Source organism: Mustela nivalis (genome assembly GCF_964662115.1).
Source record: "Mustela nivalis genome assembly, chromosome: 2".
Lineage (NCBI taxonomy): Eukaryota > Metazoa > Chordata > Mammalia > Carnivora > Mustelidae > Mustela > Mustela nivalis.
In genome coordinates this window covers 169,262,766-169,334,854 of record NC_139021.1, presented here as the reverse complement: position 1 = coordinate 169,334,854, position 72,089 = coordinate 169,262,766, and positions in this window count along the sequence as shown.

The window sequence follows — 72,089 nt, the reverse complement described above, 5'->3', positions numbered from 1 at the left end:
GATGTGGCTGTCCTGCTGACATGGACAAACTGGCAATTACAGCAGAAATAATTCTGCCCTGAACTTTGTTCCTGAGCCCATGCTTCTGGGAGATCTCCTCGGCAAGTAGGCTTCTCCCAAGTCTGGGGCGGCCCGCGACGCCTCCAGAACCTCTCCCGCCTCTTTCCCAGGAAGAGAACAGCCCGGGCAGTGTGGCAGCTCCATCTTGCTCATCCTCCGCCAGCTCAGCAGTGGGGGCTGCCCCCCGCCCCCAGGTGCATTTTCCACAGGATCTGGGGTGGGTAGGCTCCATTCAGCCTGAGCAACCTGGGCTGAAAGCTACATCCCACTTACACTGGGCTCTTGGAGCTTCCATAGTTACCCAAATGGGAGTGTCAGGATTGAGCACATGGGGTCTACAAGGGCCGAATAACTGGGGCGAAATTCTGGACCTTCCTGCAGTCATGAGGCAGTGGAAAGTGATCTCTTTTTGGTTGGCTGGGGTGAACTTGGTTATGTACTGGGGTGCATTATGGTTCTTTTCCCCTATCTAGTTATGCAGAGCTGATCTTGATGCCCACAAACAAATGGGAAGATTAACGTTGGTAGAGAATTGCTTTTCTTTCTTTTTTTAAAAAATATTTTTAAAAATTTATATGACACAGAGAGCGATCACAAGTAAGCAGAGCAGCAGGCAGAGAATGAGGGGGAAGCAGGCTCCCCGCTGAGCAGAGAACCCAATGTGGGGCTTGATCCCAGGACCCTGAGATCGTGACCTGAGCTGAAGGCAGAGGCTTAACCCACTCAGCCAGTTAGGCACCCCAAGAAGATTGCTTTTCAAACCAGACCATGTACACACATCACATGGAGATTGGTGAATGTGTAGTTTTAATTTGGTAGTTCTGGGATGGGGCCCAAGGTTCTGCATTGCTAAGAAGTTCCCTGCTGATGCTGATGCCGCTGGTCTGTGGACCACTATTTGAGCAGCCAGACTATAGAGCAAGGATGGCCAAACATCTGTACATTGGAAACACATGGGGAACTTAAACAATTGTTGACATGTGTCCCACCCACCCTCTCCAGAGACTGTGACAACTGGGGCTGGTGTTGTAGCCTAGATTTTGGAACTTTGAAGACACCAGGTGATGGTAATGTCCATGTCCGTTGGGACCCACCGTGGAGAAGCGAAGCAGCTGACACCTCAGGGACTTAGCAGCAGCTCGAGTAGCAAGGGAAGCAGGTGGAGGGAGAGTAACATCCTCGGATGGGCTGATTTGTGGAGTCAGCTTGTCCTGGTTCCTGAAGCTGGCTGGCCATCCAAATCACCCAGGAACTTGTTGGGAATTTGGAACATAGAGCATCATCCCAGATTTACTGAGTTGGAGTCCGAAGTGGGGTCCTCGAAAGGTGTATTTGTAACGGACTCTTCAGGTGCTTGGGAATGGCCAGCTCTGCATGGGTCTGTGCCTGTTTAGCCCTGACCAGTCTCTCCCAGTGGCCTGTCATGGGGGGCATTTATTACCTCCTTAAGGGCACCTGCTGCTACACATTAGATATGTACGATTTGAATTAGAGTCTGCTCTGCTTCCATACGTCTTAGAAAAATTCCACGTGCCATCATTCCTGCCCTGTAATAGCTGTTAGTGGCTGCCACAGGGTCTAAGACTGACAGGATTCATGATTCCAGAACCCTGGGACATACCTAATCATTGTTTCCCCTGGTGGACCATTAACATCGCCTTAGTCTGACCTTTACAGAAGAGGGCACTGTGGTCCTGCCAGACACAGCTGTGCCTGGAGGAGGGCTCTGGGCTCCCACCCGAAGGCCTGGCCCTCGTGAACTTGTGTGCCCTGGAGAGGCAGGTTTCCCCTCTTTGAGTTTCCCTTTTCTGGCTGTGTGATCTAAAGCCCCCAATCATTTTTTGTAGCTAGAAATTTCTCTATCCTTTCTGTTCTTTCTACTTTTTTGTCTTTGTCAGAGGTAGTCCGTATTTAGAATAAATACTCCCAGACTGTTGAGTAGAATTGAGAAATCTTAGGGCAGACAAGGCTCTGTGGATATCCCCATCTCTCCTGTGCCTTGTTCCAAGCAAATCGGGCTCATTAATGTTCCCAGTTGCACCACCTTGAGACTTTCTTGACGTTGGCCCATGTCATTCGCCCTTACCTCTGAGAATCAACTTCTGAATCTGTCTTCCAATTCAGATCCTTCCCATCCTTCAATATTATGCCAGTTCCTCTTCCTCAATGAAACTTGTCAGTGTGAAGGATGGGTAGGATCTGGTATTGGAAATGTAAGACAGTTCATTGAATAACTAGCCAAGATGTGTGGGTTTTTTTCCTGCTAGGCATGGAGCACTGACAAGGTGGGAAATGATATGGCAGAGCTCTGCATGAGGAATACTGAGAACAGACAAGAAATGGGAACCATTTATGAGGCAATTGCAAAAACCCGAGTGAGAGACAGCCTCTCTAAGGGTAGTATGGATGGAGAAAAGGGAATATAAATGAATAAAATAATACTTCATAAAGATATAAGCCATTGTCTAGATATATTGTGGTTGACTCCCCACTTCTTAGGAGATAATGTACATGACAGTGCTTTCACCAACTCGGAAGTGCTACGTACGAGAAGGATATTGCTATTACAAGTTCATTCCTCATCAATTTATCTAAATCTTAGAAAAGCTAGTAAATTAAATGATTTATCCAAAAAAGGTAGATAAAAACTAAAGCCATCATAGCTATGACATGATGACATGATATTTCATCAGAAGAAAGTTATCCAAATAATCTATTTACTTTAATGGCAATACAGATTTTAAGTCTGCAACTTCTGCTTTGAAATGGCATAAAAATGGAAATTTCTCAAGTGAGTCATTCAATAGGACAGGCTGTTCCTTTTGGCTGTTCTATTCAAGCTTCTCTCCAGTCTCAAAAGTTTAAAAATACATGTCTGTCCCCGTGGAGTCATCTTGTGTGGCTCGGTGTACCAATTTATGGTTTAGATCCAGGAAACAACTTGACTCACCTATGTCTCCATTGGGTTTTTAATAAAACATTTATGAATGTAAACTTCTTTCAAATAGATGTCCATGTGTTATTTCCAAAGGGAAAATGGGAGATGAGTAGAACAGGCCACCATTAAAATCTAATGGGTTTCTCTCAGAAACCTGAAGTATTATAAATGTTTTAAGGGAAGAGAATCATGTCTTAATTCTCTTAGAATCCTTTAAAGATTTCAGGCTAATATCTAGCCCAGAGTAGGAGATATATAGCTATCTATCTATCTATTTATAGATAGATATATATATTTAAATTAGAGGTCATAGCTATAATTTAAAAGTATTTGTCTGCTTGCTAGTAAATGTATCAAAACCAGTTTGAGGAACACATTCTTATCTAAAATATGTATGAAATGCCTATCATGGGGTTAGGGCTTAGTTGTGGTATTGGATTGAAATGAACAGAAATCTAACTCAAGATGGCTGAAACTTTTTTTGAATTTAGGATGGGGATATTTTGGGAAAAAATTGTTGGTTTTTCATCTTTCTGTTCTGCTTGCTTTTGTGTTGGGTTTATTCTCCTACTGGCTGTCTCCTTGTTATGGAAAAAATGGCACCAGGAGCTCCAGGCCTGCCTTCTATAGGTTTTACTAACTTGGGAAAAAAAAATTTTTTTTCTTCCAGTTGTTCCAGCAACAGTCTCAGACTGACTTGAATTCATAGTCATTCTCACCAGGGGATATGACAGTCATCCCTGGATCTGAGGGACAGGGCCAGTTGGGCTGAGTCCAGAGATAGAGTTCCCAGAGACAATCAAAGGACTGTTAATAAAAAGTAGAATCTATCCTGGACAAGCAAAAAAGTAGTAGATATCCATTTCAAGAATATTGACATATTTATTTGAAAAAAAAAAAAAAAAAAACCCAAACCTCAGCATTTAAGGAACTTATAGTCTGGAACAGTACTTACACAATTTATAGACTATACCATGAAATTCACCCATTTATATTTCATTCATATTCCTGAATAGAATTCAGACATGCAAATCTACTTTCATGGACTATTCAAATTCAAGACATTTAGTATAAAACATTGCATCAGGGACTCCTCAATAAATGTTTGATCAAGTTTAAACACAACTTCTCCAAGAGTTAAAATATCTTTGCTTAAGCTTAACTTCATCCTGCCCTCAATTAAATGATCGAACTTTGTCTTAAATTAAAAATCAGTAGTGCCTTCCTAAAAACCTTATGCAAATACATATACATTCCTAAGGCATATTTTCCATGGCAATCATTCCTTAGAGCATGATCCTTGCGGGTTGTATGGGTAAGTTTATGTGCCTATCACGACTAACTGAGCCTTTGAAGTCCAGGGATGCTCCTATTCTTTGATGCTGAAACAGCACCGTGGAATGAAAATAAGAGATCTACACCTCCCAAGGAAGGGGCCACCACCATTGACATACAGATGTGATTTCCTGTGCTTAGCCTTGCTCCTTACTCAGTGCCTTAAGTTGGGATTCCTAGGAGCAGAGCCAGAGATAGGAGTAGGTTCCTGGGTAAGTGATTTCTTGAATGAGTGCTCTTAGGTACATTCTGAAAGGAACAAGGGAAGTAGAAGTCTGCAGAAAACTTAGACAAGAATATGAGGACCTAGCTTCAGTGTGATGGCACAGGGAGCGGTGGAGTATGGAGAGCACCGCAGAGTTGTCCCAGGGGAAAAAGAGGGGTCTGCCTTTAATATGACATAGTATTCACTCACTGGCTACAGGATTCTGCCCAGCCCACCCCCACTTTGCAGGGGAGTGAGCCTTGAGTAACTTCCAAGGCATTGCTGGGGAAAGTGGTTCCTGTGGGTGAGGATAATTCTAATAGGAGGGTGGCAGCTGTGTTTGCTGGAAGAGGGATGAGAGCACCAGCCTGTAGAGAGGATCTGGAGAAGGCTCCACTGCTTTCGCTGTCCTGGTGATAAATCATACATGTGTGGATGCCAAGGTCAGTCTGGTAGACAGTTGATTTGGTTGCAGAGTCACTTTGACAGCAGGAACAGATTTTGTACACACACACACACACACACACACACACACACATTTGTGTCTACGCTCCCATTGTAGGAGATTGTAGGGCTCACTGTGGTACCTGATCGGCAGTATTGCATGTAAGTTACTATTTTACCAGGAACAGTGGGATCATTGCCATACTGCGGCAAAAGGACTCTCCCTCCTGGTATGCCACTATGACATCCCCAAAATTTTCATCATTGCTCTGTTTTCCAGAGAAACATTAGGCTGAGATTTGTTTTGTTTTCTTAGTTTGCTGAGGTCAATATGACTATCAGAGACAATAGAGGTTATAATCCACCCTTAGGTCTCATTGCTTTAGTGTGTGATTGGCATTTCTGAGCAGACCATGCAAGGAGGAAGGATAGCTTCCAGTTCTCGTCTAAGACTAGCTCCCGTTAATTAACTGGAGGGCATCACGGTACAGAAGGGCAATTCCTAAGGAGAACTGATGAAAACACATTTCATTTACAGGGAAAGATTAAACTGGGCCATAATGGAAACATAGCCAGGAAATAGAAATGCGACTCTTTCTGACAAAGAATTCAAAACGCCCATGCTAGACTTAAGGCCTGGGATATATCCTTCTTTCTGGCTTTTTCTTTCTGTGTCAGTGGGGACTTCCAGAGACTTTCTCCAGCTGATTAAGCATTTTTTTTTTTTTTTTAAACCATGTTCAACATCAGGTGACAATGCCTGCAATAGAACACTATGGGCAGGAGTTTTAGGGAGTGAAGACCAGCCTCTGCTGGTTTGGGGCTAGAGGGGCAGGTTGTGTATTGCTTACAAGATGAAGTTGCTCTCCTTTGTGATGACTTTGGAGGCAGGGAAGGATGTTCCGGTCTTTCTGAGTTAGAAGGAATCTTGAATGACCTAATAAAGGCTATTGCTTTGTATTCACAAATAGTTGTGCCCAAGAATGCTACCCTGGGTTTCCTATATTAAGTGGCAAAAACTAAAGCATGGTCATCTTGTTTATGTGCAAAAGATGAAGGTTAAGTAGATGAAATTTACTTCTATAAAGGCAAAGTGCTTCTCCCATGCTGTACCTACAACCCAGCTGCCTCTTGATCAGGTTGTTTATGGAGTAGAAGAGGCAACCCAGTGATGGACTGCCCATGTGTGCTCACATCTCTTAGGTAAAAGACTTCATTTCTCTCTTTGCATAAGTGCTAGGCAGAGCAAATGGGATGTGGAGATACAGAAGCCAATGTCCCAGTGAAAAGATGGCCTTGGGAAGAGCAGAGACGGTGGGAACAAGGCAGGCTAAAGAGATGGCCTTGCATCATGCTTGCCTAGTAGTGAGGTAGAGCCTTGTTTGACATTCCTACTCCCACCTTAAGCCAAGAGAAAGTGACTTGTCTGAGATCCCACAGCTAGTTAGTGGAGGCAGATCCAGGACCTCACTACTCATATCCCACCTCCTGGGGCTTTCCACTAGACCTGACTCATGGCTATTACCAAAGAAAAACCAGAGTTGCACAGTTGTGAACGTGGTAAAAGTAGATTTGACTCAGGATCTACGTGATAGGATAAATGTGACTTCCATATAGAACCAAGCTCAATTCTGCATACTGCATGGGCAAGGGGTGACTGAGAGCCAAGGAATGGTGTGTTTTGGGGCGGGGGGTGTCACTGGATGAAAGATTGCTAAGAGGAAACATCAGGAATGGGGCGGGGTTCCGATGAAACTGACCTGGTGGGATTCTTGCTGAAGGCAGGGTAGAGGGATCAAGCATCACCTAGGACCTGTGCTCAGATATTAATGATGGGGAATTCTGGCTACGTCAAACTCCCAGTATTCTTGTTAAAACTGGACTCCCCAAGGACAGAGATGGAGGCCCATGTTGGGGCCTTGAGAAGCAAAGGGCTCAAAGGAGCCTAACAGTTTAGTCAAGAAGATAATCTTTGTCACTACGTAACACTTCTCTCCAAAGCCCCTTACATCGTTTGCAGATTCTCTTCTAGAAGTGGAGATCCTACCATCACTCTTACCTATCTGACAGGGATTTGAGGACAGATGAGAGGTATACAAATGGTTTGGAAACTTTCAGCCATTATTTAAATATAAGGAACCTAAGGATCGATCCCTCAGTACCACACTGCCTCCCAGACTCCTGAAAAATACTCTCTCTGCCAGGTTTTTCATCACTGTCTGGGCTGCTCTTTGAGGACAAGGTAGAACCAGTTCTTTCTGATGGTTTGGAATGGAGGTATTTGGAAATAGTCTTTGTCCTGCTGAGAAAAGGTGTCTCTCTTCAGAAAGCCAGGTGTATTTTTAGTGATGCATCAAAGACTACTTTTGGAGCACATGAAGGCTTTTGTATTCTAAGGGGTGTGCTTTTGTATTCTAAGGGGAAAGAGCGAGAAACATGATTTCAGCCCTCAGTTCTCAATTCTTATGCCAGTGAGTAAGATATTACAAGGATTCCTGGAAACATTGCAGTGGACCAGCATTTCTCTATGGTTTTCCCTGGCAGGAATGCAAGGAAGGAACAGCCCTGGACAACCTTTGCCTGATGAGGAACAGGATCCACTCCCTAGGTTATGACTTCCATTTCCTTCTTGAGCTGTGAGTTAGCCAAAGACTGAAGAGCTCCAGCCTGATAAATCAATAACTCTTCAGGAAATGACAGTTAGCTTTGAGTACCATATTAGACAGGATGGAACAGAGGAAAGAACAGTGGAGAGAAGAGAAAGACTTCTCACCTCACTCAGTGGGTTTCCCTATGGGGAGACAGCTGTGTGTGGCTCCAACTTGGCACTACCCACAGAATTTTCAAAGGGAGCTTTTCTTATCTGTTTCTTGGGCTGGCTTTCAGGCTCTGTATGCCCCTGTCCTTATTTTTCTATCTCTTCCTCTACAAAATTATCTTGTATAACATATCCTGCTAAGCTACCTTAAAGCTTCTTTGGAATAGTGGCAGGTAGAGGTCATAACGACTGTGAGTTGAGCTGACCAGTCCTCCTTTCTGAGGCAGCTTAGAACTTGGCTGGCATCTCTTCCTGCCCTAAGGTGCAACCAGGCCATGAGTTGATGATCAAATTAGGAAGATGATACTAATAGAGAGCCTATGAGTACTACTCTCAAGGGCTTAAAAAAAAAAAAAAAAAAAGAATGGGCAAGGGCAGAAACAGAAGACCAGTATAGAGACAAGACTTGGAGAATGTTAGTGTTGGAAGGAACCTGACAACATGAGGGTCTTAACCATTTATTTCCCAGATGAGTTACCTGAGACCCAGAGAGAAGTGTGTCACCTAAATTCATAAAACTGGTACTGGCCGCTCTGGTCCCTCATCCCGATTTGTGTATATGGCAGGACATGGTCTTCCCTTCACCCCTTCCTATTTTCAGCCAAGATGGACAGGATGTCACTTAATTATAATATCAAAGTTTGCAACCAGAGGTGATTTATATTAGCAAAAGACTTATTTCTTTATAGATATTACCTCAATAGATGTGACTGTCCTAAACCAAGCTATGCTTGCCAGGGCCAGTCCTTGGAGTAGCAGTGTGAGACATACCTGCGATTTGTTAAGAGTCAAGAAGAACTGTATAAAAGTGGGGCTTACAAGCCTCAGTACATGGGAAATCTCAGTAGGACCTTTGGGTGGAGAGTAGTAAGGAAAGGAAGATGAAGGGGAAAAACTGAACGGTCTTCAGGGGACTCATGTGGGCAGATTCTCAGCCTGACCAGAAAGATGCCCAACGGAGCAAGAAAAGGAATGTTTCTTTTGCCTTCTATGCTCTGACTTGTGTTTTTCATTGGTTGTGAGTAACCCTGGAATGTTCTGAGGATGAACAAAAGCTGTAAATCTTTTTGACCATGGCAGGGCATAGTGATCAAGATCCTTTTAGGATCTTCCTCCTTCCTCAGAGGCTCTGCTGTGTGTGCTCCTTGCATGCGCTGGCTTGGACTTTGATGCCTTGTCCAATCTGTCAATGCCAATTGTCTCTAGGTCTATCCTCCCTGGTGTAGTAAACCCCATTAGTTGCAGGTCATCTGCACATTTAATGAGTATACATTCTATTACAGTCTATGAAAACAAAACCCATTATCTGAGAAGACTTTATAGAGAAGACGAGACTTCTGGGGGCCTAAGTGGAATTGGCATAACTGATAGAAAGAAAATATTATTTTTAGCATTAGTAATTACCACCAACCACCATTCAAAAGCGTCTCTCTGTAATTAATACATTTGGAGACAGATTCCTCTGTTTCAGCGATTTCTCAGTAGAAATGTCAACTTTGTCATTTTCTTCCTGATGTGTAGCGTCTCTAATTACAAAGTATTTGGAAGCTGAAAATTACAGATGCTCTTTTGCAGTGCAACTTTAAGGATGATTTTGTTGAGATTCCCATGTCACTAACCCTCTGTGACTGAGCTTTTGTTGTATAAGCTTGACCACGTTTCCAGGTGGTGTGGAATCAGGAACCAGAGGAAGTTGAGCAGATGGTGCTGACCCGAGGTCTTTATCATGCAGCAGTAGAACTTGATACAGCTGCTGCTGCACTGGTCCAGAGAGGACACTCCTGGAGAATTTAAGATGTTGCCAGCAACATTCTTTATTTGCGTTTTTCATATTTTAAAAGCATGAAGAGCTACTTTGGGGTTGAATGATCAAAGATGTAACTGACCAGGACTTAAGTAGACCAACTACTACTAACTCACTTCAAATCCTGCCAGCTAGCTTGCTTGGAATGTACGGAATGCTTGAATTAATGACAGAAATCACACAGAAGCTAGAATGTACCCAATCTCATATTTTTATTTACATGGGAAATTTCATGATTTATTTTTGCTCAGTAGGAGAATGTAAACATAAATGATAAGAGCTATATTAAGTATACTAATGTAACCTATTCTCAACCTGACCTATTGATAGGTTGTCCTTGAAATCCCCAGTGGTGATCTGCCTCTAGTAGAAGTGATCTCATCCAACCTGTCCCTGCCTGGTGCCCTTTGTAGCAAGCAGGTGGTTTCAGGGGATGATGTGCTCAAGAAACTCCATAGAGCTCTTGAGGAATCTGGAGCAAACAGGATGGTGCCCTTGCCTAGAAACACCTGGACAGATATCCTTAGAAAGTCAATGAGGGATATGCCAACTCCTTATAGGTTACTTTTAATCCTGCCTGAACTACAGAGAGGATTAATGTCTTCAGAAATGGAAATGGTTTCATTTGATGTGTTTCTGAAACTTTGCCTTGTTAGCATTCTGGGTGAACCTTTTAGAGAGAAAGCTCTTAGTGGGAAAACAGAAAAGCTGTTATTATGCTACCTTTAAACCTTTCTTCCTTCTCTGTTTCAATTTAGAGATTTAAAATGCCCTCTTGTTTTCACCCCTTGGTTTGTTTCACTTTTATTCTTGCTAAAAGGAATAGCTTTTAGAAAGTAAGAAATAAATCAATGGGTAATTTCTTAAGCATCTGACAGTTTCCTTAATGTAGATAAGAAATGGATTGTTTTTAAAAAGATTTCGAGTGTGATTTTGCTTTTGGGTTTGCATTAAACATATAGGGTGTCTCTGATCTCAACAATAGAAAATGGAAGAGACTAGAATGAAAATAGAAGAGAATTCATTTGATTTTAGACCTGGAGAGGTGTTAGAAATAATTTAATCAAATGCTGATTTTTATAGATGAGCAATGTGAGACTCAGAAAGACAAAGTATTTTTTTCCAAGGTCATACCACTGGATGGTCATGGTGCTGGGTCCACCTGATCAACCCATGTACCCATTGGTTCCTGAGCATTGGTCATAAATATTCATGGTTGTTTAAGGTCCTATCCCCAAATTCCCTCTCCTGTCCTCCTTGCCATCACTTTAGTTTCCTTTACCTATTTCTGGCCTTCTCACTTCCGTTCTCATCTCTATCTGGTTCTATGGTGTCCTCACCCCCGTCCTACTTCTGGCCTCTGATGTTTGGGATATTCTCTCTGGTTTTGGGAATTTGATACTTGTTCTGTGATTCTCAGTGCTGTGTTGCCTTGTGTGAGATGCTCTGTTCCAATTCCAGCCCTGCAAAACCTAAGCCTAATCTAGGCCACCCAGCAACCGTCCTGGCTGTATTAGTCAACTAGTCCTGAGTTCCTTCCATTACCCCCATTTGATTTGGTTAGAGCACACTTAATTGGTAGCTGCTGAGACTTTTCAGCCTACAAAAGACATTTTCCTCTCTCTCCTCTCATGTTCTGGCATCCTTTATGACCTGCCATTTCTTTGAAAGTCTGATGAAAAGGGGTTGTGAACAGGGCAGTCCCAAGAGAAAACTCCCCTTAAGAGCTGCTAATGTGTTCATGTGTTAAAATTCTCCTGAAAATGTGCGATTTTAAAGGCCTTCTGAAAATGCCTTCATCCCAAAGAGCAAAGCTGGTGATGAAAATTTCAAGCAGTATGGAAAGATAGTGAAGTCAATGTGTCTGTTCAATCTGAGCCATCTGAGAGCCCCTCAAATCACAACACTTAACACAACTCTTCTCTTACACTTGGGAGCAATGCTTAAAGAGCTCTGAACTTGGAGTAAGAAAATCTGGGTTTGAGTCTTGCTTCTACTTCTTGCTTCTTGCATGGCTTTGTGGGGTTTTAGCTCCTCAGGGTATTCATTTTCACATTTTTGAAATGGAGGTAAACATACTTGCTCTTTGTCTTCCTGAAGGGTGGTCTAAAAGAAAAAAATAAATCTAATCCCTCATCACTTGACTCCCAAGAGAATGAGTTCTTGTTTCTTATCCTTCCTGGTTAATCTCAGTTCTTCCTCCTATGTCTCTTTTTTTAATTACTTCTTACATAGGATATACTCCAATAATTAATGCTTGAGAAAAAAGATCCCCTCTTTAGGAAATTATTTCTGACAGGTGACCATTCATTCATATTTCCAGCCTTAACTTCTTTTCTTAGCTTTGTACTTTGTCCTTATGCATTTGAGTGTATTATAAGCAGATCTAATCCAACTTGCCCATGGCCACACTTGTGTTCTCTTCCACCACCAGATGGATGATCCCAACAGACAGACAGACAGATAATAGGAATTGGCTCACGTGGTTATAAAGTTGTTCTACTGCAAGCTAGAGAATCAGAAAGTGAGTGGGTAATTCAGTTTAAGTCTGAAAGCCTGAAAACCAGGAATGTTGAGGTGTAAGCCAGGAGAAGGTAGATGTCCCAGGTCAGGGAGAGAGAACAAACTCATCCTTCTTCTACCTTTTTATTATACTCAGTTTCTCAATGGATGGTATGATGTCTATACACATTGGTGAGGGTAATCTTCCTTACTCAGTCTACAGATTCAAATGTTAATCTCTTCTGGAAGCACCTTCACAGATATACTCAGGAATAATATTTTACCAGCAGTCTGTGTATCCCTTAGCCCAGTCAACTTGACACATAAGATTAATCATCACATAGCCCTTAATAATACTGCCTTGTAAGATTATGTCTCCTTTTTTTTTTTTCTTAAAGATTTTATTTATTTATTTGACAGAGATTGAGAGAGAGAGAGAGAACAAGCAAGGGGAGCGACAGGTAGAGGAAGAGGAGAAGCAGACTCCTCACCCAAGCAGGGAGTCTGATGCAGGGCTCTATCCCAGGATTCTGGGATCATGACCTGAGCCGAAGGCAGCTACTTACAGACTGAGCCACCCAGGTGCCCCGTATGACTCTTTCTAATGCTGAATTATAAGATGCTTGAGAGCAAAAACTTTTCTTTTCATCCTTTCCCCCTAGAACATGACATATAGTAGGGCTCAGGAAATGTTTCCTGCCTGATGAGATAATTCATACCATGGAGTTTTGTAAAACAGAATCTCTGCACTCTAATTAGAGATCAAAAACATTCAGAGATGTCTCATGAATGCATGCAAATGGGATATCGTAGACTTTTTCTATGAGGACAAAATAAATGACACAATTAAGGTTATTATTCATGCAGCAAACATTTATAGGAACACTTGCTCTGTGTCAGGGTCTCTCGTCCTAGCAGTATAAGGACAAGATAAATGAATAACCTGTCCTTTTTTTCCCCACTCACTGAACTCCAAGATTGTAGTCAATTGAAGGACCCACATTTTCAGGTTGTAAACAAAGATTAAGGACAATATACTGGGATATATAAAAATCCAAGTTCCTTAAAATGTTCTCTACCCCTCCCCTCTGAATAGTCTAAGGCCAACAAGGTCATATAAAATGTGTTACAAAATTCATGAGCTCATGCACTGTATAATGATTTATTGTTAAGAAGTTAGAGTAATGATTCATTGTTCAATCAATGTATAAAGATTCATCATTGTGTTCAGACACCATCTCTTCATGTTTGGGCTCATAGACTATTTCTTTATGTTCTTTGCTGCCAAATGAACCATTTCTGGCAAATTTCATAACTCACTGAGAGAGAGATGGCAATAATCCCATAGGTCTCTAGGACCTGTTTCTATTGAAACATGTGCACCTTCTGGACTCTACAGCTTCCTAATGCTACTTATTTACTAGTAGTTATATCATTGCTCATGATGCTGCATTTTGCATGATGTTGCTTCTGAATATTGGCTTCCAATGACTCTCTTTGAGATTGTCACTGTGTTTTGTTAATGATGACCACAAATGCAAGTTCTACCTAGTGTGTATAGGAAAGGGTGAAAGGTAAATCATTTCCTAGTCAAGTTAATCTCACTTTTAAGAATGATAGCACAAAGAGAACAACACAATTTGCAACTTGGTCTTTTCTTGAACTTATTCATTGTAATCACGTTCCTAGAATGTGATCTCTTTCAGTGTTAACTATGTCCCAGTTGTCCACATACTTTTCCAGTGGGAAGGGTAGGTGAGGGACAATTGGTGGACTGAAAGGAATGGCCCCATTTGTGCAAGAAATGCCTATTCCTTGTCTGGCATGACTTCAGACTGACTCGAGATTCATTACTCCATCAATAGAACAAGAGAGGACATCACTTGGGACAGTCCTGTAAAATTTGTGGGGGAAGAGTTTCAAAAGCCCTTTCCAGGAGTCTGACTGTCCTGTGGTGTAGGAGCACACAGCAGAAGGGGTAGATGATCCTGGGCACCAGAAATATACAGTGCTCACAGGAAAGGATTTCCGCCACCATCCCTATCATCCTTGGGTGCTGTAGACTGAAAGTGGCTCCACTGGTGGAATAGGAATAGCCAGCACAAAACAAACCCATGCCTTAAGCTCAAGCCTGAGTTGGGAGTGGACCACAGGATACCTCTAGTGCCCTGAATTTGTCCTTTATTTTATGTCAGTTAGTCATCCCAAATTAATTTGCCAACACCATTCTAGTGGCCCAGTTTTATAGTATCCTGTGAAGGAAATATCATGCCAACCAATAGGAATGATTTCCTTTCCAGTCCTTCTTCCTAAAACTGGGACCTGAGCCTAGACTGTGGAATGGCCCTATAGGTGTGAAGGCATCTAGTAAATCTCAATGACTACTGTCAAGGGAGATGACTAAGGCCCAAGTGGATTCTGGTTTGGGCACAGGGCTCTCTCCTTGGGCTGACATTGTTGGCTCACACAAATTCCAGGCATCAGACTAGGGCTTGGACATTTTTGAAGAAGAGACTCCAAAGCATAGGACCTCTGGTTTCTAACGTTGGGACCCAAAGTTCTCAGCCCTGACTGCACATTACCATCACCTGGAAAGGCTATGAAAACTAACCTGGGAACCATCCCTAGAGATTCTGATTTCATTGATCTAGAATCAGTAAGGTCTGGGCATAGAATATTTTTAAAGCTGTCTAGGTAATTCTAACGTGTTTCCAGGTTTGAAAGTCAGCAACAAAGACAAGATCTCAGATGTGATATTATCTTAGAAGGAAAGTGTCTCTTTTGGGGGCGGGGGTGGGGGCGGGCAAGACTGCCATGAAGGTACACAGGGAACTCTGCCTTCTGGGTAAGAATTTCTCCATTCCTAAGAAAATCCCTTATAACTATTTGCCAGGAAGAGAATGCTGGCCCAGTTCAGTTATGTTTAATGTATGATTGTTACGAATCTCCTTTGAAGCAGACATTTTTGTCAGCTGTTGACAATGAGGGGATAACTAAAGCAGATTCCCTTACCCACGTACTTAGTATTCAAGTGGAAGACGCAGGCACATAAACAGACCATTTTATTTTTATTTTTTTAAGGATTTATTTATTTATTTGAGAGAATGTGAGAGCGAGAAGAGAGGCAGAGGCAAAGGGAAAGGGAGAGAGAGTGGCAGCCCACTCTCCACTGAACATGGAGCCCGTCACGGGACTTGACCCTGAGATTATGACCTGAGCTGAAATCAAGAGTTGGACCCTTGGCTAACTAAGCCACCTAGGCCCCCCTTAAGCAGGTAATTTTAATGTGCTGTGGGAGGTGCTATAAGAGAGGTAAAGATGGAGCAATAGGAACACTTACCTAAGTTTGAGGGTTGGCCCAGATGAAGAAGTGTTTCTTCACTGTTTCTCCACTATCAATGGCAGGTACTTAGCGATGCATGGTGCCTGTCTAGTGTGGTGAATGGTCTGTAGAAACTGGAGAATACATTCTGAGGAAAACGTAGAGAGAGATGAGGCTGGAGAGCGTTGTGGGTGAAGGTTGTGGAGGGCAGTGATTGTCATGCCAAGAACTTAGATTCTTAGCCAAAATAGCATCCTTAGCCAATAGGAAATTATTGAACAGTTTTATTGATGAGAGTGCCGTGATTGGATTTGCATTTCAGATGGATGGGATAGGAGCTACGTAAGGAAGTGGTTTGAGGGGGACAGCATGGAAGTAGAAAGGCCAGTTAGAAGACCCCTAAAGAGCCTGTGTGAGAAATGATGAGGAATGGAACCAGAGCTCCAATAGTGTGGTTAGATAGTCTGGAGGAGTTTGAGAAATTTCTTAGAGGCAAACCTTTCAGGGCTCCGTGTATGGCTGGTTGGGTGTTGAGGGATAGGAGAGGGAAGCATCTAGAAGGACTGATGTTTAGCATGGACAAGAGGGTTTGTGGTGCTGCAGGCAGACAGCAGGAAAAACATCTTCTAGACGGGCTTTTGATCTGCGGTATTTGAGGTGCTCATAGGACTATTGGTTGATTTTTAAATCAACCTTCAGATGCAGGCTGTGGCATGTGGGGAAGGGATGGTGATTGAACACAGGGATGTTCAATCCTGTGACTTCTGTGGATCTCTCAAATTCAGCTATTGTGTAAGGAAATTAAGAGTGAGAAATCTTGAAAGATGTTGTTAGTAGATGACATAGCCAATAAATAGTATCCAAAATATATAAAGAACTTATAGAACTCAATACCAAAAAAACAACACTGTTAAAAATGGACAGAGGAGAGTAAGCAGGAAGATGGTGGTGGAGTAGGAGGACCCTAGGCTCATCTTGTCCCATGAACACAATTAGATAGCCATCAAATAATCCTAAATACCCCAGAAATCAATCTGAAGACTGACAGACCAAACTCCACAACTAAAGGGAGAGAAGAAGCCGCATCAAAGAAGGTACCTGACACATGAAAAAGAAAAGGAAGAAGACATGAACAGCTCTTTCTCCAAAGAAGACATATAGATGGCTGGCAGACTCATGAAGAGATGCTCATCATTTATCATCAGGGAAATGCAAATCAAAGCCACAAAGAGATATCAATTCACACCTGTCAGAATGGCTAAAATCAACAACATGAGAAACACAGGTATTGGTGAAGGGTATGGCACAAAAGGAACAATCACACTGTTGGTGGCAATGCAATCAGTATGGAGCTTTCTCAAGATATTAAAAATAGAACCACCCTAAGATCCCATAATTGCACTACTGGATATTTACCCGAAGAATACAAAGCCACTGGGTGTTATATACAACTAATGAATTGTTGAACACTACAACAAAAACTTATGATGTACTATATGTACTAACAACACAATGAAAAATAAAAAAAGAAAAACACAAACAAATATTTACAGCAGCTAAATTATGGAAGCAGCCCAAGTGTTCATCAATGCATGAATGGATAAAGAAGATATCTTTCTCTCTCTCTCTCTCTCTCTCTCTCTCACACACACACACACACACACACACACACACACACAGAGCGAGAGAGAGAGAGTGTGCATGTGGAATATTATGCAGCCACAAAAAATAATGAGATCTTGCCATTTGCAACAACATGGATGGAGCTAGGGAGTATAACGCTAAGCAAAGTAAGCCAGTCAGAGAAAGACAATAACCTATAATTTCACTCATATATAGAATTTAAGAACCAAAATAAATGAACAAAGTGTTGAGAAACAAACCAGGAAACAGACTCTTACCCATAGAGAACAAACTGATGGTGACCAGAGGGGAGGTAGGTAGGGATGGGTGACCAAAAAAGAGTGAGAAATCCATTTCCTAACATTTCCCCATTAAATTCCTCAGCATGAGAGAAAAAAAAAAATCAGCTCTTTTTTTTTTTTTTTTTTTTTTTTTTTGTAAGCTCTCATGCTATTGTGGCTAATCTAAGACTAAGATTTTTCTTTTACTTCTAACCACATGTGTGCATTTTTTTTTCAAATACTATTTAAGAGGGAAACATGGCACTAAAGCCAATTTGGTACCTTAGAACTCTTTACTACTTTTATTAGCAAATGGGAAATTCTACCTTTTGCCCAAGGCAATTACGTTAAGTTCCTGAAAGCATAATAATTTTGCATGTTACGTTGAGGATGGAATTCCTGATGAAAATGCTAAGTACCCATCCTGTGCCCCGTTGAAATGTTACATATTTGGTCTCAGCAGATCCCATATAACTCAGTGCAGAAGAGCAATGAATTAGTTTGGGCGCCAGCAACACAACAGAAAAATAATCTTTTTTTTTTTTTTTTCCCCAACCAGAAAAATAATCTTTAATGTAAAAACAGATAAGTATGAAATAGAAGGCTTTACTAAAATCACATGTACACAAAATATTTTTACCTTTAAGTAAAACTAGAGAAGGAGTATTTGTTATTGTGGAAGTAGAGATGGAGAACATAGTCTGTTAGAGTGAAAAAAGATACACGGCAAATTGGAACACAAAGAAACCAAAGTAAGAATGTTACCCAGCAGTCCTGGTCTTGGTCACCGCCATTTGAGCCCCTGTACATTGTTGCTTGTTTTATTTTACATTCGATTGTTTATAGTTTTTATTCTTTTTAAAAGATTTTATTTATTTATTACATGCTCACAAGAGAGAGAGAGAGAGAGAGAGAGAGAGAGAATATGATCAAGCAGGGGCAGGATGAGATGGAGAAGCAGATTTCCTGCAGAGCAAGGAGACTGATGTGGGGCTCAATCCCAGGACCCTGAGATCATGACCTGAACTGAAGGCAGACACTTAACTGACTGAACCATCCAGGTGCCCTAATTTTTGTTAATTCAAGAGCATTTATTTTAGAAATATTAAATCCATCTTTGGTAGTTATAATTTATATACATATGTGTGTGTGTATACATATATATATATGTATACACACATTCATATATGTATAGTAAATATTCTTTTTCAGTTTTTTGTATTTTTATGATGTCATTAGCTAAAATTTAATTTGTTCCATATAGATAGTAAAATATGACATGCTGGTTTTTCTTTTACAACTTTTAGCGCTTTATCACACCAAGGAAGGTCCTGCCCACTCGAGTGTTGTAGAGTTTATTTTCCTGTAGTATCCCCTACGATCTGAATAGATCTTCCTTATCTGGTTAGATTTTTAAAAAATAAACTTGTTATGTTATGTGTCTGTAATACACATACAGAAAAATGAGCAAATCCTAAGCATGAGCTCTGCAAATTATCTCTGGTTAGCTGCTTTCAATAGTTTTAAAAATATATACTTAAATTTAACAGAGGTATGATATACAATCCATGTAACTTAGATATTAAAGTATGCCTATCAGTGATTTTACTATATTTATAGCGTTGTGAAACCCTCACTACCATCAATTTTAGGACATTTTCATCATCCCAAAGAGAAACTTCCTGTCTCGTCACAGTCACTGCCCATTTCCCAGCAACCCCTCAGCCCCTGGCAACCATCCATCTATTTTCTGTCTCTGTAGAATTGCCTATTCACTCCGGTTAGCTTTTTCATCCATCTGGAATCTATTTTCATGTGTGGTGTAGAGTTCTTTTTTTTTTTTTCTCAAATGGAAAACAACAACAACAACAACTGTCAGTTGTCCATAATAGTCTACTTGAGTAAACAAATAGATCAATTGCCCAGAGAATTAGAGAAATCCCGGAGCTGGATTCGTGGAATCTACTGCCTTCCAGTGCACAGTAGGGAAGGCTGCCTGGAGGAGGAGGAGGTGCGGCTTGAGTGTGGTCTGTGAAGATGGAAGAGCGAGGAGAGAAGAGGAGTGGCAGGGGAGAGACTCGGGAAAACCCAGCATGAGCTCAGAGCAGGTCTGGGAATCCAGTCTCTCTGAGGCAGCTCGTATGTGTCAGAAGTCTCACCACCTGAGAGAGCCTGGGTAGCTCTGTGTGTTAAGCCTCTGCCTTCGGCTCAGGTCATGATCTCAGGGTCCTGGGATTGAGCCCCGCATCTGGCTCTCTGCTCAGCAGGGAGCCTGCTTCCTCCTCTCTCTCTCTCTCTCTCTCTCTCTGCCTATTTGTGATCTCTGTCAAATAAATAAATTAAAATCTTAAAAAAAAAAAAGAAGTATCACCACCTGGAAGGCCCACAGCAATAGCTTACTAATGCATCCCCTGAAAATGGCTTGACTTAAGCGTGCCATTTCATGTAAGAAGTCACGGGGCTCTCATGGAGCCTAACTTTAGGGAAGAGCTGAGCTTCCCAGGAGAGGAGAGTTATCACTTCCCAAAATCAGTTAGCTACTCTCCCTAGCTTTTTGGAGTGACCCAGCCTCTTGTGTCTGCTGTGTACTGTTTCCCATCTCTCATTCTGTATATTGATTTCTTGCTGTTCTTGCTTCTTGACTCTACTGGTTGGTGTGTCATATGGGGTTACCATGAGACCACAGCTGCCCTGACTCCATGTGTCTTTACCCCAGGGCTAATTCAGTCTAATTCAGTCCCTGGGTTCCATAGCACATTCTCAAGAAAACTGAGCTTGAATCATGTTGTCTCTCATGACAACCCACTGTGACCGGGGCCAGGTCACATGGCACTGCAAGGTTCCTTTGCCCAGGCTGAGAATGGGCAGATTATACTAAAAGAAAACACGACAGGCAAATTGATTACCATTTTCCAAGCACACCAAGAAATTATTTATTAGCAACAATAAAATACATTAGGACATTTATTTTAATCTTTTTAGAAGGTGGGATCCTTTTGAGAGGTAAAATAGATGCCCTTAATTTATCTGATTGCAAAGTTTGTTTTCTCATTTTCAGCATTCATGAAGTAGGAACACACCTGCAATTTTATGCACCAATTACTATGTCATGTAATGCTCTACTAAAAAGAAGTTGTTTCCTGGGGGAAGAGCCCTGTTTCTGTGTGGGTGCTTAAGTTAGCAAAATATGAAGTTGGTTAGTAAAAATTTCATGTCTCGAAAGGCAAAATAACACAGTCAACTGAAGAAGAGGGGAGAGTCAGATGGGCCTAAATCTGCATCCTGAACTTAAAACCAGATGATTAAGGACTTCTCTAAGACTCTGTCTCTTCTCAGTAAAATGGACCTAGTCATTATCTCATAGATTCTTGGAAGAAGTAGATGCATTGATATATATAATATGCATAACCTGGTACCTGGCATGTGTTAGGAACTTAATAAAAACAAGGTCATTACTGTGTTTGAGAAGCATTTTTTCAGCCCCTCCCCAAGAGAGATCTCTTCCAGAACCCACTGTATTTGTGGGGAGATGGAAAAGTATCCAATGCCTGCTATTTTTGCCTTGCAGGTTTAGGGCTGGTCTGGAGAGAAAATAAATGAGCTATACAACCCACCTCTATCACGAGCATTTTTGCAACTCTATGAAATAGCAGGTCGGTGCAGGGGGCATCCCCGGTGGAGGGCTGCACGCTGGATCACACAGTGAAATGGAGTGAGCATGGAGCCCCGAGGCTTGTGGCTGTCCCAGACAGAACCTGAAGACCTTTCCTCCTTTTGTTTGTCCAAGTGTAAATTCCACCCATCCTTCTAGGGTACTTGTAAATACCATCTCTAATACACCTTCTCTGATTCTTCCTGGTTTCAAGAGTGTTCTTTCTCCTCTGATCCTTTATGCGTCCTCCATGCCTGTTATGCCCCCCCAAAAATGGGTCCGTGATTAAAGGAGGGAGACTGATATAAAGTGAAGGTCAAGCAAAGCTTTATTTCATGCTAAGCATCAAGAATCTAACCTTTCGGGGCCGCGCATCTTACAAGAGAGAGCGACCCTTCTCTGTTTCACAGACTAGCTTTTAAGGGCAAAGGCCATGTAGTCAGGCCTGGCCACGCACGGGTGGCCAATGAGATTGTAACACATGGAGAAAGCTGCACAGTGATTCTAGATTACACCCAAGTGACCAATTGAATTACAATTTACCCTAGTAGACATTTGAACCAGCCTATCACCTTGGTCAGAACTGGCGCCCAAAATGTGCCCAAAGGGCAGGGCCCATACTCCTTGGTAACTAGGGAGACAGTATGCGTCCCCGACTGATCGGATGTCTCCACCTGGCCTGACCCACCCTTGTATCTGGGCTTTGTTACCTGGAGCTGGTTTCTGGGACTTGTTTTTAAGTAAGTTCCGGGGGGGGGGGGAGCAGGGATAGTTTAAGGGTTAAATAACGTTATTGTTTTAACCTTGATGGAAGCCTCTAGCTAAATAGGTCCTTACAATGCCCAGCGTGGCACCTTCATTCAACACACGTCTAGCCTCCACTGTGGGTCAGGCACTGCTGCCTGTTGAGGGAATGGTGAGGCAACGGGTAGACCAGCCAGCTTCTTGAGGAAGAGACCCCATGGCTGGCATTCTTTTCCTCACCCCTGGGGACAGAGGAGGCTGCTTTCTCTCTGCTGCTCCCACAGGTTCTCCCGCAAACCCTTGCTTCTGGCATGAAGGGTAAAAGGTGCTTTGGAAGTCACTTCTGTTTTCTTTTGCAGGCAATTGCACTGCAGCAACCCCAAAGGCTTAGGAGGCAGCCTTCTATATTATAATTAAAAAGACAAAGGTTTTGGAGTCTGTTGGAGTCTTGAGCACATCATAACTGGGAAAATTGCAGGATTCTGGTGGATCTCTCTAACTCAGCGTCCTCATCTGTAAAAGGAGATGATTGTCCCCACCGTTATAGATAATTATGAGACTAGAAATCGGAGTAGAACACGGAGACCCAGTATATACACTGGCCAAGTGTAGCTAGTACTTTTCATTTTATCTTATTTAGCCATATCATTTTATTTGGCCAAATATTTATTGAAAGCCAACTTCGTCCCATTCCATTCAGTGTTGCAGGCACTGACCAAAGAAGGTAAAGCCCCTGGTCACAGGGAGTTCTTATCCTCAGTGCTGGGAGACAGACAACCGACATATTGGTCGGGCGGGTGGTGGCAAACACAGTGAAGGAAGGAAACCTGCAGGAAGGAACCAGGAGAGAGGAAAGTGCTGGACTGGGTATTTTACAGTGAGCTATCGGGGAAGGCCTCTTTGGTGGGCTGGCATGGGAACGAACCCTGGGATGATGTGAGCGAGGCACCCAGGTGGCTGTAGGGGGTCACGAAGGCTTCAGGTAGAGGGAATCGTCGTATGCAAAGAACCCGGGGAGAAGAAGGATTGGAGTTTGATGAACGGCGAGGAGAGTAGTGAGGCTGGGGCGGAGTGAGAGAGAAGGGAGCTGGCAGGTACCTACTGACATACCATCCAGGGCCTGTCGTAGAAAGACCCCGACGTAGTGAGGAGAGCCTTCCTCAAGAGGATTATTGCAAGGGAGGGAAGGGACAGGGAGGATGTTAGGATCACAGAGGAATAGACAAGATTCTGGAGAGCCGGGTGTGGGGAGGAAGGGCAGAAGGACGGTGGATCTGACAGCGGACAAGAGAACGTTCCACCCTGCGGGCAGCTGCTCTGTGAAGAAGCCCGAATGCTGATTCAGGCTGAGGGTAGGCTCAAGTTCAGAGGCTCAAGTTCAGAGGCTCAAGTTCAGAGGCTGAGGGTAGGCTCAAGTTCAGAGGCCCAGAGGGGTTAGAGAAGCATGACCAAAACTCGGCTAACAAGTGTTTTTGTTCTAGTTGAGCAGTGAGGACAAGCCGTTCCGTTAATAATGTATGAGACAAAGAATAGGAATTTGAAGGATATGTGCCCGGTCTCGCCATAGATAAACAAGGGGCAGAGGGCATCCATGAGTCTTATCCAAGTCCTAGGGGGAGGCCAGTTCTTTGCAGTGCACTGTTTTCTGGAACGGAGAGGGTCAGGCCATTTCTTAACCTTCGCTGTTTTGCTGGATCACAGGGCGCTGGTGAAAGGCAACACCTTCAGGCCTTTAGATTTTTTTTCCATGTGAGAAATGAAGTGATGATATGTGACTAATCAACACATGGGCTGTAACACTGGGGTTTCATCCTGAAAGACTCCACTCACAGAATGTTTAGGGGCCTGTCTATCATTCCTGGGTCCCCAGCCTTCTGTTTCTCTTCAGCCTACACAACCCAGCACGCTGTGTAGCCAATGGACCCTGCACCACCAGAGGAGAAACATGGACTCCGATGTCAGTGGTTGGCCCACCGTGCTCTTGCTTGCCTGCACTGTGTAGTGCAGGGAGCCCTTCATTCTAGAAATATCCAGGGCCTACTTCTTATTTTGATGAAGATCATCAGAGATTGCCAGAATCTGGTCCACCTAAGGGCAAGGAGGACTCTTCCGCATTAAGAGCATTTTACACTGCGGTCTGCCTGGCTTCTGCCTTGCTTACCTCCCAGCCAAGCCCACTTTTATTGGAGAGATTTGCTCTTTTCTCAGGACTCTGGTCTCTCTTCTGAGCTCTCTCTCAGAAGAAGTGGGAGCACGGTGAATCTTCTGTGCATCTTTGGTGCCCCACAGGTGGTGCTCATTTGGGTGTGCATTATCAAGAAGTCACTTTGCAGAATAAAAGCTCCCTGTCAAAGGCCTCCATTTCTCATCTGTTTTAGTCTGACCCAAGGAAATCAACATTCATGAGATTCTTTTTTTTTTTTTTTCAAAGATTGTATTTATTTATTTGGCAGACAGAGATCACAAGTAGGCAGAGAGGCAGGCAGAGAGACAGGAAGGAAAGCAGTCTTCCAGCTGAGCAGGAAGCCCAGTGTGGGGCTTGAGCCCAGGACCCTGGGATCATGACCTGAGCCGAAAGCAGAGGCTTTAACCCACTGAGCCACCCAGGTGTCCTGGCATTAATGAAATTCTTTCCACAGCTTATCGAAGCTTTTCAATCTTTTTGCTTTTCATTTTCTTTATGATTATAAATGCAAGGTATAGATTTTATGGAATATTATAAATATACAGAAAGATATTTAAAAGAAAAAGACCATATTAATATTTTGGCATGTCTTATTTGCATATTTTTTCTTAGATATTTAAAAAATTGGATATCATGACAAAAATACCATTAGATAAGCCTTTCTGTCTTGGTATTTCAAGCACTTTCCCATACTATCAATATCTTGGTAAAATAATTTTTAGTAAATATATATAAAATTTCATTTTACAGAGATGGTAAAATTTATTAATTTCCTTAATTATAGTCAGGCAGCTTCTCTCTTTTGCTATAATAAATAATCCCATAATTTATATATACATCTCTACCATTATTTGTGCTATTTCTTTATAATAGCATTCTAGAAATGGAATCACTTGGTCAAATGATAGGAATCTTAGGAGCACTCTTTATAATTATCACCAAATTTCTTTCCTAAAAGCATCTCCAAATTACTTTTCCAATATACTTTCCTAGAAGTATATTTCAACTTATATTCCCTAGCTCTTAACATTTTTTGTTTCTGCTAATCAACTAAAATGTTATTTTGTTTTAATTCATATTTATTTGGATTGATAATATTGGGCATCTGTTTATGTGTTGGCTACTCATTCCTGTTCCATTCCCTGTAATACTTCCATTGTAACTTGTTCCCCAGTATTGAAAGTCAAGGTGACCAGGTTCCAAGCCTGGCTCATCCATTTTTCCATCTGTGCCACCTGGGAAGACTCTGAGCCTTTGGAAGCCTCAGTTTTCTCATCAGTAAAATGGGAATGGTTCTATGTACAGTCTTGTGATGATTGAGAGAGCCAAGCACCCTGTCTGGTATATAGAGGTTCTTGGAAACTTCGGGGATTGTGAAGTTTGAGAGAGAATCTATTTGATCCTGCATCTAGAGTTTGTGATGTCTTTCGTTGATTCACATTTGGAATTTTGTTTTTAGTAAATGTACAGAAGTTAAAAAAAAAAAGACGACAAGGACCACAACTGGATGTAGTGGTGAAAAATCCAACCTACCAGGTGAAGGTGTGTTGCCTGCACAGATGGGGAACCAGGGATAGAATACAGAGAGGAATGGAGGCTGCAGCCCCCCAGCCCTGCCCGCTAGGCTCTGGCCACCCGTGGGCATGAATGGAATTCCGTACTCTGTAATCACCATGCGGCAAGCAAGTTCATCACCCTATCACAAGCTCGTCACTCTGAGGCCTCCCTACCTGTGTCATAAGCTCCCCAAGCCTCCTTGCCACATACTGGTAGAGTTCCCATGCCTTCCCTGATCATTTGGGGGACTGCTCTGGTGTGACTAGGCCAGCCTGCCCCACAGCCTCCTTCTCTGTTTTTGCCTGGTTGACAATGTCACTCTGGGTCTCTGCCATTGCATTTGCCACCCTAACTCCTTGCTCCGATGCTTGCTTCTACACTTTATTTTCCAAACCATCCCCACCCCAAGGCTGTTGTGCAATAAGAATGGAACATAGGGAAAAGGGAAAGAGGGATTTTCGTACTTGAAAACAAGCAAAATAATTGAAAATTCAATAGATGTCGTTAAAATTTCCTGGTTCATCGCTGGTCCCAGGGAATTTCTTCCTGATTATTCTTCTGCTGAATTTCTGACTTTTGCAGATGCAGACAGGTTCTTTTCTCTTCTACAGCAGGTGTTGACATTTTGGGTGGGATACTTCGTTGTTGAAGCTGCCCTGTGCACTGCATGGTGTTTGGCAGCGTCCCCCGCTTCTACCCACTAGATGACAATTGTACCTCCCCCCTCCCATTGTGGCTCCTGAAAATGTCTCCAGATATTGCCAGATGTCCCCTGGGAGTCGAACTGCACCTGGTTGAGAGCTCCTGCTTTAAAACGGTCTTTCCTTATGGTCTTCTTCTTTCATTCCTGGGTCCCTAAGCTCCTTACTCTTCCGTGCACCAAAGAACACTGACAAAATTCTTGAGATTTCACTATGCAGAGCAGTTTAATTTCTAATATTCCCCTCACGTTAGGCTCCCGCTTTGACTTTGCGGCTGCGGAAAAACTTCACCAAGGTATTTATTTTGACTAAACCCAAAAGCTCTCTGCTGAGCCTCTATCCTTACCAATACAAAGAACGTGCAGGTTTTGAGATTACAGTCCTTTCCTTAACTTATCCTAGACCAAATGAGTAATGAAAGGTCCTTATCTACCCTGCCAAGGTCATGGTTTTGCGTGTGTATGCATGTGTCATGTTTCTATTCTTTTTCTGCCTTCTGGCTATTAAACACAAGGGCTGACTTAGAGGTTTCTGAGCATCTTTCCAGCAACTCATAGTGTACTATAACTGAAATGCAAAATTTGGTTTGGATATTTGTTATTTTCAGGAGCATTTACTAAGCATCTGAAAGTTCCCCATGCCTAAAATCTCACCCTTTTATAAACTGGCTCTTTCCTCTGAAGGTTGCAATTACATTTGATATACTTTAATGGAAGGCCTCTGGGGGTCTTCCTTCTGTGGGTTCTGCAGCAGAGAATAGGGTCAGTAGTTCCCCTGCTTTGCACCTTAGAATCCATTTCTCCATGCAGATTTCTGTATTTGGCTAATGTATTTCTGTGGGCAGGAAGGATGAAAAATGCCAAGTCACGAGCTTCACAGAGTGCATTTTCAGAGTCAGCTACACAAATGAGACCAAAGGCTGGGTGGGTAGTCAACGCTGTAGGATGCTTCTTGACAATGGCCAGCCCCATTCCTTTGTCCCATCTGAGCTTAGATTGCTGCAGTCTGGCTGCACCTGTAATTCCCTTGGAAAGACCCCGAAGCCATCAAAGGCACATCAGGCTCCCGGGTGGCATTTTCCAATTCACAGTTGTTTGTTCCTTTCCTCAATTTCACACCATTATTCCCACTTATAAAGCTTTCCCTTACATTGTTATCCTTTCATTTTTTTTAGAATAGCAAGTCTGTGCATTATGGACTCAATTCTGCCATCTTCCCCCTCCACACTCAGACGTGCTGTGTCTCTGACAGTCAGGGCGTGGGGACTGACTGATGTGCAGGAACTCTCAGCTCTTTGCACCCAGAGGGTCTCCTGTGGCCCATGGCAGTCTCTCAGGTTTTGTTCTTCCCTTTCCTATAAGAATGCAAACGCACCTGCTCTCTGCTGAGTAAAGAGGAGGAGGAGTCAGAGAAGCGAGGAAGGTTGAAGGAGCAATGCTTTCTTCAGATTACCAGGGTTGCTTCTTAAGATTAATCTTGCACGTGCAGGGGGGCTGTTGCTTTGCTAAGCTTTCAATATGCAGTATTTCATTTATCACTATCACAGTCCACCAAATTGCTGCTATTATTCTTATCCCTATTTTAGGGGTGAGGACACTGAGGCTTAAGAAAATAAGTCTCATTTACCTACAGTAGACTGCTATTCACAAAAAAAAAAAAAAAAAAAAAAAAAGGACAAACCCCTGATATTTGTTATGCCCCGGGTGATGGATAAGCCTTAAAACCTTAAAGCCTTAAAAAATAAAAGAAGCCTTAAAACCTTAAAGCCTTAAAAAATAAAAGAAGTCAGACACAAAAGACCTCCTATTGCATGATTTCCCTTAAGGAAGTGTCCAGAACAGACAGATTTATAAAGACTAGAAATGGATGTATGTATAGAGACAGAAATGAGTGGCTACCTGGAGCTAGGAGCGGGGATGGGGAGTAAGTGTGTATGGAAATGAAGGTTCTTACCGGAGAGCTGAGAATGTTCTAGAACTACTTTATGGTGAAGGCTACACTTGTTGGTAAAGTCATTGATTTCTGCACTCAAAGTGTAAATTTAGGACAGAGGCACTATAATTCAATACAGTATTTGAAACTGGAAAGAAAGGGAAGAAAGAAGGAAGGTGGTTGAGGGGAGGAGGACAAAAAGAAGTCTCGGGGAAGGAGCAAAACCCGGATGTAAACCTGGGCCTGTGTGTTTCAGGGGGCCCTGTACCTCCCCTCTCTCCTTGATTGTTTCTCCTGTTCTGTAGTCTCTATTCCAGTCCCCCTTTCTTTTTTCCTTTCTTCCTTCTCTCTCCTGAACCTAATGGTTTGCTGACTTTTGTTCACCCTGAGTCTTTTAATAGGCTGACCCCTATCTATGCACCAGGCCCCTGGAACCCACTTATAAGGAGTTTTGAGCATCCAGTATGATTTTGAATTACTACACTGGCCTTCCTGACTCCATCCAGGCTGTAGATCTAGGTTGGTTTCTTTCTCTGGGCTTGTGGGTATATTTTGGCTTCCCAGGTTTGTCATTTGGCAATTTGGGGGATGTGGGGGTGCCGTTGTTGTCTGCGTCCATCTGCCCTTGGCTCTTCTGTACAACTACTTGGCTCCCGGGACACGGATGTGGCCTCAGCAGTGTTGGCCAGTGCCCGTGTGCAACCTGCCCAGGACTGCTGGAGGGCGGGGCTGGGCACTCTGGGGCTCCGATGCAGAGTTAACTCGTATGCCTCTTGTCTGTTTTCCCTTCCCCTCCACGGAGCCTGTGTGAATTTCTTTCCACTGGATCAGACCAATCTGGACAAATGCAGGTTACAGTCTGAGAAGTTGGGTTAAAAAGGCTATTTCTTCTTTAAAGCTCAAGATACGGAAGTTGAAGTACATTAGAGCTGCTACTTTTCTGAGAGAGAGAGAGAAACACAAATAATGAACACTCTTCAGGGGCCCTAGGATTCCTTCCTGTTGGTCAAGAATCATCTGATTTTGAGTGACAAGAAACTAACACTAGACAAGTGTAAGCATACAAGGGCATTTACGGGTTCTCGTAACTGGAAGGTCTAGAAGCATATGTGCTTTAGGAATGTCTGTATCCAGGGGCTCACGTAGGATCAGGCTTCTGTGCCCTGATTTTCTTGACGTTGCCTTGATATTGCCTCCAGTCAAAGGTAGGCATTTCCTTCATAGTAAAAAAAAAAAAAAATAAAATCAATCAATCAATCAATCAGAAATTTGTTACTCAAGTCAGCATTTCGGGGAACTTCAGAATAGTTTGAAGTCAAGTTAGCAGTCTTGATATACAATTTTCTTTTCACTGGCAACTCCTAAGCACAATCCTAAAACAGAAGTCTTAGGCATGGCTGAGTCTAATCCCCTCAGGGAAGATCTAGCCACATAGAGGATGTACACCGCTCAGAGTCATAGCTCAGGTCGGTAGCAGACCCAGGACCGTTCACTTGATCGTTGCTTCTCATGGCTAATGCGGGTCACAGATGCTCTCATATAGGAGAATGGAAGAGTGTGCAGCCAGTTCTGACAGCACCTGATTCTAGTTCTTTAATCTGAGCTTAGACCAAAGCAACGTGCGGGAATCAAAAATAGACGTGAATGGGGAGCTTCAACACTGCCGCTTGGAACGGAGCTCTCAGAGTCTGGTCCTGAGAGGGAGTGCAGCTGGCTTTGGAGACATCCGCCATGACAGCCGGGAGCACTGGACCTCAGCCTTGCCAAGCCCCAATGTGCCAGTACTGAAACCGCGATTCTCAAATAACGCCCTCAGATTGAAGAGCATTTGTAAAAATGGCTGATGTCGGGCGCCTGGGTAGCTCAGTCGGTTAAGCGTCTGAGTGTTGATTTTGGCTCAGGTCACAATCTCAGGGTTGTGAGAGCGAGGCCCACATCGGGCTGTGTTCTGACACAGTCTGTTTGAGATTCTTTCTCTCTCTGCCCCTCCCCCGCTCCCTCTCGCTCCGTAAAATAAATAAATCTTTAAAAAAAATGGCTGATTTCCTCAGCAGAGGTCATGTCCCCTAACGAATCTGAAATTGTCAACCTGTTCCATGTGTCAGATAACAAGACACATTTAATACAGAGAAAGCAACAAGCTAAGTAATGTGGCATTCACTGCTAGCACCAGTGATTAAACCATGCTCATAGCATTGAATTTGACAGCATTTACTATTATCTTTATCCTTGAACTACCTCTTTCTAAAGGGAATGGGCGTCTACCTGCCACGTCTTCCTCTGGTCAAGCTCTTTCCAGGATATTTGAAAAGGATTTTACTTCCTCAACAGTGGGGGAATCCTGATGAATTTTTGGAAATGGTTGGATAAAGATCTTTGGTGTTATAGACTTTAATTTTGAATGTCTGAGAGATAGCAGTTATTCTGCATTTGGGCTTAATGTGAGTCTCTCCTGCAAGAACCAAGAACCACAAGGTCAAATTGCAGTGAGATGAGGGGGAGGAGTCTGGTTTGGTAGCAATATGTATGATGACCACGGTAGTTTCCTGATGGGTAAGAGGGGTGCTGCGGAATGTGGCAGAAGTGCATTATCAAACCGGTTCTCCTCTTAGAATGCACGTACCTGGGCTTTGGAAAAAAGTCCTTTTGGGTCTCCTTCAGTCTGACCCCTTCAGAATTTTATTGGCTGCATATCAGGCAAGCTCCAGTGAGACAATTTTCTCTAAGCAGTCTGTGCAACAATGAAAACGGGGTTGTAATTGATGATTTTACCATTTTTTTGTGTGTAGGTCCCATTTTAGTTATTCCAACTACTTGCTATTTAGGTAACACACTGATGTTAGGTTTTTACGATGGCTAAAATTCAGGTGCATTCTGGCTCCAAGCCCCAATATCCTATGTTCTTGTCTCTTAGCCAAGCTGACCTTCTCTTGTATGGAATAGTCTTTCTCTCCTGGCTTCAGTCCCAATGGCCAGTGCATCTGGAAGCTGTACAATACAGTCTGCCAGTGAATCGGGCTGTGAGTGGCTTATTTTGGACTTTGATTAATAGGCCTTTTAATCTGCCATGATGGTCAAATGAAGGCTCTAATGAGGTGATCTCCCTTGTCTTGGGGAACTGAAACTCCAGAGGATTCCCAAGTTTACTGCTCCTTCATCAAGGCTACTGTAAGCTTGGCCTGTTACCACGTGGAGCCAGAAGTTGGGAACACAGGCGTAGAAAGCAGGCCTTACAGAAAAAGGCCGTAGCTTCCTTTCAGTGGTACTTGGAGAAGGAGAGCGTCCAGTTTTGGCCACTAAGCAGGTGCCTGGCTTGGTGCCTGGCTTTCAGCAGTGGTGTTGTGGAGAGGGCTGGAAATATGGCCAGGCTGCTCCCAGCACATGGGATTCTTTCCGAGGTCTCAGAACCAAAGGAAAATTGCCAGCGTGTAGCGTGTTGACATGCTGAGTTTTGCACCACGTAACATCCTGTGCTGAAAGTGTGTTCTTTCAAGTAACAACCTTTTAAAATTATTAGTGCTGTGCCCAAGCGGCTATCATTTTCTTAGAAATGTCACTACTCACCTTTATTTGAATGATGCTGCACTTTCAATGGCAAATGGCACAAAGCTGTCAGAGCAAAAAGGAAAAAAAAGAAGAAAAAAAATCAAAAAGAAAAGAAAAAACAAACAAACAAAAAGTGACCAGCTTAAAAAGAGACCTTTCTCCATGGAGGTGAAGGCTTTTTCCAGGAATCTGGGGGCAGATAGAATTTGGAAGAAGCACCCGGACAGGTGCGCCCTGGAAAGAATTGATTTAGGAGTGTAGATGACCACAAAGTCAACCAAGAAGAGGGAAGTCAGGAATTTGGGAGGCCCAGTGCTGCTGGCTGGTTACTCTGATCTGTAATCTCCAATCTTTTACATTCCTACACCTGGGGTGTGACATGGTGTCTAGGGCCTTGTGGATGCCCAGTGCTTGGTGTACAAAGAAATGAAACTTTCTCGTGGAGTGAAGGTACATGACCTTGTACGGTTAACAGTTCCCAGTTCCCAGACTTCTGGTTGTCCTACAAAGATCACGCAAAGTTGAGCTGAGAAACATGATCCTGGCTGGGAAATAAATCACTTTTATGTTACCACACATCATGCTGCCTATGAAAACACAACAAACGTAGTGGCTTAACACAGGAGGTGTTTGTTTAGCGGATGATTTAGAGGGTGGACCATTTAAGTTGGCCCCAGTGGGGGAGGTCATATGGTCTAGGCTGGGTTCCTGCGGGGGCTTGGTTTCCTCACATGGGGGACAGGTAGGCAGTTTCCGGAGGTTAGCTGGATGTCAGCGGGCGGTGGGAGGGGGAGGGTTGCCTGGCTTTCATTCTCCATTCTGCTTGAATGTTCACCTGACAGCACCAGGGTTCTGAGCAAAGGCTGTAAAATGACTGTGTTCTTCCCCAGACTCACTTGCATGAAATACTATCTCCCAGCATGATGGTGCTGGGAGAGGAGGCCTGTGGTCTGTGACTGGGTCACAAGGGCAGAGTCTTCCTGAATGAGATGAATGCCCTCATAAAGAGACCCCTTCCCTGATGAGAGGACACAGTGAGGAAGTGCCTGTCTCTGAATCCGGAAGTGGACTCTAATCGGACACTGAGTCTTCCAATACCTTGGCAGACCGTGAGAAACAAACGATTGTTTTTTGAGACCCCCAGTCAATGGTATTCTGTTGGAGCGGCCCAAATGGACTAAGAGAGTAGGCAACAGACAAGTTTTTAAAGGCCTAGATCAGAATGGGCAATAGCATCCCTTCTAGCACATTCATAAGCCATCCCAGATTCAAAGGATGGAGAACTAGCCTCCATCTTTTGATAGGAATACCTGCAAACCTACACTGCAAAGGGACATAGATACAGGAAGGGAAATAATTGTGGTTATTATTTTTAAAATCAGATTTTTTGAGGTGTAATTAACATACCAACAAACAGCCTGTGTTTAAAATGGGCAGTCTGACACGTTTTGACATATCCGGATGCCTGTAAAACAATCATCACAATCAAGGTTATGGACATACCCTCCTCCTCAAAACTTTTCTCACGTTCCTTTGTAATCCTACCGTCTTTCCCCTTCCCCCATTCCCAGGTAACCCCTGATTTGCTTTCTGTCTCTATAGATTGGCTTGCCTTTTTTTTTTAAGAATTTTATAGAAATGGAATCATAAAGTAGGTACTCTTGCCTGCCTTCTTTCCGCAGCATAATTATTTTGGGATTTATGCCTGTTCATTCCGTATTTGTGAGTGTTCATTTGTATAGATACAAGAGTTTATACATTCACCTATTAATGGTTTTGGATTGTTTTTAGTTTTTGGTTATTGTAAATAAATATGCTATGAACGTTCACATTCAAATCTTCGGAGATATACTTTCATTTTTCTTGGGTAAACACCCAAGATTATTTTTATGTTGAAGTTTTTTGAGAAACTGTCAAACTTTTTCAAAGTGGTTGTCGCATTTTACATTTCCCCGGAAATGCATGAGGGGTCTAGTTCCTCTAAATCATAGCTATCTATCCCTTGTAATTGGTAACTTTTTAAATTTTTGGCTACTCTCATAGGTATGCACTGGTACCTCACTGAGGTTCTAATTTGAATTTCCCTAATGATGGACAATGTTGAGAATCTTTTCATGTGCGTACTTCCCTCTGGTATATCTTCTTTAGAGAACTATCTATTCAAATCTTCTGTTCATTTTTGAAAATGGTTTTTTTTTTTTTTCCTTATTATTGACTTCATTTAATTATTATTGGCTTTTCAGGGTTATTCATTTATTCTGGGTATAAATCCCCTTTCAGAAATATAATTTGTAAATATTTTCTCTCATTTTGTGGCTTTTCTTTTGTTCTCTTAGCTATCTTTTAAAGAGCAAAAATTTTAAACTTTGTTGAAATTTAATTTATCATGTTTTTCTTTTATGGATTATGTTTTTGATGCAGTATCTAAAAACTCCTAACACAGTGCTCGCTTTGGCAGCACATATACTAAAATGGGAAAGATACAGAGATGATTAGCATGGCTCCTGTACAAGGATGACATACAAATTAAGGAAGTGTTCCATATTTAAAAAAACAAAAACAAAAACAAAACTTTTAACACAAAGTCACTAAGGCTTTCTCCTGTGTTTTCTTCTGGAAACTTTATAGTTAATAGAATTTACTGTTTTAGATGCTACATTCATATTGAGTCAACTTTTGTATATGGTGTGAGGTATGAATAGCTGATTGTTTCAGTATTGTTTGTTGTAAATATTAGACTTTCTCCATTGAACTGCCTTTGCATCTTTGTCAAAACTTAGATGTCCATATGTGCATGCATCTCTTTCTGAATTCTATTTTGTTCCATTGAAGTACTTGTTGGTGTCCTAATACCATACTGTCTTGCTTACAGTTTTATAGTGAGACTTGAAATCAGGTAGTGTTAGTCCTTTATCCTCGTTTTTCTTTTTCAGAGCTATTTTGGTTTTTTGGAATGATCATGGCTTACCTGCATGCTGGAGGAGACTTCTGCACACCTCTGGGATGCTCTCTCAGTGCAGCTCTCTTCTCTCTGGTACTCTGTCCTTTAACTCTAACCACCCTGGTGTCTCCAGACTCTCAGCTCTGTCTCCTCAGCTCAGTCCATTATCTTCTGAAAGGTGGCCTTGCCCTATGCCATGTCCTGGAAATACTCTCAAGGCAGGAAGTGGGGGAAAATCATAAGACTCACCTAATTTGTTTCTTGTCCCTCAAGGGTTATTGTTCTCTTTTACTTGATATCCAGTGTCTTGTAAACCATTGCTTCATAGATTATGTTTGTTTTTTGTTGTTTCAGGATGGTGGGTAAAAGTGTTACTCCATCTTGGCTGGAGTAAAGCCTCAAATATGGCTGTATTTGCAAGTAATCTCCTACAGGAGATATAAAAAACCAAGACACTAGTTATTCTTGTTTTTCTATTTTGGCTTTCGTCATCAGGTGAACATCTATACCTCAATGTGGAAACAGTCATAAGACATTTTGCCCAGTAATGGTTGGGTCAAAACAACAAGCTGTAATCATTCAAACTCCCTTGGAATTGAAGAGCAGCAAAGTATTTGGTAACTTGTGGGCATATGGTGTGTCTGATACAGCAGACATAACAACGTATTTCCTAGAAATGTTGCTTGCCAAGGTCAGTTCAATTCTACGATGCAAAGAGGTGTGATGTAGTCTGTTGTTTGGGAAACTGAAGTAGTTCAGCCTGGAGAAGCATATGTAGTATGTGTGGTGGGGAGGAAGAAAGAGAACTGCAGGGATCAAGGGGAGTTATTTAAAGAAAAAGCTGGAACACTATGCAAAGTCTAGACATGGTAACATAAGCAACCTTGTACACAGTGCTATGGAATTTGGATTATACTGAAGGCAATGGAGAATCTGATGGATGTTAAAGAGTTTAATGATATTCATACTTTACAAACACTATTTTGGAAAAAGGGTATGGGCAATGCTCAAACAGGATTTGAGTATAATCATGCAATATGTAAGAGATTCATTAAGTGGATTCTGGAATAGTTCTACTGAGGATTGAGAAAGACTTTAGAGAAACACTAACATAGGGTTGTAGAAAAGCAGGTGAGTTTAGGAGATATTTAAGAGACAAAGTCAGTAGAACTTTAGAATTGTGTAAACATATTTAGGGACTGGAACGTGATAGGGAGAGAAGAATCTGGATTTTTGACTCAATGGGAGAAGTTGGAAGAGTTGAACAAACAGATGAACATACGTGGATGTTTGTGTCCACCTATGTGTGTATCAACAGACCTTCATGTGATAATTTGCTTTTTCTTAGACATTTCAATGTTATTAAGCCTCTCTCAGTTATATCACATAAATCCAACTCATACTGGCTTAAGGAGAAAAGGAAATTTATTGGCTCTCATAATTGAAAAATGTGAGGTGTCTTTCCTCAGGTATAGCTGAATTCAGGTGTTTAGTAATCTGTAAATTGTCACTCTTCTTCTTTTGGCTCTGATTTTCTCTGTGTTGCCTCTGTTCTCTGAGAGCCTATTTTGTGTGTTTGTGTATGTGTGGGGGTGGCAACTATGGCTTCCATTCTATCAGTTAAATAATCTCAAAGGAAGGAGAATGGATCTTTATCAATGGTTCCAGTAAGAGAGATGAAATGGATTCTCATTGGATCAGTCTGACTCATGTGCCCAACACTAAGTCAATCACTGTCCAGGGAGATAGATTATTCTCATTGGCCAGAACAGGATCATGTGACGCCTCTAGAACTCTGAGTCAACTGCATCAGAATCATGCAGACTGAGTGTGATTCACCTGCCCACCCCTTCCAAGGAAAACTGAAGGGCTACCACAAGAATGGGACTAGATGCTGAGCAGGCAAAAACAACTTCTGTCTCCCATAATTTACTTCTAGTTCTAGAGCAGCAGCTGCACATTTGATGAATGAAAATGCTTAACTTTGGCCACTCTTGAGATCCTGCCTCACATCTGCTTCTCCATCATAGTAGCCTGTTTACTTGTCACTGGGAATCATGACTTCTTTCAAAGAGGGAAGACTGATTGTGTACATTGTTACCATGCCCCCCTGCAGTGGAGCTGGCTTCATTTGATTTTCAAGCAGCTAAGGAAAGAATCCATATCCCCAGTCTGTATTCATAGTGTGAACTCAGTGTGATTAATAAAATGCCTCCTGAATAACAATGCCATATTGGCAATTACATTTATGGGATGTGCATAGAAATAATAGAGCTGCACAGTTTCACTGAGACAGGGACAGTGAGAATCAGCAGGCACCTGAGGTATGATCCAACCCAGTGTTCTCACGCTGTCAAATTCTGATTGTTTTTAACATTGCTTTTTCTACTTCCACATGAAAGCATTTTATTCAGATGTTTGCATGGATTCAAGAACCTCTCTGGATGGTTTTTTGCCACCTTGGGAACCCTTGATCTCATTCAGCCATCTTCATTTTGACAATTAAGGAAATTAAAAGAAATTAGTAATGAAGAGAAGTGCTTTACACAGAGTCACATGGAAGAGCTAAAACAAGAACCTGTGTCCCTTGGACTCTTCTAATTTTGAGGTTTTTCCACTACAGTTGACCCTTGAACAAGGCAGGAGTTAAGGAATTCATCCTCCCGGTCCCACACAGTTGAAAATCCACATATAACTTTTAACTCCCCCAAAACTTAACTACTGGTAGCTTACTGTTGACTAGAAGCCTTACTGATAACATAAATAGTCGGTTAACTATTATTTGTACATATATTATGTCCTGTTCTTACCATAAAGTAAGCTAGGGAAAGAAATTGTCTTGAAGAAAATCATAAGGAAGAGAAAATACATTTATAGTACTGTACCATGCTTATTGAAAAAAATCTGCATGTAAGTTGATCTATGCAGTTCAAATCCATATTGCTCAAGGGTCAACTGCATATCGGGCTAAACCTGTTGCATGTTCCATTGATAGAGAAAGACTTGGTGTTCTAAAAAATACTGACATTTAAGAGGAATTGCTAAAGCAATTTTTGGGCAAGTTAGACTTTTTCATCATGTCCCTTAACGTCCACTTTTTAGAAGAAACCCATCCTTGCCCTCCATGTTTAATAAAAAGGGAAAGGGACCAGCAGCCACGTGTTGAACACTTACTCTGAAGTTCTTTAAACCGCCTGACAATTCTGTCAAGGAGCTAGTGTGATTGTCATTTTATAGATGATGGAAGGAAGCGCAGAGAGATTGGAGATTGCCCAAATTTGCACAGCCCACAATGGGGAAGGCTTACCAAACATCATGGCTGTGCCTTGTTTGTTCTTTAATGAACATTTTCTACAGGTAAGCAAGGACACTTCAAAGATGCTTAAAGGTCATTGGCTGTCATTTATTTACTAGACTGTCAAGGTGACATGTAAGCAATAATAGTAACGACAATAAAAATAATCTATAGCACTACATTCTTCAAGGTAAGAATATGCACTTAACATTTCAGACCTTCAAAAAAGTAGAAGGAGGATGAGGAAGAGGAAAAAGAGGAGGAGAGGGATGAGAGGAGAAGAAGGAGGAGGGAAAAAAGCATGTCCTGGCTTCTAGGGGCTGTTGACTTTCTAAGAACCTCCTCCCCTTTCAGCCAATGCAGAGATCAGCAATCCATAGCCTAAAGGTCATACTCAGTCTATTGCCTGTTTTTATAAATAAAGATTTATAGGAACACGTCCATATATATTCATTACCTATTGTTCACAGCTGCTTTTGTGCTCCAATGGCAAATTTGAGTATTGCTGATGGAAACTGCATGGTTTACAAAGCCTAAAATATTCACTACCTTGCCCCTTGCAGAAAAGGTTTGGTGACCCCTTGGCTAAAGGAATGGTTTGTTTGCAAACTGTATTCTCAAGAGATTTATTAGTTCACTAACATGGAACTCAAAAGCCTCTTTCACTAGGTATGGCTGTCAGTGTACTAGGTTATTGGGGCCTAATTTACCTCTAACAGAGCAGGACCGCTTTCATCTGTATTGCATACTGAGCTTTCACAGTTGAATCTGTGTTAGGTCAGGTGACGGACTGGAGACATTAGGTCAGATTCCTGGAGAATCCTATAAATGTTTGTTTAACTGCTGACCCTGGGAGGAAAATCCAGGTGCCTGTGAAAAGTAAATTTGAGTATTTGACACTTTTTTTTTTTTTTTTTGGTAACAATGAGAAACAGAAAATCTTCTGCCTATGGCAAAATTGTATTTACTTGAGAATCAGAGGCTTCTGAGGGTAATTGTACTGGGTGTTTTCCTTAGGAAATATGCCCTGCAATGACCATAAAGTTTGGGTGGATGATAAAAATGGTCTATAAAATATGGTCTATAAAAATAATGTGTTAGAATGGATATTTTGCTTGTGGAGAGTTTGATCATGCAGGAAGTCCCTGAGGCATATTACCAAAGCACTGGAAGTCTGAGATCATTGCTCATAAGAGCAATAATAACAATGGATACCATTTACACAGCATTTACTCTAGAAAGAGTTCTAGGTACCCTTCAAACACTTCCCCTGGATAATTTCATCAAATCCTCAGCACGAACCTATGAGTTAAGTACTCAAATTATTTCCATTTAACATATCAGAAGCCCGAGGCTCCAAGTTATCTAGTAAAAGAAGGTGGGGCTGGGACTATAATCAAGCCTGTCTGACCCTAGCACATGAACTTACCTGCGTACGGCTGTCTCAGTAGAATGTTGAGGATGAAGAACAGCCATGGCTAGGAGCTGATTCCAATCTTCTCTCAGAGTGTCTGGGACCCAGGAGTCCAGAGAACATACTAAGGTCTTTAATCAAATGCCGATATCTGTGTCTATAAAGGCTGAGCACCTGCTTGCCAACTCTGAAATAATTGCAGCAGGAGACAGTGAAGTTTTGTTTTGGTTTCAAGTATGTGTAAATTCAAACATCTGTTTCTTTTGAAAATTTTGCTGAAAATATGACCATGTTTAATATAGAGGCATGTAAACACATAGCCAAGGTTCCTTCTAGGACCTTGGAAGGAGCCCATGAATATGGGGGATTAAACTTCTACAATAGACAGTTGGCTGCTAGCTGTGAATTTGGGGATCACATGATTTTATAGTTCATGAGACTATTACTAATGTTTGTCTTATCATCTAGAAAGAAATTTTATAAGTAGAGAAAATATGTGGCCTTTGTTACTTCATTTTATTGTCACATAGTAGATACTCCTTTGTGTTTTAAGGTTCTAAGCTGAGCTTTATTTTTTTGCCTTCTGCTTGAATCATCTTTCTGAGATGGGGATGTAGCAATCACATTGTAGTTGGGAAAGAGGAGATATTCTTTCAAAGAGGAAAGTTAATGTAAGGATGTTGAAGTAAGGATGTTGAAGTAAGGAAGTTCTAAGCTGAGCTTTATTTTTTGCCTTCTGCTTGAATCATCTTTCTGAAATGGGGATGTAGCAATCACATTGTAGAGGAGATATTCTTTCAAAGAGGAAAGTTAATGTAAGGATGTTGAAGCACATCAAAAGTTAGGGAATAAACTGAGGGTTACAGAAGGGAGATAGGGGGATGGGGTAACTGGGTGATGGGTATTAAGGAGAGCATGTTTTATTATGAGCACTGGGTGTTATAAGAAACTAATAAATCACTGAACACTACATCAAAAATTAATGATGTACTATATGCTGGTTAACTGAACATTATAAAGAAAGAAAGATAGATAGAAAGAAAGGGAAAGAAAGAAAGAAATTAAAAACCCAGAAAGCTGGTTCCACCCTTAGAATAGAAGGTCAAAGGAAGGAGATGGTTACCAGAACTAGACCCCAGGATTATCTGACAAGAGACACAGTTATGGCAAGGACTGCCTAGTAGGAATGGGCACTATAAAGGAGGAACTTCCTGGCTGGTGCTGGGACAATGGAGGAGAGTCATCATCTGTCAGAGGGGCTGCTTGAGGCAGAGGGAGGAATGTGCTGGCTTCTTTCCTCCTCCCACATTCAGTCTTCTCCCAGTGCCTTCTATCAACCCAGAGCCCGTTGGCAAGGGAGCCTTGGAAATGTAGTTTTTCTGCAATAGAGAATAGAAAAGAATAAAGATTGGAAATAGAGCTGAGAGGAAAAATCTCAGCACGAGTCACAAATACACTTAAGGAATGTTATGGGCTAGATTGTGTCTCACACCCCCCACCCCCCCAACACATATGTTGAAATCCTAATCTAGTACCTAGGAATGTGGTTGTATTTAAATATAGGATCTTTGAACAGGTAATTAAGTGAAGATGAGGTGATCGGGGTAGCCCTCATCCAATACAACTGGTGTCCTTATAAGAATAGGGAATTTGGATATGGATGAGCACAGAGGGAAGATCATGAAGAAGACAGGGAGAAGACGGCCATCTAGAAACCAAGAAGACACCAGAAGAAACCAATCCTGCTGACACCTTGATCTTGGACTTGTAGCTTCTAGAATCATGAGAAATAAATTTTTGTGGTTTAAGATACCCAGTCTATGGTACATTGCTATGGCAGCCCAAACTACTGCAACCTCCAAAATATTCCAGGTTACAGTATTCTGAGATATAAAATGGTCTATTATAACCTATGGCGATTGTCTTTAACACTCCATGGTTAAGTTTGTTGTCCCCAGGTTCCTTTAGCTTCTGAATTGCAGAAATCATTTGGTCATTCTCACAGATGGAAATCTCATTCATTATCATTTAACTTTCCCTTTCTTTCTTGAGGTTCCTAGAGATCTGTGATGTCTCATCTGTGTACAAAGTACCTCAATTAGTTGTTTAATTTTAGAAAATACTCCCTTATCCATAGGCCAGGAAACAAAGAGGTGGTAAAATTTGCTTCTGAAACTGTCCAATTCCTCAAGGAAAAACAAAAATGCTTTTTGGAGCTTCCTCAACTTCTATATGGGAATGGTTAAATAATAAATTCCTTCAGACCAGATGGCAATTTGATGCTTTAGAGGCAAACTGCTACCTTTTCATTTTCCCTTTGCTGCACCACAATTCATGTGGATCAGGACAACAGGAGCAGGAGGAAGAACGTTCTGCATTTTCTCCCCATCTGTTCCTGTAAGGTCAGTGTGGTAACAATATGGCATTCACTGCGGGATGACAACACAAGACTCTAGACTCAAACCAGCAGAATCCTATTTTATTATAGGAATTTGTACTGCGAGACCCTGAAGGGAATTGTGGCCAATTCCAGAGCCTGAAAATATGATTACTGAGTCCAGTTATGTAATAAAAAGAACATTGTATTTGGCCACAAAATACTAGGACTTGAGGCCTGGCTATGGGGCTTCCCATATGTGTGACCTAAGGCAAATGACTTTTTCTCTCTGGACACGAGGATCTCATCTGTCAAGTGGGAGCAATACTTACCCTTTGACAAATTTAAAAAGCTGAGCAAACTGCAAAGCTGATAAATCTGAAGAAATCCTCACTGAGATAAATGATAAGAAAACTTTTGAAAATTACAGATAATGAGAAAGCAGCCAAAGAGAAACAATGTGTTACCTATGGGGTGCATCAATTTGAATTACAGAAGATTTCTCATATAAAATCAAGAGGCTCAAAGGAAGCAACACAGTACTTTTCAACTGTTGAAAGAAAAGAACTGTAAATCATGAATTCTCTACCTGACAAAATTATGCTTCAGAAATGAAGGGGACAAACACTCTCAGATAAAGGCAAACAAAAAGAATTTGTTATTAATAAGACCTATCTTATGACCAGCTAAAGCAACTTCTTCAAACAGAAAGAAAAAAAAGGGGGAATCTTGGAGCGTCCAGAAGGAGGAAGAGATGGAAAGAAGAGAAATGTGAGTACAAACCCTGGATTATCCTTTTCCTCATGAGTTTCTGAAGTCATATTTGGTGATTGAAACAAAAATTACAGCATGATCTGATACCCAAGACAATATTTAAGAAGGTATAAGACTTTAAATGCATTGAGATTTCTACACTACTCAAAATGGTAAGATATTGATACTAGTGGACTATTATGAGTCACATATGTATATTTGTAATGTCCAGAGCAGCCACTAAATAAAATTTTCCAAAGAGATGTATTAAAAAATATTATAAATAAGATTGAACCCTAAAATATGTTCAAGTATTCTGAAGGAAGACAAGAGAAAGAAATGAAAACTAGAGAAAACAAATAGAAAATACTACAACAACAAACAACAAAAAATGACAAACTTAGGCACAAAGATATCAATAATTACATTAAATGGAAATGGTCTAAATATGCCAATCAAAAGGCAGACATTGATAGCATTGATTTAAAAAAATTATAACTCAAGTATATGCTGCTCATAAGAAACTTCAAATTCAATAATGTAAGTAGACTGAAAGTAAAAACATGGAAAAAGAGATGCAAACATTAATCAAACGAACAGGAATACCCATATCAATATCTGACAAAGTAGACTTCAGAGCAAAGAAAATTACTAGAGACAAAAAAGGGACATAATGTGACAAAAGGATCAATTGCCAGGAAGCCATTACAGTCCTAAATATGTATTCACTGCACAACAGAGCCTCAAACTACATTAAACAAATACTGACAGCCAAAAAGAGAAATAGACAAATCCACAATTATAGTGGGGACATCAGTGTTCCCTTCCAGGAACTGATGGAATCTGTTAGATGAGATCAGCAACTAATAGAAAATCAGCAAGGACAGAGAAGATGAGTAACACAATCAACCAACAGTATTTATGTAACATATATAGAACATTTTACCAAACAATAGCAGAATACACTCCCTTCACCCCAGCAGCCTTAGAACATTCACCAAGAACCTTATCTTAGGCCATAAAATGAATGTTGGCAAACTTAAAAATAATTGAAGTCATACACAGGGTACTCTCCGATCATAATAGAATCAAATTAGAAATCAGTAACAGAAAGACAACAAGAAATCCCTGAATGCATGGAGGTTAATGCCTTACTTAGAGGGGAAAACAACCTTAATTTAACAATGGCAAAGCCTCAGTTATCTTGTAGGTCCTCTTTAGCATATGAAAGTCCTTTTGAAAACCTCCGCTTTTCCTACCCTCAACTCCCAAGTATATAACCCTTCACCCCTCACAACCTAGGTGCACCAGCTCCCTCTGCCCATGGGTTCTGTTCCCATGCTTTAATAAAACCACCATTTTGCACCAATAAAATAAAATAATCTTCTAAATAACTCAAAAGGAGTTAAAGAGGAAGTCCCAAGGGAAGTTAGAAAAAAAAAAAACAAAACAGAAATAGACAAAAGCACAAACATGACATCAAAATTTGTGGGATGCAGCTACAACAATGTTGAAAGGAAAATTTGTAGTACTGAATGTTACATGAAAATGAGGAAATGTCTCAAATCAGTAATTTAAGTCCCTATCCCAATATTTTAAAAAGGTAAAAAATGAGTAAATAATACAGGACAGAAATCAATTAAACTGAAAATAGGAAAGCAATAGAGAAAATCAGTGGGGAGAAACTAGTTATTGTTAAACTTCTAGCCAGACTGACAAAAATTAAAAAAAAATATGTCACCAAAAATCATGAAAGAAATAGTGGATAATACTTCAAATCTTTCAATCATCAAAAAAAAAAAAAAAAAAAAGAGAGATACTGTGAGCAATTTTATACAAAAAAAGCAAAAATTTGAAAGAAATAAGCCATTCTTTGAAAGTCACAAGCTACCAAAACTCAACCATGGCAAAATGGACAATATCAACAATCTTATAACCATTCAAGGAACTGAATGCTCAAGTAAAAAATTTACCAAAGAAATATCCAGGCTTCGCTGGTTTTACTAGAGATTTGCCAAACATTTAGATTAAAAATATATGTTTATAAAAAATAAAAAAATAATAAAAAAAATAAAAAAAAATTAATAATGACGGCTGCCTGGGTGGCTCAGTGGGTTAAGCCTCTGCCTTCGGCTCAGGTCATGATCTCAAGGTCCTGGGATGAAGCCCAGCATCAGGCTCTCTGCTCAGCGGGGAGCCTGCTTCCCCACTCTCTCTGACTACTTCTGGTCTCTCCCTCTCTGTTAAATAAATAAATAAAATCTTTTAAAAGAAATTAATGATGATTTTACACAATGCCTTCTAAAATATAGAAGATGAGAGAATACTTCCATATTCATTTTATGAGTCTGGTGCTGCCCTAATATCAAAACCATACAGAGATAGTATCAAACCAAACCAAACCAAAACAAAACTATAGACCAGTATCTCTCATGCATGAACTGGGAGGAAAAAAGCCCTTAACAAAATATTAGCAAATCGAATCCAAACATTATAAAAAGAGTTATATACCGTGACCAAGTAGAAGTTTTTCAAGTATACAAAGTTGGTTCAACATTCAAAAATCAATCAGTACAGTTCTCCATATTAATAGGTTAAAGAAGGGAAATGATATACTCCTATGAGTTGACATAGAAACGCATTTCACAAAATCCAACACTCATTCATGATGAATTCTCTCTGCAAATTATGAGTAGAGAGAAAATACTTCGGCTTGATAAAGAACATCTAATTAAAAGTTACAGGAAGCATCATACTTAACAGTAAGAGACCGCCTGCTTTTGCCCCAAGATCAGGAAACAAGGCAAGGCTGTCTACTTTCCCCACTCTTATTCTATTATAGTACTGAAAATTCTAGCCACTGCAATAGGCAAGGAGAAGAATGAAAGTCACAGACTGGAAATAAATAAAACTATTTCTGTTTGCAGATGATATGATGGTTTGCATATACAATTCCAAAGAATCTACAGAAAAATTTCTTGAGCTAATAAATGAGTTCAGCCAGGTCACAGGACACATAATCAATACACAAAAGTCAACTACATTTTTATAGACTTGCAATAAACATGCAGAAACCAAAATTAAAAATACAGTCACTTCAAATAAAATTACTTATGTGTACCTTCAAGAAAAAAAAGTTCCTTATCTGCATGCTGAAAATTTTAAAATGATAATGAAAGAAATAATGAAGACCTAAATAAGTAGAGAAACATATGAATTCATGAATGGGAAGATACAACGTGGCAAAAATATCAGTACTTCCCAAGTTGATGTATAGAGTTAGTGCAACTCCTATCAAAATCCTAGCAAGATAATCTGTAAGCATAGACAAGTTTATTCTAAAGTTTATAGGCAGCAATGGCTACAGTTGCCAAACTGTGTAAGAGCCAAGATGCCCTTCAACGGACGAATGAATAAGGAAGATGTGGTCCATATATACAATGGAGTATTATGCCTCCATCAGAAAGGATGAATACCCAACTTTTGTATCAACATGGACAGGACTGGAAGAGATTATGCTGAATGAAATAAGTCAAGCAGAGAGAGTCAATTATCATAGGGTTTCACTTACTTACAGAGCATAAAGAATAACACAGAGGACATTGGGAGATGGAGAGGAGAAGTGAGTTGGGGGAAGTTGGAAGGGGAGACGAGCCATGAGAGACTGTGGACTCTGGGAAACAAACTGAGGGTTTTGGAGGGGAGGGGGATGGGCAGTTGGGAAGGCCTGGTGGTGGGTATTATGGAGGGCACTTATTGCATGGAGCACTGGATGTGGTACATAAACAATGAATCTTGAAACACTGAAAAAAAATTTTTTTTTAAATAAAGTTTATCTGGAAAAGCACAAGCTACAGAATAGCTGAAATTATCTTGACAAATTATCAAAGTGGCAGGAGTTACCTCATTTCAAGACTTGTGATATAGCTACAGTAATCAAAACAATAAATGGAACAGCATAGAAGACTCAGAAATAGATTCATGTAAATAAGACTGACTGATTTTTGAGAGTCACAAAAGCAACTTGACAGAGGAAGCCTTTTTAGGAAATGGTACTGGAGCAATTGGTCATCCATAAACAATAAACAAAAAATCAATAAAGGGAAAACCAGTGAGACCTCTCAACCTAAACCTTATACCTTACACAAAAAAAATGTCATATCATGGACTTAAATATAAAACATAAAACTACAAAATAATAAAACTCTCTGACAAGAAGAACAGGAGAAAGACCTTCAAAATCTAGAACAAAGAGTTAATTTGGCATTGAAAGCACAATTCATAAAAGGAAAAATTAATAAATTAGGCCTCAACAAAATTAAAGGCTTTTCTGGTGCAAACCCTCATGTGAGGAGGATGAAAAGGCAAGTTGCAGACTGGGAGAAGCTGTTTGCAAACCACATATTCCATAAAGGGCTGGTACCTTGAATACATAAAGAATTCCAAAAGCTGAACAGGTTTTAAAAAATGAACAGGGGCGCCTGGGTGGCTCAGTGGGTTAAAGCCTCTGCCTTCGGCTTAGGTCATGATCTCAGGGTCCTGGGATCGAGCCCCACATCAGGCTCTCTGCTCAGCAGGAAGCCTGCTTCCCTCTCTCTCTCTCTCTCTGCCTGCTTCTCTGCCTCCTTGTGAGCTCTGTCAAATAAATAAAGTCTTAAAAAGAAAAAAAAGAAAATGAACAAAAGTCATGGAGAGACATTTCACTAGAGGTTTGCCCATGGAAAATAAGCACAGAAACAGTTGTCCAACATCATTTGCTACTAGGTTAATGAAATTAAAGCCGTGAAATATCACTACATACCTATCAGAGCAGCTGAACACCACCACCACCATCAAAATCTGTAACAACAAATGACGAGGAAGTTGCAGAGAAATCAGGTCACTCATACGTTACTGATATCTTTACCAGTGTAAGTTGGTACTGTCGTTCTGGAAAATAGTTTGGCGGTTTCTGATAAGACTGAACATGCCTTTCCCATTTGACTCAGTAGTCTCACTGCTAGACATGTATCATAGAAAAATGAAAACTTGTGTTCATACAAAAACCTATACTTGAATATTCATAACAGCTTTTTCTGTAATAACCAAAAACTGGAATAAGCCCAGGTGCCCTTCAGTGGGTGAAAAATTAAACAGACTGTGGGATCCCATACAATGCCTAACGTTCTGAACACGATGATAAGCAATAGAAAGGAATGACTGATAGAATCAAATACTTGGATACATCTCCAAAGAAACACTTCAAGTGAAAAAAGCTAACCCCTAGAAGTTATATAGTATAGGATTCCACTTATAGAACATTCTTGAACTTATCATGTTACAGAAATGGAGACCAGATTAGTAGTTTCCAGAGGTTGAGAGTTAGGGAGTCATATTAAGGATTTAATTCTGTGCCTCCCAAATTATATGTTGAAAACCTAACTCCCAGTGCCTTAGAATGTGACCTTAATTAGAAATAGTGTTGTTGCAAATATAATTAGTTGAGATGTGGTTAAAATGAGATAGGACGTGTCCCTGATTCAATATGAGTTCCTTATAAAAAGTGGAAACACACACACGCATACACACAACATATAGAGAAAACTTGGGAAGATAACGGCAGAGAAAGCCAAGTCAAAGAAGCCCAAAGTTTATCAGCAAACCATCAGAAGCTAGGAAAGAGAGATAGACTAAATTATCTCTCATTACCACTCAGAAGGAACCAAATCTGCCAGTGCCTTGATACTGGACTTATAGCCTCCAAATTGTAAGGCAATAGATTTCTGTTGTTTATGCTATGCAGTTGGTGGAACTTTGTTATATAGTGGCCTTGAAAACTAAAGGGTATGCTTTTAAGAAGACTATGTAGAGATCCTTTTGCTATAAAAATATTCTGAAACTTGACTATATCAAAGTCAGCATCCTAGTTGTGATATGGTACCATAGTTCTGCAATGTGTTACCATTTGGAGCACTGCATAAAGAGCACTTACAATTTCTCTGTGTTATTTCTTACAATTCTGTCTGAATCTACCCTTAATTACTCAACAATTTGATAAACGCATACCTGATATGCTAAAGAAAACATACATGATATGCTTGAAATTTTTTTGCATCTATTTAACCTTAAATAACAGTCATAATTTTTGTAAAGTATATATTTTCTCAAAAACTTTTAAGGGTATATACTAAGGAAAAAGTTGGACGACGACGCTATAGAATCAAGCACGGTTGTTTCTCTAAGAAGCTGGCATGTCGAGACCGATCGAGAGCAGTGCCTTGGAGAGTAACGACCATGATTCCCGGAAAACAGGCTTCAGCTGGGAAGAAGAAGTATTTAAATCTGGAGCACAGATACACTTTTTATTGATTTTCCTCTTGTGGCTGTGTCCCTGAAAGGGGCTTTGAGTTTGTAGGGCTTTGCCTCCTTTAGTTAACTTAATGCCTCTACCCCTGCCCCATTCTGTTACTCTCTCCGACCATGCTCACTGTCAGCCAAACACATGCTCTGGAATTCTCCCCAAATATGGAGCCCGTCTTTTTGTTTATGTGCAGAAAAAAGGCCAAATGAAGTTAGTCTGGGGAGAGAGTGTGTATGCATGGTTTGAGCCCAACTAGAGCTGGGGGTGGGGAGATCCTTTTAAATACTTTCCTTCTCTTTGCGTCCCAAGGACAGGCACACTATCAATGCTCTTAGCGTCTGATGATCTTTTCTTTCTTTAGTACACTGGACTTAAATGACATAATGCAGAAAAGCAGCCGTCAAGGCGCTAGGCACAGAGGAGCCCCGTCCTCCACCGTGTGGTCTGGGGGAAAAGCGTTTGCTTTACCGGCTGCAGGGCCCTGTGTTCAAACTCAGCTCTGGTACTCATCAGCTCACTCAATCTCTCTGGGCTCCGTTTTCTTATCTGTAAGGTGGGGACCACACTTGACTCTCCAAGGGTTGCTAGGAGGGTAAAAAAAAATGAGATTTCATGTGTGGAATCCCTGGCAGATGGCTGGACACAGAGTCAACACTCAATAAGCCCTAGTTCCCTTTTCCCTTCTGTTAATTACTGAATGAATAAAACCATCTGATAAACTAATTTATAAGAAGGCCATTGGAATGTCAGCAATTGATTTTTATAGGTTTAATATAGCTCCAGTTAATGACTTATGGATTCCTGTGTGGTCAGGCTCCACTAGAGGTGTCTATTAATGTTGAAAAAGGCGGTGGGTGGCAGGCAGCCTCAGGGCTAGATGCCAGACCTTCCTCTGGCCCAAGATGAGCAGGGATGCTCGATCGAGACATAGTGTTTTCTTTGGTGTCTAAGTCTGAATCTATTACATAGAACCCCTTCACACAGGACCCTTCAGAGCTAGTGGCAATGGCCTCTGGAATGAAAATGCATTGTTTCTCCAATTCTGAGGCAGTGACCTTGAGAGGAGATGACGAATTGCACTGACAGAAAACAGCCTCTTGGGCCAGGCTGCCCAGGGTCAAATCTTAGCTTTACTACCCACTAGCTCTGTGAACCTGGGCGAGTCCTTCGCTTTTTTTTTTTTTTCTTTGCTTCAGTTCCAATAGTAATAGTGTCCAACTCATGGGGTTGTCATGAAGATTAACGAGTTAATTTAAAGAAAGCAATTAGAACCATGCCTGGCACAAAGAAAGCACTACATAAATGTTGACTATTATTATTATTTCAAGCTTAGGAGAGCTGTTCAAACAGATTTGGCTGCCATCAGCCACCATGCCCCTGAGCAAGCCTACTAAGGACAATGGCAGGAGGTGCCTGGGGGATTGAAGTGGCTTATTATCCTATACTTAATTATAATAGTTCCAATTTATCAAGTATAAATAGTTCCCATATAGTATCAATATAGTTGGAACATTATAATGGAGAGGGGCTGGGAAGGAACCACTTAAGTATTTAAAAGAGAGAGAGCATAAACCAGGAAACTGGTGACACAGGTCGTAGAAGAGCGACAAGGCTTTCTGGGATATGAGGGAACTCTGAGATTAGCCCTAGCAGAGGGCAACCTCCACCCCTGGGCTGGAAAGACAAGAGAAGACTTTCTGGTAATTGGCAGGTGGCGGATGGGGTTCAGTGGTAGGAGCTAGAACCATGGAGGACCTGTCTGCTGGGAGCTAGGGCCATGGCGGCAATGTCACTATAGGGATGCCACCAAGTCAGCGAAAGGGAGAGAATTCCGTGGCTTCTGTCTTCCTCGCACCCTCCATTCTCCCATCGGGATTCCCATTTGCCAGCCCAGCCACAGCCAGCCTGCATAGTAGAGCAAAGGGAAGCCGGAGGAATGCATGTGAAAACTAGAAGGTCCAGGACGGGTACAGTGCATCACTGGCATAAACATAGGAAGGAGGCATTTTTAGTCCCCAGTTTATCGATGCAGATACTGAGCCTGAGGGAGATTCAGTTAATGGTTCAAATATTCACAATGGGTGAAGTGGCAGAGGCGGGAATGAAATCCAAACCAGCCCAACTCAGAAGTCCCTGTCTATGCAGTGAGGCTTCCTGACGCGGTTCTAGAACTAAACCTGTGCTCCATGGTCAGCCTCACCTACACTGGGGTCTGAACGTCCCACATGGAGTCCCCTCCTTGCCTTTGACTCTGCTTGGAGATCCTCAGGTCATGCTTGACCTGAAGGGGTATGGCTTTCATGACAGCTCTTCAGGCATTTGGGCAAGTGGATGAGAGAGGTCTTTGGAGCCTGAAGACCTAATGCTTTTCTAGTCACATGTTCCTCCAGGCCTCTACCCTACTGGGTCCCAAATCAGATACATCGGTGTCCCTTTGAGGGAACTTTGGAAACATAATTCTCTTTATCTTTGGAGATTCTAAATCAGGCAGGGTAAGAGGCATCCAGAAGCTTAAGATACATGACTTTAAAACTTTCTAGAAGTCTGGCCTTGACTCGTATCCTCTAGGTTTGCCATCTGCTCTGATTGCTTGACGTGGTGGTCAGGAGCTGCTTTGTCAAGTTACATTAGTCGTTAGAGGTCACAGTCACATCCAGCTGGCCTCATAGCATCTGGAATGAATATAGGGGAGGCCAGGGAGACCTTTCTGGCCCCCGCGGCCGGCATAGATTAGACCGCTTTCGTATCTGCTATTAAACTGCTTTGGTATGCAAACATACCAGTCTGTAATAGGTTGTCTACCGACCTGGGAAATCTCTCCCTATATATATTTTGCTGCTTCTATCTGCTATGCCAAAATTCTACATCCACTCTTTAGAGTCTGTGAAGACTCCACCAAGAGGGACTGTTTGGCACACAGAGCTGTTTTGCTCACTTTGTTCCCAGATACTCAAGCTTCCTAGGCTAGCCCGGAACTATCTCATGGCTGGAGAATTTAGGGTCTCAGTTTGGAAGGTACCTCAATGTGTGATTATTCCTACGCAGGAATCTTACCTATAGATCTTTTTCCCCAAGTGCTAAGTATATGAATTCCAAGTTGAAATGCTACTAATTTCTAAAAGTCTCAATTTTGGTTGAACTCTAGAATAAATGGAGAGCTTTAAAATATTGATGCAAATAAATATTTCACCCATGGGCATCCTGATTAAATCAGTCTATGGGCTGGGATTATGTTTTTTTAAGTTCTCTAAGTGATTCTTAATGAATTAATGGATTGGGAAGAATCAATTGTAGTACCTCCCTACTTCTAGGACGTGCTTTGAATATAGGTGAGCCTAGCTTCAGATCTGGGGTCAAGTATGTAAGAGCTATGTGAACTTAGCCATTTGATTTCTCTGAGCCAGTGTCATGCAAAGGGAGTGTGGGGTGGGGGGCAGGGAGGTGGTAAGATGAAGCAGCTTACCCCAGGTGATAAAGGAATACATTATCTGTGGAAAAATTTAATGCAATAAAGCAAATTAAGGTCAGTTTGCTTTTTGTTTTCACTAAACACTGGTAATTTTAAGCAATGTTAGTAACAAAACACTTCTCCCCACAGGACCAACTCTTCTCACCTCTAGGTACCTCTCCCCGACCTCCCTTGTATGCCATGCCACAGAGCTTAAGTTTCGTTATCTGTAAAGATGAGTCAAGTAGTGATAAAAGGACATGATTTTGTCTTCGCAGTTTAGAAATCATAGTTTTGAACTCTGTCTTGATCACTCTCCTGGACTGGCTCTCCAGCTACACTGCTTGGTTGGAATTCCGTCTCCATCATTATAACTTTGAGCAAATTAATCTCTCTGCTTCAGTTTTCCTTACCTATGAAATGGGGGTAAGAAGATACCTACCTCATGGGGACGCCTGGGTGGCTCAGTCGGCTAAGTATCTCCCTTTGGCTCCTGTCGTGGTCCCGGCGTCATGGGATTGAGCCCCGTGTCCAGCTCCCTGCTCAGCGGGAGTCTGCTTCTGCTTCTCCCTCTGTTCCTCCCCCCAGTTCATGTACATGCACCCAATCTCTCTCAAATAAATAATCTTAAAAAAAAATAAAAGGAAGACACCTTATCATATTTCCTCAACCATGAGACAATAAATACAAAATGATTTGAATCATGCCCTCATAGTAAGCACTCAATAAGTATTAGCTATTGTTATTTGGCTTATAGTTAGATGTTTCTTTAGTAATGATTATTGTGTTATAGCTACTAAAGATTTGTTGAATACCTGTATCTCTGATCAGTATCATTTGCTTCTATACAAGATAGAAGGGTACTCACCCTCTAAAGATACCAAGACAGTGGACTCATTCAGCCTTTCTCGTTATCTGGCTCCTTGTCTACTCTATAAATCTCTTTCTTCTGTCCCTTCAAACCATATGTATGCTGGAGGTAGACAGGATCTCATTGTCAGTGTTTCAAGTCACTAATTATGGCAGGCCTTCAGTTACCTGCCTCAAATATGTTAAGATAGATCATTTTTTCCGAAGGAGAATCTGAGGAAAGAAAGTTGGAACACAATGGGCTAATAGGTGTGCAATTTTGGTTAAACATGAAATTTTGATTTACCAGTCCCAACATCACTAATCTTACTCATTCTAATAACATTGTCATAATAATAACATTCACGGTATATCAGCTCTGTATTAAGAGATTGACAAGTACCATCTCATTTAACGCTCATTACAACTCTTATGTATGTTCTGTTTCTGTCCCTGTTCTATAGGTGAGAAAACTAAGCCAAAGGAGGTAAACACTTCTCTGATAAGTACAGCTAATAAGTGGTAGCTTGAACCCAGGTTTTTAGCTCCATGTTCTTAAAAACACCACCATCAGTGGGGGGGGGGCAAAAACCTATTGCTTCCTTATAGCACATATTACCTTAGGGTCAAAGTTGGAAAGTGTACATTTTCAGCAGACAGCTCAGCAGGTCTAGAGAGAAAAGCTCCACCTGGGTTAATTCTGTAGATGGACGTGGAATTCAGAGTCTGCACATACCCCTCATAATGTTGGAGTGTCTGGCTATAGTTTTGCCAACATGGTTGGGCAGGTTTGTGGTGTCTTCTCCGCCACTGGTAAGGTCCCTCCACCAGCTTCCATCCCTGAAACATCCAGTCATCAGCTGGCATTGTAGAGTATCTTATATTTGCTCTTAGCTGGATCTGGATCTGGTCCTGTGTAGTTCAGTCCAACCCATTCCATGGGAGAATGCCCTCTAGTTGGTGCTTCCATTGGAATCCTTTCTTGGCTGGCTCAGTGTTCCTGTGAGTTTCCATCTCCGCACACATAGACCCTCAGCTGTCACCATAGAGTCTAGCCCCTTTCCTCATGAATCCATTTGCTCACATTGATTTTCTAGCTCATTACTGCAGTGGCCATTACAATTACAACTGGCTTCCTAATTCATAGCTGTTCTGATCATCAAGACAATTTTGGTTAATTCTCAGTAGCTCTTATTTAACAATAAGGTATTTAAATGTCTTTAATATTCATTTATTCGCTTTCATTTTTAATATAATTATGGCTTAAGTCAGGGCATTCCAAGCCTGTAAGAGGTCAGGGCACGCCACACAGTATGCTGCAATCAGTGTAGTCTGGGCCTCCTTATTGCAAAAACATTATTATAGTAATAAAGGAAGTTGAAAAGGAAAAAAAAAATCTTAATTTCACCACTCTTGCAAAACTGTTTTCGTTTTTTCCCATTTCTTTCTAAATTAGTGGAATGGTTTTACTCCATGGTAATTACAGTGTGAATATGGTTTTGTATCTATATTTTTTCTTTTAGTTAACACGAGGCCAAATACAGTTTTCTATGTTGTCTTACTGTTTGTATAAATTTTAGGTTGGATTAGAAAGAAATTGAGTCCCTCGCTGTGTGACTATCAGCCTGTTGACTTAGCCTTTCTGAGCTATCCTGATAAGGTTTTGAAGTTTTTGTGAGAAGTCAGTGAGAAGACAGATATGCAGATGATTCTAAGAGGACTCAGAACAAGGAGTTTCAATACTTGTTAGCTCACATGTCATCTCCTCCCAAGATTTGGCTTTAAAGGCCTATCTTTGATCAATATCTCCCTCTTTCGGGCTGTAAAGCTTGGTTGCTGAGATTCCTTGGAGAATGCAGATACCTCTTGGAGTTATAAAGCCTAATAAATTAGCAGTTGAATTTACTGAGGCAGACCACTGGAAAAACAGCCTTGCGAAGTCATACTTAGCCATTAGGCTGGGCCCACCAATAAAATTTCTCAAAAAGCACCATCTTCCTTCATCCTTTTTGTCCCTGGGGCCAAAAAACCCAATTCCACTCTATTTTTAAACCTTTAATTCTCCAATTTTACATCTTGCAAAAAAAAATTATAAACCTTAAAAGTACATTTTAAAATGTACTTTTTAAAAATGTTAAAAGTACATTTTAAAAAATGTTAGCCATTCTCCGTAATGTGCCATGCTCCTACGACGGCTTTATTTTTAGATAGTAGTAATTGTGATCAATCTGAAATTTAGTATGCCTTTGCACACTGCTGCTAAGAGTCACAACTTTCATTTTCTATTTCATAGCCTTTATTTTACTAGCTAGTGCCCCCATGGTTCAGCATTCAGGTTGTTTGAATGTCTTACTGTTTATTATATGTAGTACTGCAAAGAACTTCATCTAATGATTATTTTTTTACCTTTAAAACACTTCTCCAGGACAAATCCCCAGGAGTGGGATTACAGAGTCCTAGGGAATAAGCTTTCTAATAGTGCCTGGAACATACTGAGGCAGATTTCCAGAAGATTCACACCAATTTAACCCTCATATCTTTAATATAACAAATGCTTTGCTGATACATAGGATGGTCAATTCATACCAACTCTTTAAAATCATAGCAAAGTAGATTAAGAAAAATTTTGTAAAATGAAAAAATATCAATTTTTTTGAGTAAGTGAATCATCATTCAGGGCTTTCTTGTCTCTATTTATTTATTTGTTTGTTTCTTTATTTGTTTTCTAAGTTTTTGGGAATTTATATTTATTTGTTTGTTTATTTACTTATTTAATTGGCCTCAGTCCTGTCCTAAGCTTGTGTTAGATGCCAGAAGAAGTGAGAAAGGAGTGACATCGAAAGGGAGATTGTTATCATCTGTTACAGTTTAAGGACAAATCATTCTAGCATGGATTTTAATAACAACCCTGTAAAGGCTAAGGGGTAAAGATCATTCTCACTTTATAGACACCAGAACTGAAACTCAAGAAGGTGCAGAGTCCCCTGACTCATCAGCTCCCCAAAATAAACGTCGACTTTCATCTTTTGGTCTGCTGACACCGCAATCAGTACTCTTTAAACCACACAGTTCCTGTCGCTCAAACATGGCTTACCTACAAAGTTGTCAGAGAATAAAATCGGGACGTATAGAGTGCTGATTTCTTGGAGGAGGAGGGTGATGACTGAAGTAGCTAACGTTGATCGTGTTTACTCTGCACCAGACATGTACCTAGTCTCATTTAATCCTCATGACAATCCTGCAAGATGGGTATTATTAGTATCTTTATAGATGAGGTCAGAGAGTCAGGAAAAGGTGAAGTCACTTGCGTAAGATCACAGAGCTAAGAAGCGGCAGAGCCAAGATTTAAAGGCAGGAAGCCTGACAGAGTTCCTGCTCGCAGCACCTGCTCTGCATTTCTCTGCATCTGTTCCACATTTCTTCCCTTGGCTAAGTTCCTTTCTGGCCTGGAGAAAGGATCTTCTTCCACCTGTCCTGCTTGGAGAAGCAGCGGTGGCAAAAGTGGCCGGGGCATGTGGAGGAGCAGGTCACTGGCATTTCTAAACCTAGGTTGTCTACCGAGTGGCCTATGGCAAAAAAAAAAAAAAAAAAGAAGTTCTGAATTCCCTTTGTTCTCTGCTTTTATGTTGCCCAAAGGAAAACCAAAGCAAAAAAAAAAAAAAAAAAAAATACCCTTTGAAGCTGTCTTCTAGATGAAAAAATAAGCAGACCCCTTAGCAGGGAGATACTCCAACCTGAGAGCAGAATTTCAGTAGTTGCCCTCATGGCCAGTGCCTGAGGGTGGCTGCCCTGGGGAGGACAGACACGAGGCCCAGAGGCTGCTCTGCACCTTTCTTCATCCCATTCATCCATTTCTCTTCCCAAGAATGTCTATTCTTTGAAGCCACATGAATGAGCGGGTTTGAGCATCCTTTAAATGACACAAAGTCAATTAATATGCAAACTATTAATAAGCTCGATTCTTTTCGTATATTCAGAATGGCAGTGGTTGTGTTTGGAATGGACAGGGTATGGTGGGCAGGGAAGGAGATGATCTGGAGGAGAGATCTTTGCAGCATCCTTGAGGATCCTGGATTCTTGCTCACCCACGCCTCTACTCCGCTCCCATGTGTGCATGTGCGTGCACACACACACACATTCCTTTTGATGACAAGAGTGCATTTGACTCTTGTAATTACCAGTTACCTTAAAATAACGGCTGTAATAGTGAAATATTCCTGGGGCCAAGACTGGTCCTCAGTGAAACGCATTTAGTGAATCCCTCCTTTTGGGTCTCTTGGCTCTTGGGACTCATATTACTCTCTTTGGGAACCTACAACCTACAACCTTCATCCCGCATTCTCCAACTCCCAACAAAGGGCCATGTGTCCCAATTCCCATGGGCTTTGACTTGTAGCCTTGTATGACTGCTTCTTCAGGGAAAGGTTTTATGAAACAAAGATCATATGCTGGTGGATCCCCTGGAGCATTTTGTTCGGCTTGTGCAACATCTAGGAAATATCAAACCTCATGAGATTTCACATAAAAGTTGAATGTGTCAGCTTTTGATGGGGATGTTGGGGATCTCACAGTATGTCAGTGACCGCCTTGCAATCTCTCAGCACTTAGCTGGCACTGAGCAGAGGTAGCCCCTGCCTTGACTACAGTTTCTTTTTGCCCCTCTTGATGCACGTATGTCTCCAATGGGTTCCTTTGGGTTTAGGTTTTCCATGCCTGATGTAAAGGTCCGAGGGTGAAGGTAGATCCTAGAGTCTTTCTGTCTCTGTGACCATAGCCATGTTAGCCTGCCAGACTCTGTCTGGATCAACTGCCTGCCATTCCTACCTGACGGGTAACCAGTGGTTGGCCAGGGTAGGGGTAGTGTTGCTGGAGAAGTCAAGGCTCCTAACAATCTGTAGGTCATGCCCTTGTGCTGCTCTCTCTGCACACCATACTGCCTACTGCGGGGCCAAACCCAGTGGGCGAGAATGCAGAAATTGTGGTCAACCGTCTAGGCACTTACCCCTTCCTTGAGAAATGGTTTGCTTCATTAGTAAGATCATTACATGAATCGTTAAGGTAAAATGTTTTTATCCAGTGTCAGCTGTTCCTTTTACACTATTCCCTGCCCCCTTGCTATGTAAGAACAGAGCTTCACCCAACCCCCAGGGAAGCAGACAGTCCATCCATTTTGCACATACAAACCCTTTGCCTTACTCTTGCCTCCCCGAGGCCCAACCCTTTGGTCCCAGGACAGGGGTTCAAATATAAAAGACTAAACTGTGAAGGGAACAGCTCTTGGCCCCTTCTCTCCCTGACCTCCAGCACCATTCATTCTCTAATCCAGAACAATGAACTTTTTCTTTTCCTTTCTTTTCCTTTTTCCCTAATGGCGTAAAAAATTTTCCCCTGTTGCTCTGATGCAAACTTAGAGGTATTTGGTCATCTCAGTAAAGATCTGATGTCCCCTGGCTCTAATGCTCTTACCCCAGTCATGATCTCTGCAGCCCCCTGTTTCTTTATCTGGAGTATTCAATAGACAGTAGTATGTATATCTCATGTTTTCTTCAGAAAACAAAGCAGGCTACTTCCCCCCCCCCTTCCTCCCTCAGCAGCTTTTGGTTCCTTGGGAGGTTAACATCAAAAGACTTTGATCCAGTCCTATTAGACCAATGGCTCTGAGACTGTTTGAATGCAAATGATTTCTCTGCAAGCTGTCTCACTCTTGCTCTCCTGCTTACCTTCTTATCGCCAATTACTCCTTGAACCTTTTGTACCAGATTATTATTCACTGGGTGGCCAGGATGCTTCTAGAAGATACTCTCTTTCTAATCAAGTCAGGATGCAAACATAAAACAGAGCAAATGAGTGCCTTGAGAGGCCCCCGGCCAGCACAGGTCTCATTCTTCACTAACTCACTTTTCACGTTCAACAAGAACAAACTCGGGGACTGAAAGGTGAGTTTCCCCGTCCCCTGTGCTGGGAGCATCCCATCCCTCGAATTAGGCTCTGGCCCATTTTTCAAAAGAGTTGTACCACTAGACACATTTCCTTTGGCTTCTAAGGGAGCTTCTGAAGAAGGCCCAGAATTAAGGTTTCTTGTTTTGTTTTGTTTTGTTTTAGGTAGTTTGAGGAGAAAAGTAGAGTCAATTGTGTATGGAGAGATTAAGGAAACAGCATTATTATCAGAGCCGGTACCCTCTTTTCAATTCACTGCCATTGATTAAAACTTGGCAAAGGGATTCTTTGTTAATTTGCATGACATTCACATCACATGCTGTCAGATAACTGACTGTATCTTCTAATTCTTATCCTTTGTAACCCTGAGATGTCAGATAGCCTGACGGATTTGTTCTAAATTGGCTTAATTTCCAGCCTAAGCCGGCTGAGATCTGAAAAGCCGGTTAAGAAGATCACTTAGAAAATAATCTTCCAGATAAATCTTAGAAATGTAAAATATTTTCCAGTAAAGCTCCATTTTTAATCAAACCTGATAGCATATAAAAACCTGTATTAAAACAGCACGTCTCCTGATGATGAAATTTTCCTCTTCCATATTATGGGTTGGTAGACACCCGTGTAACACATGGGGGTATGAAGTGAATAGTGAAGATTAAACCACAGTGTGTTTGCTACATGCATTATGCCTTTATAGATACAGAAATTAAATGGATTAGATACCTCCATGTGAATTTCACACGTACTCCATAAGAATCATCTTTTCAAAATAAAGCTCATTTTTCTCCTCCAAACACTCCTTCTCCTCTGTATTACCTGCCATGATGAGCGGCACCATCCCTTAGCCCGCACGCAAGGGAGAGATCAGAGAAACCTTCACTACCCCTCCCTGTAGCTCCCACACATCTTGTGTGCCACCATGTCATAAAGGTCCTTCCTGAAAGTTCTCTGTAATTGGACTCCTCTTTCCCAACCCTCTGTGGAGTCCTTGATTTTGGTTCTCATCACCTGGAACAATAATAGATTCTTTTTTTTTTTTTTTAAAGATTTTATCCATTTATTTGACAGAGAGAGATCACAAGTAGGCAGAGAGGCAGGCAGAGAGAGAGAGGAGGAAGCAGGCTCCCCGCTGAGCAGAGAGCCTGATGTGGGACTCGATCCCGGGACCCTGAGATCATGACCTGAGCTGAAGGCAGCAGCTTAACCCACTGAGCCACCCAGGTGCCCCACAATAATAGATTCTTAAGTGAGAAGCCTCCATCTTTCCCTTTCATACTCTCTCTTCTACCCCAGCTTTGCTACCAGGATATTCTGAAGTCCAGGCCTCCCTACATCACCACGATGCTCAGACAACACAAACAACTTTAGTGGATTCCTATGTTGTCTATGGGATAAAAGCCCCTACACAGGAGGAGCTCTGAGGCTATCATGATCTTGCCCCAATCTACATTTATGGACTATTTTTCTGCTTCTTCACTTTCACTGTAGGACTGAACCAAGCAAAACTCTACCTCTTCCAAGTTTCTGGGCCTTTGCAATGCTCTCTGCTCCAGCAGAGTGGTGAGCTATATACTAACCTGTAAATAAGATAGGTAATTTTATCTCGTTGCCTGGGTTGGGATATGCAGTTAATGTCTTCTCTTTCTCACTACTGTTTCACAGTCTTCTAACACCCTGTCTTGTCCACTCAGTAGTTTACACCATATGGTGATGCCTGTATTCCCTTTTGTCTTTGTAGTAATAGCAGAGCCAGAATTCTTTTCTTTCTCCTCATTTTTAACAGAGTAGACCCTCCAGGTTTCCACACAGTATTCTCTTGCTCCGGGAACTGTTCAGCACAGCGGTTCTGAAACTTCAGCGTGCATTGGAGTTCCCGGAAGAGTTTGTTAAACACAGATAGTTGGTCCCCACCGCTTGAGTTTCTGATTCAGGAGCTCTGGACTGTGGCTTAAGAATCTGAATTTTTAACAAGTTTCCAGGGGATGCCAGTGTTGCTAATCTGACAGCCACTCATTGAAACCCACAGAACAGAAGACTGGAGGTGAACTCAGAGAGGCAAACCCTTCTTGGGGTGAAACTGAGCTAAATTGGCATTTTTGGATGGTTTTCCCTGTTTTTCTTGTATTTGGGGGTTTGTTGTTGTTTAGCTGCTAGGGGGCTGAGGATTGTTACAGAAACAGAAGAGGGGTTGGTTCTGATTCATCTCTGGAAAGGGACTTTTCACTGCAAACAAGGGTGTGATCAGTGTACATTTTTGTTAAAGTGAACTACCTAGAGCCTGACCTTGAGTGTCTCTTTCCCAGTTTCTCTGCCAGTGGACATCATAAGGCCATCAAACATCCCTAAGAGTCAGTGAGACCCACAACTCTTGGTCCGGCGTTCCACTGTCTGGCTTGCCCACGAAGGCCATGGTCATCAAGGTGCATGAGGGGCCTCTTGATAGTAGCAGTCATTTTCCCTCTGCCTAGACTGTGCCTTCCTCAGCAACCTCCCAGACATCTGTAAGACAGTTTGCAAATCCTTCTTCATCCTTCTAGGAGAATCATTTATTCTTGTGTGTTGAAGAAAGTCTGTGCTTTTCACAGCGCTGATCGAATGATATTACAATGATGTAGTCTAATGATTTCTCACCTTCATACTAGATGAGTAACTCCTTTGAGAACAGAGCGTATGTGTATTTATATATGTGTGTGTATGTGTGTGTGTGTAAATTATGTAATGTATATCCATATATTTCATCTTTTCTCCTCCAAGCCAGGGTATATTTGCCGAATGAATGAATGGGTCCTACTTTCATGTACCTTGCTCTTCCCTCCCTTTTCAAGTGTGTGAATCTTGTTTTGATGCAGATTTCAGACTCCTGCAGGTGGGTACTATATGTCCTCTTTTGTTCTGAGTCCTCCTCTACTCATTTTCTAGCCCCAAGTTGAATATATGGTCAGAATTCAACAACAACAACAACAACAACTTGATGATAACTTGACTTTCCTCTGCTTCTGGGAAATGGGAGAGTATTAGCAAGGAGGGTGTCCACTTTCTAGCCTCCACTTTGAGAGGCCAGAAAGATCAAAAGCTGCCAGATGCTTCAAAGTCAAGGTACAAATTTGAGAGAGGGATGAAAGTGCTCAGACTAGGCTGTGAAAGTCTTCTCTGATTGAGAAGGACTATTGCCTTTGAAAGATCAAAGAGTCACTCTTTCTGCTTTCTCCTGGAGTTATTACTGCCCTTAATAAGCCATGCTGACTCTCTCTTGGGTAAATGGAGAGCTTATACCTCATTCTTATCCTGATGCGTAGCTCACAATTCAGTCATGGGCTCAGTCTACTGGTTTTGGTTTAACCACGGGTCTTCCATGGGAGCTGGAGTGGATGGACGTGGGATGCACAGGATGGAAACACCTGTGTGAAGGTAGCAGTAAGGATCTATGGTCCTCCACATCAAAGGATGGTCCACTTTTTTTTCTGGCAAAAGGCTAGAGAGTAAATATTTTAGGCTTTGGGGGCCTTAAGAGTCGTCACAACTACTCAGCTCTGCCATAGCATGAACACAGCCACAGCCAATATAGAAATGAACAAGCATGCCCGTGTTCCAATAAAACCTTATTCACAAAATCAGGTGGTAGGTTGGATTTAGCCCTCAAGTTAGTGTGACAGCCCTGGACCTCCGGCGTATAAAGCCCTGGCCCAGGGTCTGCTGGGCCTCCCAAACATGGGTGCTTTTTGCAATTAAGTACCCACAAAACCTAGGATCACTGGAACAAATAATTGAAAGCTTTTGAAGGTAACTAACCAAGGGTGCCCAAGAGTGGCTTCCATTTCAAAGGAAAGGGCAGACCTGCAGGCAAACAGCAAGGAACTCGCCCTTCTTCCGTCCTACCTTCTACTCTCTCTTCAGAGCCCCATATGGGTAAAACCTAAGCAGAAGCCAGAGGATGGAGGAGAAAGGTGTTTTGGAGAGTCCCAGACCCAGTACCGCCAAGTAGAGTAGACAATGGTGGACTTGAGGCAGACAGACAACGGCCAGATAACTGGCCAAGACTTCACCACGGGTATCAATACAGTCGCTATGCAATGAGGCTGGCATTGAGACCCAATGCAGTGACCAGAAACGTGAGATTGTTCTCTGAGAGTTGACCTAGTGGCTTCGATTCCCCAGCTGCTGTGATTTCACCTCTAACTCCAGCCCTAGCAGTGGGGATGAGGGTGCACCAAACTTTGCATAAGGTTATCTGAGTTTATCTTCGGAGAGATGAGACTGGCATGTCATTCCAAGTCATTAAGTAGAAACCTAATCATTGCAGCATACCACCTTGGGAAAGGGGATGATGCGAGTGGAATGGAGCACATTAGCCTAGAAAAGACACCCAAAAAGCATGTGAGTGCACTCAGTAATGATTGTGACCCTGATGTTCACAAACAGACTCTTTGAAGTGATTATTTCAACTCTGGCCTGGTAGAAATGGAACTTTTGAGGTAATGAGTTTAATTGATTATAAGAGAGTGTTCCTTTTAATAGGATGCAATAACTGCTAAGGGCAGGTTGGCTGCTTGAAATGCACAAAAGCAAGAAGAATTTGAAGTTGAAAGTCATCAGAATGATTGAAGTGTTTAAATATGTAAATGTGATTGGCCTCTGCAGCCCCAGGTGCAGCCACTGTCCTCATCCCTAAAGGGTAAAATAGGTTAATGCCCACCCTAAACCCCTCAGATCTCCCTAAAAGTAGTTGTTTTGCTGATTGAGCCTTAGTAGAGGCTTAATCCGATCTAAGCATTGTGTCTAAAGAACGCTCACTGATGGTTGAGCCCCCAGAACTCCACAATGACCAGATTCTGCAATTCTCCATTTTTCTCTACCTGCTGTGCCAACACAGGGGAGCTGGGGAGATGGCAATCCAGGGGGTGGCTATAGGCTAAAGCCTTCCTCTCTGAGAAAATGTGAACATGCTTGATTATGTATTTTCCTGCACCACTAATATAGAGAATTGTTCCTCAGTCATTCCTCTAGAGAGTATCCTTTGGCATTTCATGTGCATTTATCTACAAGCAGAGACTCCTTTTTTTTTTTTTTTTTTTTTTTTCCCTGTCTGTCAAAGAGCTCTGGTTCATGTGACACTTGTATTTCTCATCACAGGAACACATTGCTTGGGCTTCTGGTTTTGACTCAGCCTCTCGTAGCTTAGGCTAACATGAGTCAAATCCACACCATTGGGTCCACTCTTGTAGGGCTGACAAAATTTAGATTCTGCAACTTCAAAAAGCAGGTGCCAGAGGTGAGCCCTGGTGAAGTCACCAAGGTGAGTGACTTCTTGGAGCCCTCTGAGCAGCTAGCCAAGTCTCTCTGATCTTGCTGGGTGCTGTTCTGCTCAAGTAACGGCAGATTTCAAAGTCCATTTTAAGGTGGCCTTTTCTACAAAATAAAATGCTAACCCTTCCTGGAGCTTTGTTTCTGGCAATAAAGCTCAAATCCCTATGGCTTTATTGATAGTCTTTTGGGTATAAATAAGTGGGTTTTTATTAAAAAAAAAAACAAAAAACAAAAAAACAAAAACAGAGAGAGAGAGAGAAAAAAAAAAAACCCACAGAATGGTAGATCACTTTTAAAAATGAACTTACAGATAATCTGTGAGCTGTTAAGAGAAGCTGCTCTTTTGAAGCAAGATGGAGGACTTGGTGGGCCTCTGTTTGAAAATCGTGTCTATTCTACTGAAAAGGTTTACAATGGGGGAGGAGGTAAGGTTTTTATTCAAAGCTTCTACCATTCTCAGTCTTTAGATCTCTGCAGAATGCAGAGACAGAATTAGCTGTTTGCCTTAATTCAGCATGAATGCTGTACATGCTGAAAAGTTCACAGAATGTTCTATAGCTGACATTTTTTTTTAATGATGATATTTAATCAAGTCTATGGCTTCAAGAGCAACAATTCTGCTTTCCTGCATGTCTTCATACCTCATTGACTCTCTGTAAGATCTGATTTCCAGGCCCATCTTGCTCTTCTCTGCTATGTCTTTTCATTTCTGTTTCTTTCTGCTAGTGGTTTTATGACCGAATTCTCCAATTTCTCTCCATGCAGCAAAATGCATTGTTTTATATAATTCCTAGAATATACCCTTTTCTGCACAGAATTATTTAACTTTGGGGAGAGGCAGATGACACCCATTGCCTAATAAGGACAGTGGGAAATAAGCTGTGAATGAAGCACCCTTTGTTTCATTTTGTGACATTTGAGACCCAGGCAGAGTCCTGCCCACTCCTCTCTGCTTTCCTAAGATCTGCTGCCTTTTAGGACATCCCCTAGTTCCAGGAAAATAGGGAGGCCCTATATCCAGCTGAGCGTCTTTGGTTTTTAAAAATTAACTTGCTTGTGGAGCATAAGGAATAACAAAAAGGACATTGGGAGATGGAGAGAAGTGAGTTGAGGGAAATCGGAGGGGGAGATAAACCAAGAGAGACTGTGGACTCTGAGAAACATACTGAGGGTTTTGGAGAGGAGGGTTATGGGGGTTTGGGTGAGCCTGGTGGTGGTATTAAGGAGGGCACGTAGTACATGGGGGACAGGGTGCGGTGTATAAACAATGAATTATGGATCACTGAAAAAAAATAAAATCAACTAAATGAAACAAAACAAAACAAAACACCTAACTTTTGAGAAGAAAGAGAGTAAGATTGGCTTTTAGGAAAAAGAATCCTTCCTATAATCAAGGTTCTTGTCTCACTTGTAAGGAAACTATGAATATGTTTGTCTTCTCAAATGAACATGCTGCTTGCTTTTAATAATAAAGCAACTCTGTGTCTTATTCTTGCCTTGTCTGCCAGGGAGCTCAGGGTGAAAGTCAGTGTCCTGCTGATCTCAGCTTACTTGTCACTTCCTGAAAAAGGTGACTTCATCCAGTCTAAGTACATTAGCTAGCTTCTCTTCTGGTTCCTCTAACTTACTGTGGTCGTTTCTCAGGGCTGCTGTATGTAACAAAGTACCACAAAGTGGGTCATTTGGAAGAAGAGGAATTTATTTTCTCTTAGTTCTTAGAATGTAGTTCTTAGAATGGTAGTTCCAAAGCCACAAATCAAGGGCCACGCTTCTACCTTGTCGCTTCCCAGCTTCCTAGCTTCTGGTGATTGCTGGCGATCCTTGGCCTTCCTTGGCTTGTATCCACATCACTCCAATTTCTGACTCCACCTTTGCGTGGTTATCTCCCCTCTGTGTGCCTCCTCTGTGTGTTCACCTTTTCCTCTTATGAGTGAACCAGTCAGTGGATTTAGGACCTACCCTAACTCAGATGATTTAATCTTTACTTAACTAATTATATCTGCAAAGACCCGAGTTCCAAATAAGGTCTCATTCCGAGGTCCCAGTGGATATGTCTTGGAGGGTACGCCGTTCAACCCAAAATACCCCTTATAGTTCACATTGCCTTCATGGCACCCATCACTGTCTGGGTTCTTTTGATATTATATGTGCTTCCTGTTCACTGTTTGAACCCTTCTACCACCTTCCCTGCTCCAACATATATATATATTTTAAAGCTGGGCTGTTTTGATCTCATTCCATACAGAAGGCATGGCATCAGGTAGGAACTTGAAAATATTTTTGTCCAGTTAGTTATTTAAGTGACACAGAGCTCGATTTTAATAGTTGGTCCCTGCTACAGTGTGCTACCCTTCTTTAAAATGGCTTTCAAGTTTTCCTCTTTCTCTTCAACTCACCGCCCAACATCCTTTTGAGAATAAGAGGGGGGGATGAAATCATAAACAATTAAAAGGCTTTTGTTTAGAACTCATAGTGTTTTTTTCCTGAGAGGTAATGTGATGAATTATGATTCCACGCCCAGGCCATCCTTAAAAGTGTTTGAAGTTAAAGTCTTTTTAACATTAATGTACTAGAAATGTATATTGGCATAACAAAGACTGAAAAATAACTGTTTTCTGTGTTGTTTCTTTCAATGAGTATGGGAGTAGGGCTGTGCAGTTACCCAGCATACAGTAGGAGGCCAATAAATGTTAAGTACATTAATTAATAAAAACCAAAGAAGTTACCAAGGGACATAGTCAGCCATAGGCTCTCTTTCCTTGCTTAAGAAAATATGATGAGATATTCGAGTATCGTGGTGGGGGTTGGCTCTGAATTCTTGGTTTTTTTTTTGTTTGTTTGTTTTCTTTTTTGTTTTGTTTTTTTCCTATGGCCATCTGCTGCTTTTAGCTCACCTGGAGAATACTTACCATGCCTCTGGAGAAACCTCTATGTTTGGTTGTCCTAAACAGTGCCCTACTTTGGTCTAAGTTTTCTGAATCACACCTTTCCCTGAATCCCTCATTATTATGCTAAGCATATCATCCAGCTAAGAATTTGGGAATGATGCTTAATGAAAACCATCCTGAAAAGTGAAACAAAATGTCACAATCCATACACTTATTTACAAATGAGTCCGGGGGGAAAGAGGGGGAGGTGTGAGATAGTGCAAGAGGCAGAACGTCTGTTGTCTTTGCTGTCTGATTTAGTTACAGAAACCTCTAGAGGAGCAAACAGAGAATATTCTAGAATGATTTTCACTACAGTGGTAATTGCTTTGCTTTATACCATTTCACTGACTTCCCCCCTATTTTTTAATGGAACAAGAGCATTCACCTGTAGAATAGATGAAACACCAAAGACAGATAACAACCTAAGTCCCCTTGTAGCAGGACATGTGGTTGGCTGACAGAGTCTGTTGAGTCCATGGTAGGAGCTCACAAACACATTTTAGGGGTTCCTGAAAGTCGTTCTGGCAGATGACATCACCTATCACAAGGAACAATCGTATTGGGAATAGAAGAGTATCCTTCGTCATTGTGAGTCCTCCCTGAATGCATTGAACATAGTCTCTGAAAGACATTTCCTCTTCAAAGCAAACAGGAGCACATCCTGTGGACCTCAGAGACAGTCAGTGAAGGCTGGAGTGACTGTGGGTGCTGCGATTTGGTCTCTTCAGAAGAACATAGCACTCTTTGCTGATATTCTTGGGTGTCATGTGAAACCAACCAAGCAATTCCAACAATTCAACTTATTAGCCACAGTTTTGCTCAAGGCAAGATTAAGGAAAGCAGCATTCAGTTTCTGTCTGAATTCAGTGGTGTCTTATTGAGAAGTGTCACCTTTCTTTTTTGCTGAGCTTATTCATTAAGGGAATGTGAACTATTTTAACAGATAACCTCCAAATTCTGAGGGAGTTAGCACAACATGAGTTCGTTTCTAGGTTCTATCACCGTCCAGCGCAGCAGTTTCGGGACAGTTAGCTTTCCACTGGTCAAGGACAAGGACCCAAGCTTCTTTCATCTTAAGGCTCTGATCTCTGTTGGTCCTCAGAATTTTCTCCATTTAGAGGGTGGATGGAGAAAGAGAAGAGTGTATCAGACACGGGAGGCTTTTAAGGGTCAGTCTTAGAAGTAGCTCACTTCATTTCTACCCACATTCCATTGGCTAAAACTCATCACATGCCTTACCTAACAGCAAGCTGAACTCTGCTGTGCAGCAGGGTGGCCAGGAAGAAGAGGGAATTAGTATAGTGGCCATCTAGTTAATCTAGGCCACCAAGGACAATAGTTAGATAACTAGGTCTTTCCCATAAGCAAGGTGATGTGAAAGGAGTAGGAGACATGGCCCTAAGTTAGGTTTCCTGGGGAGCTAAGGATGGAGGTTTAGAACTAGCATATGGCCTTTGGCACCTCATGTACAACACACTTCTGTGGGCAAACCCAGGTTCTTTTCAATGCCTGTGCATCATTGGGTATAATTCCAGCCATTTCTTAAGAAACTAAAACCTAGAGATAGAAAATGTTTGTTCTTGACCACATAGCTAATTGTGGCAAAGTGGCAAGAACAATGCTGATATCAAAGTAATGTTGAGTTTACTTCTATCTGTCTCTCTCTGTCACTCCTTCCTTCCCACCCTCTCTCTATATGATATAATACATGTGTGCACACATGTGTATGTGTATGTATACACATGCATGTATATATCTATACAACTATGCATATGCATATATATGGTAAAGAATTTGAAGATTTTAACATTTTAATTCATATTAACTAAAATCTACTTTTGAAACACCATTTTTTTATACTGTAATTAATAACAGTTCACTTAGGACAAAGAAAGCAGTCTATTTAGCTGGCTTTTGGGACTAACTAACAAAGCCTAACCATGTTTAAATCAATCAATCAAAATTATTTGTAAGCAAACATTTATGTAGTGTCTACAATATGCAAGACAGCAAAAGCCCTAAAATTATTTACTCACTTAATCCTCAGATGGGAAAGTACTATTATTATTCCCATATTATAGATGAGAAAATTAAGGTCCAGGAGGGTTAAGTAACTTGGCATAGTCACATAAGTAATTAGTGACAGAGCCAGGATTTGAACTTAGAAACTAGTTCCTCAACTAACCCTAGCCACTATATTATGGTGTTCTATATCAAATCATAAAGAGGCAGAGCAGGACTGAGGATTGGTTGAATTAATAACTCAGTGGCACTCAGATATACAGGTTTCTTACAAATTCCAGATTCTTTCCATATTTCTTTTTTTTTAAAAGATTTTAATTTTTTTTTTATTTGAGATGATAAGTGAGCAGGGGACATGGGCAAAAATAGAGGGATTTTTAAGCAGAGTCTGCACTGAGCACAGAACCTGTCCCAGGGCTCAGTCTCATGATCCTAAGATCATGACCTGAACAGAAATGAAAAGCCAAATGCTTAAGCAACTGAGCCATTCAGGCACCTCTTCTTCCTATATTTCACCTGCTATCTCTGCTTTCCTTTATGGCATGAAAACAAAGAGGCTTTCCTCTGCCCCCACCCCAGGGGTGGGGGTGGGGGTGCCAGTGGTACACTTCTTCACATCTAGTGGAGGAGAAGGATTAGTTTCTTATCCTTGAGTCTGTTTCTCCCTGTGTTTCATTGGCCCAAACTTGCCCAATATGGCTTTCATCTCTAAACTAATCACTGGAAAGGGGTTGGGTTAGCTTGATTGATTGGCATAACTTTAGGACAACTATTTGGTATAAAGTGGACATTTAAAGGTCAACCACAAAGTCCGTTGTAGACACTGACATTTCTAGGCATTAACCTGATTCTCTTGATTCTGATGCATTGCCTCCTTAGCTTATATAAGTGATACAGGGCAGTTCGTGGTATTCCCTTATAATGAAATGATATTTTTAAATGTTGGAGCACTTTTACATATGTTGTCTCATTTCCCAATTAGTAGGCAGGGTAAGTTTTATGATCCTTACTTCTTAAATGAGGAAACATGTTCAGGAAGGAAGATGTGTGTTCTTCAAAGCCATACCAATAGTTAGTGTGAGGGCAGAGATTTGACCCCATGTCTCCTAACTTATGGTGCAGGCATGATGAATTAACTACTCTGTCTTCATCAGATATGAAGTCACACTAATGAGAAATCTCTGGGCAGAGTAGAGATCTAACTGGGTCACTTTAAGCTGATTTTATTTATTTTAAAATTTCTGTAGCAGGACTTTAGCATTTTGATTCTCCTGGGCGATTTCTAACTAGATTTTGCCTCTTATACTCAGCCAAAATGTTCTACTTTTTCTATCCCTACGGATTTGGACTGTTAAACATTTTTAATGCTGGAAGCTTCTTATGCATGAAGAGAAAGTTTAGGAAGAACATCACAGCAGCCAAATCTCCAGAACACGATGCACTTCCTTTGCAAGGAATTAAAACTTTTGGAACTTCTCTGTTTCATTAAAAGTACAAGAATAAGCATTAATTAACAGGAAAATTATTAAAATAATGCATAAAACATGTCCTGCTGGTCTCTGGAGTCTGACAGTCTTAATTTTCTTTCCTTTTTCTTTTGCTCTGTATATTCTATAAATAGTATCCAAAACTTAAGTAGTATGCCACAAATTCAGTTGAGGGAACTAACTGTAATTATAACCATTGTGGGGCTATGACTTTCAGCATTGTCATGTTTGGAGATATCAGATTTATGATGTAGTGAAGCCAAGAATTGGTGCACCATGGCCTTGAGGGGTCAGTGTTGTTGGCTCTGTCATGACCCTTGTTAAGTTCTGGATATTACAGAAATGATAAAAAGAGCTGGAAATCTTGCACAATGCTTGGTGCATAGCAGATACATATTACATATATATTTATTGCATAAATGCTGAATAAGTGAACTCCCACCTTTTAACAGATGAGAGTAGTAAAAACCCAGAGAGGAAAAATACTGATTCACGTTTACGGCAGAGCCAATACCAAGATTCAACGCTTTCTTTCTCTCTTTCTTTCTTTCTTCCTTCCTTCCTTTCTTTCTTTCTTTCTTTCTTTCTTTCTTTCTTTCTTTCTTTATTTTTTTAATAGATTTATTTGAGAGAGAAAGGGAGGGAGAGAGAGAGCAAGCAAACAGGGGAGAGGTAGAGGGAGAGAAAGGAGAATCTCAAGCTACTCCCCTCTGAGCCCAGAGCACAAGACCGGTTGACTCTCACTACCCTGAAATCATGACCTGAGCCAAATCAAGAGTCAGATGCTTAACTGACTGAGCCACTCAGACACACCTTGGTGGCTTCAACTCTCTTGATTCCTAGTCCAATGCTCATTCTACCAAGATATGAGTTGGGGAAAGACCTTCATGCCAGTGTCAAAGCAAGTTATCTAAATAAAATATATAAAGTAAATAGTTATGCAGAGTTATAAGAAAGATGCTCCTAACCTGGCAGTTCTTTTAATATGGGGTTTGATTAGAATTATATGAGGATCATGATATAACTAAGTTTAGGACTGGTAGAACCAGCAAAGTGTGGATTTTAAAGTGATGGTTTAAAGGGTGTTGGTGGATAAAATGTCTGTTAATGCTTTCTACTGAAGAGTTCTCAGAAGTTTCTATAATGAGCAAATAAGTGGTTTACCTGGGAAGGAGTTTTATGGAATGGTAAAGTTGTATTGATGGAAACAGTGGAATAGTAAAGTTATATAGAAGGAAGCTGTGTGATTTCCTTTGCTAATATGAAAAGGCAGAAGAGCTGCCGGTGTCTAGAGGATGGGTAATTCAGAGGGTAACACATGGTAGACGTAAGTAGAGAACTGA